This window comes from Primulina eburnea, chromosome 9 (genome assembly GCF_022965805.1).
Source record: "Primulina eburnea isolate SZY01 chromosome 9, ASM2296580v1, whole genome shotgun sequence".
Classification (NCBI taxonomy): domain Eukaryota; kingdom Viridiplantae; phylum Streptophyta; class Magnoliopsida; order Lamiales; family Gesneriaceae; genus Primulina; species Primulina eburnea.
The window spans coordinates 26,010,976-26,083,064 of NC_133109.1; the positions used below are offsets into that span (position 1 = coordinate 26,010,976).

General features: G+C 35.7%; 5 protein-coding genes across 30 annotated transcripts; 1 reads left to right on the top strand and 4 right to left on the bottom strand.

The window, feature by feature from the left end:
- Positions 1-4,625: 4,625 nt before the first annotated feature.
- On the bottom strand, positions 4,626-13,407 carry LOC140841390 (phytochrome A-associated F-box protein). 2 transcript variants are annotated; one of them, XR_012120146.1, is made up of 2 exons: positions 12,071-13,407; positions 4,626-4,848 (listed from the first exon to the last, which is right to left on the bottom strand). XR_012120146.1 is itself a non-coding variant. In XM_073208756.1 (2 exons), exon 1 carries the CDS (start codon positions 13,310-13,312, stop codon positions 12,338-12,340), a length of 975 nt encoding a protein of 324 aa, XP_073064857.1. In that variant the 5' UTR covers positions 13,313-13,407; the 3' UTR covers positions 4,626-4,797; positions 12,322-12,337. The 2 variants fall into 2 exon arrangements, 1 of the variants encoding a protein (XP_073064857.1); XM_073208756.1 differs by having other exon boundaries at positions 4,626-4,797; positions 12,322-13,407.
- A 1,643-nt stretch (positions 13,408-15,050) lies between these two features.
- Positions 15,051-20,890, bottom strand: LOC140841391 (serine/arginine-rich-splicing factor SR34). 23 transcript variants are annotated; one of them, XR_012120150.1, is made up of 15 exons: positions 20,744-20,890; positions 20,281-20,378; positions 19,293-19,358; positions 19,141-19,215; positions 18,954-19,062; positions 18,829-18,875; positions 18,674-18,731; positions 18,070-18,119; positions 17,926-17,982; positions 17,719-17,834; positions 17,524-17,622; positions 16,706-16,845; positions 15,603-16,222; positions 15,357-15,445; positions 15,051-15,273 (listed from the first exon to the last, which is right to left on the bottom strand). XR_012120150.1 is itself a non-coding variant. In XM_073208763.1 (14 exons), the coding sequence occupies exons 2-14, from the start codon at positions 20,371-20,373 to the stop codon at positions 15,270-15,272; spliced, it is 897 nt and encodes a 298-aa protein (XP_073064864.1). In that variant the 5' UTR covers positions 20,374-20,378; positions 20,744-20,890; the 3' UTR covers positions 15,051-15,269. The 23 variants fall into 23 exon arrangements, 7 of the variants coding, with proteins under 7 accessions (XP_073064864.1, XP_073064863.1, XP_073064862.1 ...); XR_012120151.1 differs by having other exon boundaries at positions 15,051-15,276; XR_012120157.1 differs by having other exon boundaries at positions 15,357-15,451.
- A 15,914-nt stretch (positions 20,891-36,804) lies between these two features.
- LOC140840831 (uncharacterized) lies at positions 36,805-37,608 on the top strand. Its single transcript, XM_073207997.1, has one exon. The coding sequence runs from the start codon at positions 36,805-36,807 to the stop codon at positions 37,606-37,608; it is 804 nt and encodes a 267-aa protein (XP_073064098.1).
- A 4,938-nt stretch (positions 37,609-42,546) lies between these two features.
- Positions 42,547-46,457, bottom strand: LOC140841393 (caffeoylshikimate esterase-like). Of its 3 annotated transcripts, none has more exons than XM_073208767.1 (9): positions 46,294-46,457; positions 45,959-46,047; positions 45,698-45,788; positions 45,521-45,553; positions 44,213-44,359; positions 43,580-43,710; positions 43,337-43,474; positions 43,151-43,249; positions 42,547-43,060 (listed from the first exon to the last, which is right to left on the bottom strand). In XM_073208767.1, exons 2-9 carry the CDS (start codon positions 45,977-45,979, stop codon positions 42,671-42,673), a joined length of 1,050 nt encoding a protein of 349 aa, XP_073064868.1. In that variant the 5' UTR covers positions 45,980-46,047; positions 46,294-46,457; the 3' UTR covers positions 42,547-42,670. The 3 variants fall into 3 exon arrangements, with proteins under 3 accessions (XP_073064868.1, XP_073064867.1, XP_073064866.1); XM_073208766.1 differs by having other exon boundaries at positions 45,959-46,075; positions 46,294-46,425; XM_073208765.1 differs by lacking the exon at positions 46,294-46,457 and having other exon boundaries at positions 45,959-46,253.
- A 3,939-nt stretch (positions 46,458-50,396) lies between these two features.
- On the bottom strand, positions 50,397-53,129 carry LOC140840832 (uncharacterized). The gene is made up of 6 exons (XM_073207998.1): positions 52,886-53,129; positions 51,653-52,803; positions 51,439-51,568; positions 51,048-51,341; positions 50,869-50,970; positions 50,397-50,771 (listed from the first exon to the last, which is right to left on the bottom strand). Exons 2-6 carry the CDS (start codon positions 51,760-51,762, stop codon positions 50,397-50,399), a joined length of 1,011 nt encoding a protein of 336 aa, XP_073064099.1. The 5' UTR covers positions 51,763-52,803; positions 52,886-53,129.
- Between the last annotated feature and the right edge of the window lie 18,960 nt (positions 53,130-72,089).

Below are 72,089 nucleotides of genomic sequence, written 5' to 3' on the forward strand. Positions count from 1 at the left end.
ATTTAGCGAATCTAATTCAACCTGGATGGCATCTTTCCATTTTATCCAATCCTGCCGATTTTTACATTCACCAAAAGATTTTGGTTCATGATCTTCGTTATCATTTATGATGTCGATTGCCACATTATAAGAAACTATATCATTAATTTCATCTATATCTTTTCGGTTCCATATTTTTCCAGTATTAATGTAATTGATAGAGATTTCATGATTCTCGTCAGTTTGTGGTTCTGACAGAACATTTTCATCATCATGTGTTTCTTCAGGAACATCATTCTCTATTTTGTGATCATCATGTTTCTCTATGAATTTTCTTTTTCGAGGATTTTTATCCTTGGAACCGACTGGCCTTCCACGCTTCAGGCGTTTAATGACATCATGAGTATCTTCCATTTGTTTCTTTGGAATTTCAATTCGAGCAGGAGCATTTGCAGCATGTATATATGATTTAGTTACCCCTTTTGTGTCTGCAAATGCATCTGGTATTTGATTTGCTATTCTTTGCAAGTGTACAATTTGTTGTACATCTTTTTCACATTGTTTTGTTCTTGGATCCAGATGTAATAATGATGATACATACCATGTAATTTCTTTTTCGGTATGTTTCTGTTCTCCCCCTAACATTGGGAAGATTTCCTCATTAAAATGACAATCAGCAAAACGTGCTGTGAACACGTCGCCTGTCTGAGGTTCAAGATATCGAATGATTGATAGACTATCATAACCGATATAAATTCCAACCTTTCTTTGAGGTCCCATTTTCTTTCGTTGCGGTGGTGCAATAGGCACATACACCATACATCCAAAAATTCTCAAATGAGAAATGTCTGGTTCTTTACCAAATGCAAGCTGCAATGGGGAGTATTTATGATATGCACTTGGTCTGATGCGAATTAATGAAGCAGCGTGTAAAATTGCATGTCCCCATATAGAAATAGGGAGCTTTGTTTTCATAATCATTGGTCTAGCAATCATTTGCAGACGTTTAATCAATGATTAAGCCAATCCATTCTGTGTATGTACATGAGCAACAGGATGCTCTACAATGATTCCCATAGACATACAATAATCATTGAAAGTCTGGGAAGTAAATTCACCAGCATTATCAAGTCTAATTTTCTTGATTGTATAATCGGGAAATTGATTCCTCAATTTTATTATTTGAGCAAGTAATCTTGCAAATGCAACATTTCGAGTTGACAATAAACATACATGTGACCATCTGCTGGAGGCATCAATCAATACCATAAAGTATCTGAATGCTTCACATGGTGGATGGATTGGTCCACAAATATCACCCTGAATACGTTCAAGAAACATTGGTGATTCAGTTTGGATTTTGACTGGTGATGGTCTGATAATAAGTTTTCCAAGAGAACATGCTTTACATTGAAACTTATTATTCTGAAAGATCTTCTGGTTTTTCAGTGGATGACCATGTGTATTTTCTATAATTCTTCGCATCATTGTTGAACCAGGATGTCCCAATCGATCATGCCAATTGGTTAATATCGAAGAATTATCAACTACCATGTTTGATTCAATGGGACTTATATGTGTATAATGCAATCCAGTAGGGAGCATTGGTAGTTTTTCAATAACATATTTCTTTCCTGATTTATATGTGATAAGACACATATATTTCTCATTCCCTTCATTCATTGTTTGAGTATCATACCCATGGGAATATATATCATTAAAACTCAACAAATTTCTTTTCGATTGTGGTGAATATAAAGCATCATTGATCAAAAATTTTGTACCATTAGGTAACAAAAATTGTGCTTTACCACATCTTTTAATCAAGTCTACAGGACCTGATATTGTATTCACCGTTGTTTTTGTTGGTTTTAGTTCAAAGAAATATCTTTTATCTTGGAGGATAGTGTGCGTTGTACCACTATCGGGTATGCAAACTTCAGCTTTGCTCATAGCATTTAACATATTTGAACTTCAAAAAAATATGCAATGAAATAAAATTACTGACAATACATATATAAATACAACACATATCATAATTGTACAATAAAACATTATTATATGAATACATGAAAAACAAATTATTGTACATTTATATTCTACCGCTATATTGTTCGTTTTCAGAAAAATCATTGAGAAAATCTGCAGCATCAAAATTGTTCATTTATATCCCACCAACATGTTGATCATTTCCAGAGAAATCATTCATAAAATCACCAGCATCAAGATGAGTTGAATCACTCACACGGTCACTGCGTTAAGTGAAGTTGGTCTCCTTTTCTTTCTCCTTTAATGATTCTTTATAAAGTTTACAAAGGTGCTCAGGGGCTCGACAAACTTTGGACCAATGTCCTGGAGTACCACATCTGTAACAAGAACTTTCATATCTTTTTGAGTGATTCTCATTAACACTTGTATTCTCATGATGTCTTTTCTGTGGATGGTTTGGGACGCTCTTTTGAGATGAGTTATAAAAATAACTATCTCTATTATTTTCAAAACCACGGCCGCGTCCACGACCACGACCAATTCCACGTCCACGTCCACGTCCACGACCTCGACCTCGACCAAAACCTTGTTTTTGAAATTGATTTTGGTTTCTAGGTATAAATTCATTTTTACTTACAGCATTTACTTCTGGAAATGCTGTTGATCCAGTGGGTCGGGACTGATGATTTATCATTAATAGCTCATTGTTCTTTTCCGCCACAAGAAGACAGGCGATGAGCTCAGAATATCTCGCAAATCCACGTACTCTATATTGTTGCTGTAGAGTAATATTTGATGCATGAAATGTGGAAAATGTTTTTTCAAGCATCTCAGATTCTGTGACCTCATGTCCACAAAATTTTAATTGCGAGATTATTCTATACATCGCCGAATTGTAATCACTGACTTTTTTAAAATCTTGGAATCTCAGTGTATTCCATTCATCCCGGGTGGTCGGAAGTATAACTTCCCTTATATGTTCAAATCTTTCTTTTAATCCATTCCACAAAGCCATGGGATTTTTTTCAGTCAGATATTCACATTTCAATCCATCGTCGAGATGTCGACGCAAAAATATCATGGCTCTTGCCTTTTCTTGTGACGTGCATATGCCATTTTCTTTAATGGTCTCGCTTAGACCCAATGACTCAAGATGCATTTCTACATCTAGAGTCCATGGCATATAATTCTTTCCCGTGATGTCGAGCGCAATAAATTCGAGCTTTGTTAAATTTGACATGGTGGTACTAAAAAAAATTACGATGCATTTTATTAGTTAATAAATATTGCAATACAAAGTAACGGATAAACAACAAGTACAAGTATTTGTAAAAATAAAGAAAACGCACGAGGAGGATATTCTCCGATAAATACAAGACTCGTGAGTATGATAACCAAAATAATTAAAAATATCCTTGAGAAAGCCATCTTCTTTTTTCTTCGAAAAATTTGATGATGAATAATTTTTAGAGAAGAAGAGAAAGTTGGAGTGATTGAATGTGTTTGTGAGATGATATTTATAGGGCAAAAACTAGCCGTTTGTTACCGTTTATGACCGTTGGTGTACAAAAAATAAATGTATGTTTTTGTATAATTTTATGGTAATAATATGATGTATATAATATTAGACATGTTTAAATAATTATGTATATCATATCATAATATTATAATGAGTGTCATAATTTATTTTGTTTAAAAACCTTATAGGCTTTTATACTTGTCGTATCCCTTACCGGGAGTGTGGGATGTCGTCTTAACATCCTCCCAGGATTTATAACAAGTTTATGAAAAATTTATTTTTATTATTTCTAATAATAACATTATATTGTATATTAAATAAATACAGTAAAATAAATATTATTACTTTTTGTTTAAAAACCTTATAGGCTTTTATACTTGTCGTATCCCTTACCGGGAGTGTGGGATGTCGTCTTAACATCCTCCCAGGATTTATAACAAGTTTATGAAAAATTTATTTTTATTATTTCTAATAATAACATTATATTGTATATTAAATAAATACACAATAAATAAATAACAGTAAAATAAATATTATTACTTTTGTTACCTTTTTCTTCTGTTTGGAGCTTGGAAAAGTATGTAGGACTTTTAGAGCTTCGTGCTGATAACGTGTTGTGAAAAAGTAAAAATTTATTGTAAAAAGTAAAAATCTCAAACTCTCAAAATTTACCAAACTACACGCTTTATAATATTTTTCTCTCTACTCAATTGTGATTTTCTTCACAAATGAGATATCTATTTATAGAGTTTCATTACACATAATCCAAAAATAAAATACATCATTACCTACATCATCACACACAAATTTCTAACTTTACAACTCTTATTTTCAACATTCAAATATTCAACTATTACTTTTTCCATATTAAAATATATTATTTCAACAATATATATATATATATATATATATATATATATATATATATATATATATATATATATATATATGAGTTAGAGACGTTTCATTCACATTTCTATATCTATTTACACTTGCATTTGGTTATAGCTGAATGTTTCTTTCAGCTATGCATTCTTGTCACAATCACAAGGTTGGAAATATCAATAATCTATGACATTTCTCAAACACGAGGATAGTTCTTTTACCTGATGATTGCCTCATCCTACATCTTCCATGGAGTCATCATCATGAGATTCATATCCAACCAAGCTTCGAGGGTCGTCCCTATTAGTGCAGTCTCTAAAAGCTCCTTAACCATAGGGCTAGAATGGAATCTTAGTAAGTGTTGCTAAATACACTTTACACTGTCAAAATTATTCCTCACGCGCTGATTTGTTTGTGTGCTTGATCTGTCGTTAATGCATTGTGTTTCAGCCGATAGTGAAATGAGATTAGGTGGTCTCATTCATGGTTCACCTGAACGGCCGCCACATGGTCGGAATGCCCATTCCGAAACGGGTACGGTCACTGACGTTCCAAAGTTCTAGGGCAAATCAGCGATTGCTTTGTAGCGCTATTCTTTGACATTTTAGCAGCGCTTTAACGGTGTACCGCTACAGTAACGGTCGGAATGGAACGTGAAAGTGCTAACTGGATGTATCATCTTTACCAAGGCTCGCCTGAGTCCACCGATCAGAAGGTTGTCTTTGTATTTTTAATCTAGGTTTTTTAATCATCAACTGCATTTGATGAAACTTCCCATTATTATTCTTGAATATTTATGTTTTGGGTAGAGTTCAGGTGGTTGTTGCATCAGGGAATTGGGTTTTGGGATCAGAATGATTTTAGAATAAGATTAGGTTTTTTTTCTGATTTGATTTTGAAGACTTTCTTGAATACCTAAATGAGTTTCGTCCTTCATTACTCTGTCCTGCATGGAACACTTCAAGTTCTTCATGTACACAAGAACGGAAAATATGAAGTTTCAACTTTCACATGGTTATGGGCTATGTTTTTGTTGATGGAGGAAGAAGATGACTGAAGTGGTGAGTTGAAAGAGGAAGTAGGACATGACGTTGATTACTCTACATAAAAAAGACAAAAAAGATCATCCGATTCAGAAACAAATTTGTGACGTAAATAATAAACAAATGAAGCCAATATATATAATAAAGAAAGTTTTCAATTTATAAAACAAATAATATGTGAGAGAAAGTTTTCAATCTATAAAACAAATAATATGTGTAATCATAAAATAATTGTATTGTGTGAGTTGTAGTGTTTATTTTCCCATTCTTCTCTCTTCTTCAAGTTTCTTTCGGTATCTGCTTCAAAAAAATAATTTCTTTCGGTATCACATAAAATTTTTAAAATTTTCTCATTTATTGCCTCTTGCCGAGTTGCTGCTGCATCATTTTATTTGTGCATAGTTTTTCATTTGGATTGACAAGCTAATCATCGACAAATTTTAACCAAGATGATGTTTTTGTTTCATTCTTCCCTTTTTTTTCTCTACTTATTTGTCAATCTTGTTGAAAATATTTACACGATGTGTGCAAAGGCACTAGTTAAAATTATAAGTAAAAAATAAAATTCAAAATATCCCTTCCACTTGTTCCAATAATTAAGTTGATCGAGGTGGGTAACTCTTGTTTTCTTGATAAGTCACTATCTATATATTTATTATTTTTTTGAGAAAAAGCAACTACGCACTATCTCAACTTTTGGTAGATGTGAGAACCCGGGATTTTCCGATCCGAAGCAAATCATGTAAGAAATTCGAACTTGAAATTTAACTCAAACTGAGCTTAACAACTTTCATTCTAACTATAAAACTTGAATATTAACTTAGATTTTCAGTAAATTTAACTCGAGCAAATAGCTTCAAAGCTCGGGGATTATCTCAACGAGAGGCCGAGCTGCAAATAACCGCATCCATTGAAGAGTTGCCACGGGAGGAGTAAAACCCCAGCTCAAGGACTCGATCTTTCAGCTCAAAGAAGCTCAACCAAGCTTGTCCTAACAAGACCAAAAAGGGAGCTCAAAGATGAGCCAAGGAATTGGACAAACTTATTATGCAATAAGCCACCTTTGAGATAACCAAAGCTAGAAGCTAAGGGATGAGCTAAAGGTTAAGACAAACTTAATATGCAAGAGATGACCTTTGAGTTAATCAATGAATGAGCTAAGGGAGGAGCTGAGAAACCAGGACACATTAATGATACGGGAAAAGACCTTTGATGCTTGGATTACCTTTGACCATCATAATGAGCACCATTACTCCAATCTTGGAGATCAAGAAATCGGCCATGAGGGTAAGGAAAGGCCACATTCTCCACCTATAAGTATCACCTCAAGGTTGATGAAAAACACACCAAAAACTACTCCCAAATTTCGGCCAAAAGGAGAGCAAGGAAAGGGAAGGAAATTCTTGCAGTGCAAGGCGATCAAAAACTCGCGTCGAAGTGCTTCTGAAATAGTAGCGTGTTATGTTCAAATTATAAGTCGAAGTGCTGCCCAAAATCCGAGAGGAAACTTTGTGTCAACATCTACAAATTTCAGTCCTACTCTCAAAATATTGTAAGTGGGTTTTTGATATGTATCTTTGCTTGTATTTTGAAACCTTGTATAAATATGATATGACATGCATGTATGTGTGTCTTTATTTTCGAAAAAGGCATGAGGTCCGTTTTTTAAATTTTCAATCGATTATGTATTTCTTCTATACTTCGAAATTCTTTGATTCCGCTGAATTCGTTTGGAACTCTGATATCTGAAAATTCTGATACGTTCTGTCTGAAAAACTTTGAATTCTGTGATTACACTGTTACGATTCGAATTTGAAATGGGACGAGAATTTTAGTTCTGTCTGGCCCCATTGGTGGGTATAAAATCATGTTCTGTTCTGGCCCCCATTGGTGAGTATAAAACCATGTTTTGGCCTCACTACTTAGAGGACTAACATATTGGAGACAATTTGACCATAGAAATGAGATGGGTAATAGTGTTATGTTTATTCTGAAATGATCTGATTTGATTCTGAATTATTCCGAGTCATGTGGTAACTTCTGTCTTATACTCGTTTCGTTCTTGTTATGATAAGTTAAGGATATAAGTTTTGAAAGTATGTTAAAAGAACGTTTTAAGAAAATTAAGTTTTATATGTAACAATTGGAAATCGATCGACCCCCACTTGCTGAGTGTTTCTCAAAACATTCACCCCTTACAAATTTCAGATAAAAATGAAGAACAACTGAATAAGGAGGAACAAGAAGCCTTCTGAGGATGGTAGTCGACGAGCAGGATACAAGAAATCAAGACTTTATTTCTCTTTTGTTTAGTTTCCGCAATTGCTACTCTGATGTATTTTTATTTCTATTGTCAATGTAAAGAAAATGTTTAATTTATGAAAAAGACTGGTTTTTGGCATTTCGATACGAGGCTTAATTGTTTTCAAGTAATTGTTAAACAATGCCGGATGTCACCGACGCTTCGGACACGGGGCGTGACAGTAAAGATTAAACGAATAATTCAACAACAATCAATCTAAACTTTTTGTGCGGATGAAATAACAATTTCGATTGAGTAGTGCTCGAGTCTCCAATCGACTTCATATACATACTTTGATCTTGATTCCTCTTTTAGCTGAAAAATTAAATCAACTTCTGATCATCCATTTAAGTTTTCTACTTCAGTACTAGTATTGAATCATTTGTATATCTTTTAATTATTTTTCTCCACTGAAATATTTATTAAAGTTAACTTGTATTTTTTAACAGTTAATTATGTAAACATTGAATGTATTTTTTAATATAATCAAGAAATATGAAGCTAGATTTATACTCGAAAGTTATAAATCGTTGTCGAGGTTGTGTAAACATTGAACGTATATCCAATTTTCTCTTATCCCAAATCACTCTCTTGATTTTGTAGAATGGCTCCAAAACTTGATATTGATTGGGAGTTCGGTCACAACATAGGTGATACGGAAGACCATAAACGGAGGAATTACGAGATTCAAAGAACATATTACACATGTTAGTGAAAAAGTCTAGGCATGTTATAAAGCTCTAAAGTAAATATCATCGATGGTCCGAAAACATTTTCAAGATTCAAAGACAAAAAGAAATATATTGAAAAAGAAAAAGAAAAAGAAAAAAGAAAAAAGAAATTATCTTAGAATCAATTCAACAAAGCGTTCATGAATTGAAAAGTGAGAGTAGTGGTGAAGACGCTTCAGAAGATATTGAAACTCAAGAATTGTGAAAAGCTGTGAAAGAAAGCCGTAAAACCAGATATTTTGAAGAGGAGATGCGTAACCGATAAGGTCAAGGTAAACAATATATATATAATTTCATTAATTCATGTGTGTATGCAATTATTAATTTATTTTATATGTTTGATGGTAAATTTTTAATTATAGGATTTATCTGTTCTAGTTCATCTTTTGGTTTGAATCTTGGTTTGAAAAGAGAGATTCATCATAGCTTGAGTGTAAAAGAAAAATCTAAATTTTCATCAAAAGGGAATTGGCTCTTTTATGTTTCCCTCAAAGCATAAAAGTGTTAAAAATTGATTTGGTGCGGAAAAAGTCAAGGAAGTTGGAAAGACTATTTCAAAATGGTTTATATATAATACTATTTCATTCAAAGTAGCATATAGTAGACCATATTATCAATCTATGATTAATATCATTGCAGAGGCTAGACCTAGAATAAAAGGTCCATCGAGACGCAAAATTGGTCGGGTGTTTTTTGCAAGAAGAGGTTGATGAAATAAATGGTTATCTAAATGCTTTGAAATCTAAATGGCCTAAGTATGGATGTATGAATATGTACGATGGTTGGAGCACATGCAACAAGCATCCTATCATTAACTTTATGATTTACTGTGATCGTAATATGGTATTTCATAGTTCAAGTTGATTGTCACCAACAAATCAAAGACTTCTTATTTCATTTTACCTCTAATGAATAAAGTTATTGATGAGATTGGTGAAGAAAATGTTGTGCAAGTGGTTACAGATAGTGAAGGTGCAATGAAAGCTGCAGGTGCAAAATTGATGATGGAAAGACCCCATTTGTTTGGTCCCCTTGTGTCTCACATTGTCTTGACCTCATTTTAGAAGATGTAAGTAAGAAGCAAAAGGTGAAAAAATGCATCGAGAAAGCCAAGCAAATCACAAGTTTCATCTATAATAGTGATAAAGTTGTGAATCCAATGAAAACATTTATCAACGATCGTGAATCGTGGAGACCATGAATAACCCTCTTTGCTACATAATTTATCTCAATTGAAAGTCTTGCTCGGCATGCTTCAGATTTGAAGAGAATGTGCAATTCTACTGAGTGGGAAGAAATCAATGATACCAGCAGAAGAAGAAAAGAAGCTGACAAAATTACAGAGATTAACAAGATTTTGGAAGAGAGCTCGTGATATTGTGCGACAATGGAACCACTTGTAAAGGTTTTAAAATTGGTTGATAGAGACAAAAAGCCAACAATGTCAATTATCTATGAAGCAATGGATAGAGCGAAAATGGCAATAAAATAAAATACTAAAGATTGGCAGGATGTCATTGATAATCGGTGGTACAATCAATTACACCAATATTTGCATGCAACAGGTAATAATATAATTTATATGATTAAATGTCAAACATAGAGTATATCATCAAAATCATTTATATATTTCATATTCTAATTTGTGATTTTGTTTTTGATATTTCAGCATATTTTCTAAATCCATCACTTCAGTATTCTGGAACTTGTGTTTATAATGACGAGGTCAGACAAGGAATAAAGGTTGTAATCAAGAGACTTGAACCAGATTCGAGTGCTCGAGCTTCGGCGATTAGTGAGGTGTATGCATATACATATACATACATATAAATGTACACATACACATATATATATATATACATATATATATATATATATATATATTAAATTTTCCTACTATATAAATCGTAATAAATTTTTCGTATTTTTCTTGCAGATTAAAAAGTTCACGAAGCAGATAGGTGAATTTGGATCATCACTAGCAAAAATTGTCGTGAAAAAAAGTCTCCCAGGTTTATTGTTTTTTATTAAAATTTAGATTTTAATATAAATTGTAAATTTAAAATATATATCTTATTATTTTATTTGTATCAGCTATTGGTGGAATGATTATGGTGACCATACTCACACCTTAAAAAAATTGCAACAAAAGTTTTAAGCCAAACATGCTCATCTTTTGGGTGTGACAGAAATTGGAGTATATGGTCTCTCATACACACAAAGCTTCGTAATTGTTTGGCTATAGAGAAGCTGCACAAATTAGTTTATGTTCATTATAACATGCGGCTCAAGGTACGAAACTTGATGTGTGGAAAAGAAGCTGACGATTATTACAGCCCTATAGACCTCAACCACGTTTTTCATGATGACGATATCTTAAGCGAATGGATAAGGGATAATGAACAGCCTGTTTTAGAAGATGATGATTTGGCATGGCTAGATGAAGGAATTCAAAATATAGATGCTGAAGAAACCAACACAACCACTAGTGTTCATAATCATGGGAAAAGAAGAAACAGACCCAAACATCATCAAAATTGAAAGCAAAAAAAAATTTATATCGAGAGATGATAGTGGAGATAGTAGAGATAATGATAAGAGTGGCGATATTGATGATACATATGATGGAAATAATCAACAAGAACGTGGAAAATATCACAAATCACAATATACAACAAATGATCAAAGTCATCAAGATGACCAACATAACGCAGGTATGACATGGGCAAAATGAGATGAAAATTATTATACAACACAAGATATTGATCATGGTTACCGTCCTAGAACTGGGGAATAACGTCGTTTCTTGGAAAGTTTATCAGAATTCTCTTGTGCCAGTGATAAGAACATTCAGCTGATTCTTCTCAACCATACATGGGTGTCGAAGAACATATAAGATGTCTTGGATTCGGGGAAAATCGACAAATTCAAATGAGATATAATTATGGATCGATAGATATCAATCAAGTGGATATATATCAGGGTAATTATAATTCTAGACACAATTCTTTTGATAGATCATTTGATTTTTCAACATATAGTACACATGGAATTAGATACAATGAATTTTCATCATTTATATGGCGTGGTGTTGAACGTCATGGTCCCGAGTATAGATCTTCAAGTAAAGTTGATAGTTCTAGTGGTATCGTGGATTCAGATACTATAATTATCGTGACGAAACACTATTACAAATCAATCATCTCATTATAATGATCTTTCGTCATCTCAATCTAATCAATATTCCTATAGACAATTACGTCAATATACAAATGTTCGAAATTAATTTAATCAATCGGATACTCATAGAGAATATAACAATGATTTCGCTCATCTCCATCTCTCCTCGTGCTATTAGCTTTGGTAAGTTAAAATTTTTAGTGTGTACTTTTTATTGTGCTAATATTGTAAAATAATTTTGTTTTGATATATTAATTTGTAATAACTTCATATATTTTATATTTTAGAATTAGAATAATGTAATTTATATTTAATTTTTTACTAATTTTTTGAATTTATTAAATTTTTTTATACATACGGTTCCACAAACATAGTATTGAAACTGAACTGATGGTTGTCGTTCCAAGCACGAACAACAACCGTTCCGACGAACCATATTCACATTAGTACATCTAATATCGTTAAAGAAGATACAGTGACTCCTACCTTCTTTGGACTATATCTATCAAGGTCACCGAGTAGTAAGGAATTGAGTTGGACACACTAAAATTTTAAGGTAACACCTCGTTTTTCATAGGCAGCAAAAAACAACAGAATTCGATGATGTTTTGTTCCAAATGATTAGCTAAAATATAAGAGCAATGGAATCAAATTCGAAAAGAAGTTCATAAATGAGAAAATAAGATCACAAACTCTGTTTGCTTCTTCTTCAAGTATACAAAGGCCAGTCTGTCCAAGCCCCGGAGACATGTCCATTTTCGCACACATAGGCCCGAACCACTGGCTCCCCATCATCATGGTAACCGAAGTACCTCCTCAAACAGAAGGATGAATGCAAATCCCAAGTCTGTTTAGAGCTACAAAACGCGCAATTCACATCAATCTTCATCCTGTTCCCATCATTGATCGTCCTCCAAACCCTCGATTGCTTGAAATTCTTGAATATCCCCCTGAACAGCATATAATTCCGTTTCTCCTCCACGTGGACGCAACCGGGCCAATCGCAGATATACAGGCAATCCCCCTTGAATCTACTGGCCAGCAATTTATTCCCTTGCTCGCGGCTCAGATTCCAGACCCCAGAAGCCAGATGGGACCTAAGAGGCCTACAGATTTTCCTCCTTTTGCTAACACCGAAATCAACCGCAGACTTCACATTCTTAAGGACCCTGCCCTCCGCCTGCTCTTCCCCGATTTCAGCCCGTTCTTTGCACTCAGAATCATTGTAAACCGTGTCCAGAAACAAATCATCGTACAAAGACCAGGCACAATCAGACCCAGAAACATTCGGTTCATCACTACCGCCACTCGAAGAAGCATAAGGAATCCTTTCAGATCGAACCTTGGACCGAAACTGCTCATCCGGGCCGAGCTCACGTTCGAGCCCGAAATCCGAATTCTCGAGGAGAACACCGGATTGAAGAAGGCCCGGGCAACAGACAGAAAGCTTGTAGAGTGAGGCCCACCCTCCAGGCGGCTCCTCAGCGGGTACGGGAAAGAGATCGGAAACAACGGCCGGGATCGTTTTGGAGCATTTGGCCCTGCAACAAACGGTTCGGATCAAGGAGGAGAACTTGCCGGAGACGCAGGCGATGCGAGCCCAGTTTCGAGGGTCCTCCTCGAGCTTGTGGAGGATATTCAGAATCACATCGTCCGAAAGATTGGAGAAACCGTTGTCAGACATTTTCAAGGTTGAAATGAGATTGAGAATGGAAGATCCAAATCTAAATATAGGGTTGGTTGTTTGGGTTGGATTGTGGGGTGGGGGAAGGGTTGGATTTGCGACATATTTTATTTTATAAAAAGAGATATTTAATCATTCGTAAATTAAAATATATATATATAATGTTTAAAATATACATACATACATATATATATATATATATCTCTAAATTATCATCTTCTTATTTATACTTTTGACCTTTTGATTTACTAGTTATATTTTCTACCAAAAACTCGTACATTTAATTAAATAATAAAAATATGAAACTTTTATAATAGGATCTAAAACTTTTGAAATCCGCAAGACATAAAATCAACAACGATATAAAATAGTATTAAAAAAAAAAACAATATAAAATATTAAATTTAATGTTTCAAAAACGATATAAAATACTCTAAGTCGCAAGTAGACGTATAATCTAATCGAGTCGAATATAACGAAAATTTGAGTTCGAGTTTGATTCAAAGTTTGAAAATTTTAAAGCTTTCGACTCTAATTTTATTCGAATTAAAGTTCGAGTTCGACTAGAAAGATTCAAACATGTTCGAAAACTATTCGAATTATTTCTAAAAAATAAGTACTGGAAATTTATTTGTGTAATATAATTATATTAATAAAATATTAAAGCTCTCGAATTATCAAACAAATAATTTAGATTCGAGTTCGACTTGAAAAAAATTCGAACGTATTCGATTTTGAGTTCGACACAAATTGATAAACTCGAATACTAATCAAATATTTTTCGACTCAACTCGAAAAATTTGTGAAATAGCTCGTTTCGTTTACACTCATAGTCGCAAGTAGAATTCTTGGTTGAAAATGGACCGATCAAGATCATTTCGTTTGGGAGAGACTGGAACAGGTCCCGGATGGATTCTGGGATTTAGTAGACTCACCCCGAACCCATCCCCTCCCGTATATACATATATATATGTGTGTGTTTTTATGTTATTAAAAATATATTTATATTTTCCTTATATAATATGTTGGGTGTCATTCGTAACATCAAACAAGCACATCCATTTAAACAGATTTGAAAGAAAACTCTCGTTTTGTGTGCCTATGGCTATCTTTGTCAATAAACAGCATCCATCCCTTTTGTCGATTTGAGGACTAGTGCCCCTCAACATTTCAACCATGAAAGTACAACGTGTCTACTTCATCATAACATGTCTCTTGATCAGAGGCAACAGTTCTCATACCACTATACTTTGTCCATATATGAAAAGACAATAGACCAATGGAAGACTCGAGCCTCTCCCGTCGACACTATTGACCACAACCAGTGAACTACTAGAACGAGACATTACAGTTAAGTAGGCTAAAATGACTCGGAGCCCGGGGAAGTAGTGCTGCCATATCAGAACCTAGATCATGGGAGAGAAAAACATACTAACTGGATGAAGCTTAACTGATCACGGGAGAATTGAGTTAAAAGTTTGAATTGAGAAAAATATCTCCATTCAAACAGGCACTATCCAATATATTACACTGTTTTTAGTCGAAAATCATTTTTTAAAAATAAAGAAATTAACCAAGACCAGTTTTAAAACCGGCCCCTGATAACCACCTACGTCCAAGAATTCATCACCCCCAAAGAATTTAAAAACAAAAAACTAAGCACTAGCTTAAAATTGCAGTGATGAATACTGTACCAGACCACAAATGTTGAATTCAATCTCAATATCAAGGTGGGATGAAAAAGGGTAAAAGATAGCAGTCTTTAAGTATTGGAGCTTCTCATGGCGTTGTAGAACTACAAAACGAGAAATAAAATAGATAACATTTCTTAACACACCAACATGCTTCAGCTATAATTGCAACAATTTGTCCACAGATTATAACACACAGTTCATCTCAAACCATTAATTAATTGATCAAAATAACGGCATCAATGTTCATCGGATCGGCCAATCTTTCACCTGCTGAAATAAAATAGGAAACGTATTCAATCTAGGTATATTACTATGTCACTGCTATATATGGATAACGAAAAGATGAGAACCTAGAATGACTCCTGCTACGACTCTGGTTGGGGCTCCTGCTTCGGCTTCGGCTTGGAGTGCGTCCTTTTGGACTCTTACTTGCATGTTTCTGGTGCTGAAACTTGTCAGAAACAAACAGGAAAAAGCAAATACAAGAATGCAGTGCAGTGGTAGAAAACTACCAAGCGCTTAATAACATTCCAACTGCAAAGATAACCAAGGAAGACAAACAGACAAACATTAACTGGACTCGAGGATAAACTCACAGATGGTTTTGGAGATCTGGATCTTGATGGAGATCTGCAAAAGTTCCAGAAACAACCCAATTTAATATCCTGATGAGCCTCTTAACAAGTTCGATCCAAGTTCCTTGATGCCATTTCCAAGTCACAGTGACCATGACCAAAACAGACGAGGAAGCTCAAAAATACTTAAGCAAACAGTGAGAAAAAAACTTGACGGAACAGAAGAAACAAAACCCACCTAAGCAACCTACCTAATGAAAATGAAATGAGACCTTGACACAAAGCCAACAAAAGCTCTTTGAAGACTAATACAAAAGGTATCAAAGGAATGAATAAACAAGAATGCTTTGGTAGCTTAGCAGCTTTGGAGCCGGTTTAAACATTTCCACTGCATAAAGGTGATCCCTTAATCAAATGGCAATTAGTTCATTGTCCGGCTTCATAATTGTAATCCATAGTCTTCATTGTTTCCAATCTACGGACATTGTGATGCTCATTAGATTAGAGTCATCATGAAGGTTTCTTAAGTTACCATCTATGTAACAGCATACCTCCACAAAGAAAAGAATTGCAGCCAACTGAATCAATATCACCCAACCAGATCCTAATATGCAATCCCCACATAGCGCAAATATCCATATCTAAAAAAAAAAGAGGCAATCTCATGTTCACAAAGAAAGAATTAGAAACATATTGTCTGAGAGTGGGCACATTTCTTAACAACACTCAGACAAAAAACCAAGAAGGGCAAGGTATATTATTCTTTTCAGGGTAGGGTGGCATGGGGGTTGGAAGAAGACACTTTTTACCATGTCCGGTGAGGACCACAAATAACCTGAATGACTCGCACTCACTCAATTTACATAGGTTCATCTATTTTGAATTGGCATTGTCTAAATTAATCCCATGTTAGTTAATCCCAGGATCCAGCTTGAAGCTAGTAATTGACATGTCCCAAAAAAGAATATTATTGACATTGGATCCAGCATGAAGGTCCTTGGAAATCACTGAAAAATATTGATGCAACTAAAAAAAAGTGGAATGTTTCATAAATATAATGATTTCATGTTATGCGTCACTCTGTTATTGACTGCAGACGCCTCCTAAAAATATATCGATCTTACCTCTTACTAAATCACAGTTGTGCCCCACCCCCTGAAGAGGCTGCTCCCATGAGCATCAAGAGAGTACATGCATGCATCATTAACTCTTGTAAAAACTATCTTGAACCAAGTGCAGGAACATCCAAAATTGATTGGTGGGACTGTAGTAATAAATTTGCAAAAAACGTTTCACCGCAATATTTTTTTTCTTATTATTAAAACAGGAATCAATAACACTTCCCAAACTGCCAATCCTTAAAAGAAGCATCCTCAATTACTAATATGGGCTTCGGGCATTTGTCTAGTCTGTTAACGGTTAACACCACATTCAAAAACTTCTTTCTAAAACTTACTTGCAAATGAAGCAGTTAAAATGTAAGCTCAAAATAATATCTCATTGAAGCAACTGAAATGAGAAAGCATCCATAGAAACCCATACATAACAAGACGCCAATCTGAAACTTCCACTTTATAAGAACAGGAAACAGGTTTAGAACAAAATTTGAATCAAACAAAGATACATCTCAATTACATTTATTTAGGTCCATTCACCATCAGGAAATTCCTTACCAGGCCAACAACAATAAGATTCCAACTCTCTCAATTACCAACCAAAGTCACAACATATATATACCAAGACAACCTCTTCCAACAAAAGAAAATTTCCTAGGTTTGAGATTTACAAGGATGAAAATATACAAAATGTATCGTACAGAACATTTGGTAGGGAGTTGAGAAATCAGACAATGCGGCAAGTGAATTGACATCCAACCAAACGAGGCCCGTTAAAATATTATTCAATTAAACCATAAAAAAATAATCACCAGAAAAAGGTTTACCTTGACACAGAGTTTGCTTTCGACCCAGAACGAGATCGAGATGAGACAGACTTTGAACGGCTTCTTGAGCGGTGTGATGCTTTTCTTTTTGGTGACTTGCTGTATTGGGAAACAATGAGAAGATAAATGTATCATAAATGTTGAAGCCACCAGACCAACAAGCAAAAAAGAAATCACATGACAACAAAATTTGACCTTTTACTCCTGCTGTTGCTCAGACTAGCACTCCGGCCGCGACCGTTGCTCTTTCCTTTCGAGTAAGAAGGGCTGCGGCTGCGGCTTCTGGAACGAGTTGAATCATATTCCTTTACCTTCTCACATGAATAAAGGATATTGTGAAACTTCTTGTCATCATAGTACATAAAGAAACGACACCAACATTACACTAATACATCATCATACATGAATTCTAGCCCTAGAAAAGGCATTCCGAAATTCAGTGTCATCGAGTTTCTTGATCTGCACAAGCGAAAATAAATATGTGACAGGACTTTACAAATGGATTTCTGTAGATTCAACAGCAAAAATCACAGAATTTTGTCTTACGGCATATTTCATGTCATCGTAATTTGTGTAGTCTGCTATCCCCGTTTTTCCTGCAGGACAAAGTAAAGAGAGCTTTAAGAATACTCCAAAAATAACAATTCCGGATTAAAGGAACCCGTACGGGTTATCAGAAAAAGTAGGAATTAGGAAACAAATGCTCGCAGCAAAAAAATGTAATGACTAGTATAATAGCCCTAAACAGATAACAGAGCAAAAAAATGTAATGCCCATCAAAGTTGCGGCCTCATAAAAGTCCGAGAGACACCAAAAACACTTAGCAGCCAATAGGTAGAAGCCCATCCAGAAGCCACATGTTTTTCAGGCCATCTGAAAGGCCCTGAACACAAAAGAGAAACCTCAACAAAACTTATTCTTAGGAAGTGCAAAGCTCAGGAAATTTTTTCGTAATTGAAAAGTATAACTCTCTCTAATTTTTTTCAGCCGCTGATCGTCATCCGTATCAAGGATGAACTTCCTCATCATCCCCAAGCCCATGTCCCAACCAAACAGTCCCAGCACCACAGTGCAAGCAACCAAAAAAAAAAATTGCTTACTCGTACTTCCAAACACTTAAAATATGATTATGCAAGATAAAACATCATACCGCTTCCCTCATTGAAAACTTGGGAAAAGCAAACATCACCAGCTCGACGCATGTGATCCTAAACATGAATTGCACAAGACCGCCATGATTCAACAAATTAAAGTTATAAAAATAATTTAGCTGGTCACAGTAAACTAACATAGAGAATAACTTACTTTGAGGTCTTGCCATGATGCAGAATGAGGCAGTCCAGAGATCAAAACTGAACAACAAAGCAGGTGAGAGAATATCAGAAAAATCATAACATTCTGAAACATTCACAAGAGAACAATGCACAAACCTCTGTAGTCAGAGCGCCTGGAAACTCCACCACGAGGACCCCTACTACTGCTATGGCTACTATGACGATCTGTTGATGAGTTCCCGCGGCCACCATGCGCAAGTTCAACCTGTGTAAATATAAATCTCAGGTAACTTGAGCCAATAATAAATGAAAATCAAAATAAGTAAGTCACAACACGACTAACCCGTAGGCGATGTCCATCAAAATCATAGCCATCACGTCCTCGAATGGCATCTTCAGCATCACGAACATCTTCGAACTGTCAATGCATGGTCTAGGTCAGAAAAAGTGTAGGCACTGAATAAATGGCACCAACGGCAGGCAACCTGCACTTACCTCAACAAAGGCATAGCCAGGAGGCCTTGGAGGAACCTTCAATTCGATATGCACAACAGATCCATACTGCGAAAATAATCCCAATCATAAGATTTTAGGCAAACGAAAGTTTAAAAAGTTTTCATGTTTATCTAAGATATCATAAAAAGGAGAATATAAATCGTAAGTCTGATTTATTTATCGTCAAAAAAAGAAAACTATGAACATTTCAGCTTTAGCTAATCGCGAGTCCCTTTCTCCCAGTGAGTCCTTTACCAAGGAGGACAAAGAAAGGGTAGCAGAACCTTGAATTTTAAGTAAGTCCGACTACAATAATATTCAAGAAATGATTCTGCAAATGCAGAAGTTATGTTAGGTTATCTGAACAATGTAAATAATTCACAGGAGCCAGGAGGTACAAATTCGCTTGAGTGAGTTGGGTCGCATGAATGCAAATCCAAGTATATTCGACAACTCCGGTAGTGAAATTCGATAAACCATGTTTTTGGAAAGAATTCAGGCTCACAAACACAGGTTCTATAAAATACATCCAACTTATTCGACATCTCTATCAAATCACTTCAGCTCTTTATCAGCATCTTTGTCTTTTTCTAGATTTGTTAATTGAAAAAACATTTATTTCCTCAGATATGAGTGTTTCATACTTTTTCTGAATAATTATGGATTATATTCGCACCACTTGTCAGAAAAGTACATAAAGATTCTGGCCATCTTACACATTGTGGGTGCAATCATGCAACAAATAGAAGGCTATTTGAAACAGCTCATCTTCATATACAAAGGAAAAAAAAAGGAGGTTGCCTGTAATTACTAAATATCCAGGCAAAACCCGAAGCTAGTGTACAGACTTTATACACGTCATAACGTAGAAGGTCATGGAATCCCAGTTTGAAAGAGAGTTTACAAGAAACAAAGTCACGTAACTGATTCAAAATGTAAAATTTTAAACATAAGAAAGGCTTCCACGAAATATCAATATCATAACTACCTTGTGAAATAAATCTTCCACTTCTCGCTCGCGGATGTCACCAGGAAGGTTACCAACATAGAGAGTTCGATCACTTCTACCGGAGCGACTCATTCTTCCTATTGAAATTTAAGCAAACGGTTCACAAATCAAACGGGTTACATATATAGAAATTATTACAGTATACAAACACCAAAATGGTACAGGAGTACATATATGTGCACCATAAAAGAAACAGGAGAGACTTAACATTCTTAAAAAACAAAGAACAAAAGTAGGGGACTATAAAAATAGATAAAATGATCTTAAAATTGAATTAAAGTAAATGAATCAGCTTAACCCCAAAAAAATCGTCAATAAAATGAAAGAAAAACGATTTCCATCTCTAGATTATTTACAAATCTACAAGCGCAAACTTGCATAAACAGCGGGTCAAACTCAAACTAAATAATCTACATTCGGCTGGAATGGAGAATTTGCTTACCGGCAGCAGGAGACGACGGAACCGAGAGTCAAGCGTATAGATTTCGAAGAGATTTCCAGGGTTGCGAGGGCAGTACAGGAAAAATAGGAATTATGCTTCGTTATCTCAATTTTACTTTCTTGGTTACAAATAACATTTCCAATAAAAATCAATTTTTAAAATATATATATTTGTATGTATTACTAAATATATTTTAATCTAATACTTCCGTGTAGGGGTGAGTATTCGGTTAATTCGGTTACTGACCGAATCGAATTAGCCATAACCGAACCGAACCGAAATATTTAGCCATAACCGAACCGACCGAATTAATTTTCATAACCGATGAAAACCGAACCGAATTAAAATCGGTTAATTCGGTCGGTGACCGAATTAACCGATTAGTTTAAAAAAAAATTGTGATTTAACTTTAATTATATATGTAAATTTTTTTTTAACACTACACTTTACACAAATACATAAAAACATAAAATCACAAACATCACAAATGTATAAGTTTTATTTGAACACAATTAATACATACTATATCGATTTTAAAATTAAAAATTAAAATATTTATAAAAATTGAAAAATAAAAAAATTATTAAATAATAATATTTATTATATCGGTTAATTCGGTTAATCGATTTCAAAATTTTGAAAACCGTAACCGAACCAAATTAACCGATATAACCGAATTTTTTTAATTTGAAAACCGAATTTCCGAAATAACCGAACCGAATTTCCGAATTAGCTCGGTTCGGTCGGTTAATTCGGTTTAACCGAAATCTTGCTCATCCCTACTTCCGTGCATACCATCTTGGAATCGGATCTGGAATCGGCTGTCTGTCCGATTCCTTATTAGACAAAAAACGTAAAATTGGATCCTTATCAGATTCAAAAAAATAAAATTTAAAAAAAAAAAGAGGGGTCTAAGCTATCCTTTTTCCTAGATGTTGGTCCTCGAAGCCGGTCGCTTCACCCTCGAACTAAATAGGTAATACCGAACCGAGCGTTCGACTAGAATTGGTTCCAAGCGAAAACCTTGGAATTTGAATCGATTTGGAATCGGTTTTGGATCAGTTCAATCCGATTCCTAAACCGTCCGCAATTGAACCCCTTAACATCATGTTTGTGCTAAAATTTAATTTAGCCCAATAGATTTGGTCCAATTCCATAAATTGAGCTCGATTAATTAACTATTTGAAAGTTGGTTATTGAAATTTGAATTGGATATCATTCAAGGAGCGGGAGAAGTTAGCGACATGTTCGAGAATAGTGGAGGAGTGGAAACTGGTTGTAAGATAGAACAAAAGAAAACACAAGCAGAAAAAAAAAAAAAAAAACACAACAAATCACATAACAACGTGTCGGTAGCAAAACTACAAATTAGTCAATCTAGTTCAAGAATTTTCTCATATTTCTAGTTTAGTTTCCAGTATGTTCTTATCAACTTTTTTTAGTTTTTATGTTTATTTTGATTCCTCTTGGTTTTTTTAAAATAGATAAATCATGTCTAGGAATTTTTCATCATATTTCACCTTTAAATTTCAGCATCTTTTCATTTCAAATCCTTGTTTTGGTGTATATTAGCTTAGGAGATTAGAATCAATAATCAAATTAGGAATACATTGTTGTTTGATTATTATAAGTAGGATTGTTTTTGTTTTTCTCTCAAATCAGTGTTTTTAGTGCCAGCATTCTCGCATTCCAAGAAAATTATGCAAATAAAATAGGCATGCCCGGTTGGATTAGAAATATGCCTCCAGATATGTGAAAATTCTGAAAAAAAAGGGAACCAAAGTTCCAACAAACTTGGAAGAAGACATGATTGTAGAAACTGTACAAGAGTTTTGTTCAAAAGATTAAAGACCAACATCATGGTACTGGTGCACTCAAGGGAATGCAAAAGCCTCACATGAATTCAGGAGGAAGTAATGCAGTTGACATCAAAGCTTATATGGTTCATGGTATTCTAGTCTATGTGAAATTCTAGTCTATGTGAAAGCAGTGGTTAAGCAAATAACGATCAAATCTTTGAAGGCAAGTCAGGGAGAAACTATCCCAACAAGATTGAAAAAGGACCAGAGAGTGGTAAGACAGGTGACACTCACCGCCCAACTTCAACACTCCCCGATCATGAAGACATATACACGCTACCTTGATGAAACTTAAAATTAATAATTTATTAAATGTTAAAACATGTATTTTAAAATTTAAGTTTCACTAAAATTATAAAATTATTTTATTTTAGTATTTTTTGTTTATATTTAAATGTTTTGCTAAATATGTTTTATTTTTAGATTTTCTACGTGTTGGTAAAATAATGATAACTCAAGCTAAAAAATTCAAATGGAGGTGATTCAAACATGTTTGAATCCTAGAGAAATTATCTACAACTTTGCAGAAGACATGAATGCTTAAAAAGTTAATTAAGATGATCAAATTGTGCAAATATCAAAAGGAGGACATATTTATTTTTACTATGACCAGCTTATAGTAAAAAAAAAATCATAAATAATTCAATATTTAACCAAATGAGATTAACCAAATGGCCAAATTCATCTACAGACAATGCCCTACATGTTTGATGTTTTGAGCAAAGTCAGTTCGGAGATTACAGTCATGGAACATAACTTTGAAAGAAGGGTCATGGAATTGAAGTTTGAGGAGAAAAAAACTACTATTATAACTATATGACATTAATAAAAATTTGACAATCTCTCATTTGGCCTATAAATAGAGACATTGTGCTAGCTTGAGAATCATTCTATCTCATTGTAAAATATAGTGTGTGTGTGTGTGTGTGTGTGTATAAAAGTTATATATATATAGTTATATTATATATTTCATTTAGACAATAGCATGACTCTGCCGGTTGTTCAAAATGCAATATTATGATTTAATACTAATATCTAACAATCTAAAATTTACTTTATCGCAACTAACTTTTATTTTTTGCATCTAACTTTTACTTTACTGCAACTAACTTTTACTTTCTTGCAACTAACTTATTAAATCATATATTTTATTTAGGCAATAATTTAGCTCTACCGGTTGTTCTAAATGAAATATAATGATTTAATTTAACATTTACTTTATGCAATTACATATTTATATAGTTATATATATAATCATAGGTACCATATATAAAATATCGGTTAATTGAAAGAAGACTTATCGGATTTAAATGTATAAAGAACTGAAGTTCTTATAATATAAATAAGTCTTAAAACGGATGACTTGAAGCTTAGTAAATAGATTGGAAATCAGAACCGAATACCTTGCTAAACTGAAATGAAAAGACCTATATCAACTGACGTGTTCCAGACTGAGAAGACACCAGTTAGAACTGATATTGTCCAGCTGAACTGATCAGTCGATCAGTTAGACTCCTGATCAGTTAGCCACGTTATCAGTTGTATCAGCTGAAAAACTGACAGTCTGTACAAAAGAAAAATAGATAAAATAGTAGAGTCTGATACATCGTACCACTGTTAGATAAAGTCATCTACATGGACTAAACAATGACTCAACGGATATTAGTTATTCAATACATTCAATGTGACCGTTGGAATCGAAAACTATATATAGCTGATCGATTCGGTTGAAGAAGGTTGGTGAAAAACATTGAACGAACTATCTACAATCATAAATCATTTCCGATACATTCTGAAGTATTATCCAGTTTATAAATAGCACGCTTTAGCTCTCATTTTATTGTATTTATTTGTAGCATTCAGGCTACTCTTTAGAGCTATCCAGTTATCTACTATAAAGCGTTTAAAAACTAAGAGTTTCAGTTTGGCAGTGTATAAGTCCAAATGAAGTGGATTACTACAATCTATTATAATACATCAACTTTTTTAGTGAAAAACCTATCTTTGAGATAGAAGGGGTGCCGTAGGAACATTTGAAGTCTCTGAACATCCATAAAAACCTGTGTTTTATATTTTATAGTTTATTGTGTTTTCAAAGCACCCAGCCTAAGTATTCAATCTATATTCCAGTCTAATTCTGCCGCTATCATTAATTGACTGATTTATATTGACAAGCAAGATTTCAGGATCAGTTCAATCAAAGAACTGATTAATATCCAAAAAGATTTCAAAAAGTCAGAGTATTTATTCAACCCCCCTTTTAAATACTCAAACTGTATTAACCGATCCTAACAATCAATCACATGTGCAAAAGAACATAAATTAAAATACAGATCAACTCATTAACCATGTGCATGTAGTGAATAATCCTGGATACCAACCTTGAGAGTTTGAAAATGGGGTCATGTATGGCTACCAGGGAGTAAATTCTGGTGCAAAAGCTCGGGGAACAAGAAACCGAGGATGAGTTGAAAGGCATAAACTACCGTGCATTTAACCACACTGCTAAGAATTGTTGGCCTTTTTGAGAATATTTTCAGGCGGAAAAGAAAATAAAGAAGTATCGGATCCCAAATGCCAAATGTTTGAAGTCACTAGGAGAAATAATGATGAAATTTTGAGATTTGTTCAGCATAAGTATTCCAGAAATACTGATGAGTCCACGCTTTTTGGGCCGAAGAACCGATATTTCTCGAGAAATCCAATTGACAAAAACCAGTGGTTTCAAGAAAAGTCGTCTCATCAAAGATCTAGGGACTACCAGGATAATAAAAATCCATCTTATTTCAAGTCAAGAAGAGCAAAACTTGGGAGAAATCTTCTGAACAAATGAGCAAAGTTCGGTCCAAGAAGGTTGATAATGACCAAGTAACGAGATTTCAATTTGTGCTTCCTGCTAGATGGAATTTAGGTTAAGCTTGGAGAGTGACCCAACACAAAAAGTTTCCTAGACCACTCACTAAGACAAAAAAAATGGTTATTAAAGGAACAAGTTACTTCTAGGAGGGAAGAGCTTGGCAAGATGAAAATCAATTCTAGATTTAATAGATCAGCTATTGATGATAAAGCTAGTTATCAAGATAATGAATCAATTAGAGAAAATATGTGGAAGAATGCAAAACACTTGACATTTGTGTGAAAAAAATTTATATTTGAGTGGATTATGATATATGTATGGTGATATATGAAAGAAGAGCCTAGGAAGTCAGTAAATAAGGAATCAATGGAGAAAAAAAACAATAACAGTAAACTCCCAGAAGAAGGCTCGGGGATGATCATCAAAGAGAATGGGGAGCTGGTAATTCCAAAGAATGAAATAAAAAATTGAAGGGTTCATAAAGAAAAGATTTTTATGAAAGAAAGTTATGATCATATTGATAGTGAGAAGAAAATGAGTACGAATCATAACACATTTATTCAAGGGATTTAGTTCAGAGACATGGGGGATTGGTTGTAGTTGCAATAGCCATGAAAAGAACATATTTGCATACATTATTGCCCGATTCAGAAACCGATAGCTCAAATAGCTCTAGCGATGAAGATGAGGTGAAATGCCTTATGTCTGATGATACAGAGCCAGAATCTAGCAGCGATTAGGTATTTGACTTTAGCTCTACTGATTTTACACGAGAAGAACTCAGAAATATTGAAGTACTTCTTCACCGAGAAAGAGTTGAATATGAGGCAGCGAAGATGGTTAGAGCTGGTGAAGGATTACCACTGCGATATTAGCTACCATCCGGGTAAGGCTAATGTGGTTGCAGACGCTTTTAGTATAAAGACAATTGTTATCGCTCAATTGACAGTTCAGAAACCATTGCAAGTAGAGATTCAGTGATTCAAGCTGGCAGTGTATACTAGGAGCGAGACCCTAATCTTTCTACTATGACCGTTCAGTCGAGCCTGAGGGATAAAATCCATGAAGGTCAGTCTTTTGATGAGCAATTACAAAAATGGAGACTGAGAGATGAATGTAAAGGTCGGAAGTTATATTCGGAGGAGGATGACATAGTTAGATATCGAGATCGACTTTGGGTTCTTAGTAGTGATTCACTGAGAGAAGTTGTTATGAAAGATGCCCATAATACTCCGTACTCCATTCATCCTGGAAGTACGAATATGTATAAGGATTTTCAGATATTGTATTGGTGGCCTGACATGAAACGAGACATCTTGCGTTTTGTGTCCGAGTTTTTGACATGTCAGCAAGTTAAGACAGAACACCAGAGGCCAGCAAGGAAGCTTAAGTCACTTCCTATTCCTGAGTGGAAATGAGAAAATATCATTATGGATTTTGTAGTGGCATTGCCAAGGACTATCAGGGGATTCAATGCCATTTGGGTGAGATAATCGATCATCTTATGAAATCAGCGCACTTTCTACCTATTAAGACGACATTCACCATGACACAGTATATAGAGCTGTACATCCGACAGATTGTCCGATTGCACTGAATTCCAATATCTATTGTTTCGGATAGAGATCTGAGATTCACATCGTCCTTCTGGAAGAGTCTGCATTCAGCTATGGAAACAGAGTTGTTGTTCAGTACAACGTTTCTTCCTCAGACCGTTGGTCAGTCTGAAAGAGAGATTTATATTCTGGAGGATCTAGTCCAAGCTTGTGTGATCGATGTCTAGGGCAGTTGGGAACCGAAGTTACCTCTAATAGAGTTCACCTATAACAATAAATACCGATCGTCTATAAGTATGGCTCCTTACGAGGCACTATATGGGAGGAATGAATATCACCGATGCATTGGGACGAGGTTGGTGAAAGAGGAGAGTTAGGCCAGGACTTGATCAAGCAGACAATAGAGCTAGTAGTCAAAATCCGAGATTGGATGAAGACTGCTCAGAGCCGCCGGAAAATCTATGCTGATAAATGGTGTGCTGTCGTTGATCCACCAAACTTAAATTCATACTCTATAAGTAAAATTAGTGTAATGGTGAGTACGGTCAAATCCACAAAGAATGGAAGATGATTTCTTTCGAGGAAAAATAAATAACAAGGGGGTTTTGTTGGATAAGAACAAAATAAAATATTAAAACTAAAATTAGAAAGCAATAAAAAATAATAAATTTAAACAAGAATTAAATTACCAAACTCTGATTCAAGGGAATTTGCACTATTCAATTGTGTCACTGTCCATCGGCTAACACATTATTTATTCATGCAGTTACAAGTAATTAACCTTAGAATTATAGGGATAGACACTAAAATCTTTGTGTTTTCCTAATTTAATTGACCAAGCCTAACATCTAGTCAAAACTTATCGATTACTAACTGGACACGATAGCGTTCCAAATTAATTAAAAATAAAATTTTCGTTTGTGAAAAGAGTTAATCATAAAATCTAACAACCGAGATAGCTGCAATTGATAGATCGAGTTTTGTTGATTTATTTATATTCAATATGCTATGATAACACAACACACCTAATCTATCATTACTCATGTACCAACCGTTCAGTGACAATTACGGATCACTGAATTCATGGATAGCAGTTGAAAATTATATATCGAATTAAATTGTCAGATTAACCGAGATACAACTTTCATATAATTAAATATAAATCAACAAAACACAAAAATTTAATTGAAGCACAAAAAATCTCACAGTGATAAATTGAAATAGTAAAATATTTCCTGAATCAGAAATAAAACTTAGACCGTTGGTCAGTCTGAAAGAGAGATTTATATTCTAGAGGATATAGTCCAAGCTTGTGTGATCGATTTCCAGGGCAGTTGGGAACCAAAGTTACCTCTAATAGAGTTCACCTATAACAATAACTACCGATAGTCTATAGATATGGCTCCTTACGAGGCACATTATGGGAGGAAATGAAGATAACCGATACATTGAGACGAGGTTGGTTAAAGAGGAGAGTTAGGCCAGGACTTGATCAAGCAGACAGTAGAGCTATCGGTCAAAATCCGAGATTGGATGAAGACTGCCCAGAGCCGCCAGAAAATCTCTGCTGATAAATGGTGTGCTGTCGTTGAGCCACCAAACTTAAATTCCTACTCTATAAGTAAAATTAGTGTCACAGTGATAAATTGAAATAGTAAAATAGTCCCTGAATCAGAAATAAAACTTAGCTTAAAGGTGTGGAGAGGAGATGAGAAATTCTTTCGTCTTCTTCTTGTTCTTTACATTGAAGAGGTAGAGGAAGAATAGAGAATTCTTCTTTAATTGTGTGCCTCTTCTTTTGTACGTGTAGTGCTGGGTCAAGGAGAAAAGCCCACCAAGATTAGGTAAAACCTAATGTACACAAAATAATATCAAAGATGTGATAAAGTCTTTATGGAATAAAACTTCATCTTATCTTTATTTCTTCCAATAATAAAAATATTTCTCAAATAATTTTTCACAACTCAATACCATAATTATGATTCTAAAATCTAGTATTATCTTTGCAATTTTCGAACTTCAGATTTAGTTGTGCAGGCGGCTGAAGAATAGTCCCAAAGCATGATCACGCCTTGTGGAAAGACCACTTCTGAACTTTTTTGCTTCAAGTCTTCGACTAAGATCATATTGGACAACTTTAATTGTAATATAAAATCACATTTTTTAGCCCAGATTTATCGCAAGAGCAAAAAACTTCCTCCTACAATAAAATCACACAAAAATGTGTCAATTAAGCATATTAGAAGTGGTAACAATAGGAGATACGACAACAAAAATGCAAACTATTATGATCATATCAATAAGAAATGAAGGGAGTTAGAGTTTGTAGTAGGCGACCACATGTTCGTGAAGATAGAACCTATAAAGGGTGTTATGAGATTTGGTAAGAAATGCAAACTCAGTCCGAGGTTCATAGGACCGTTTGGGGTTTTGGAGAGGATTGGAATATTAGCTTATAGAGTGGTGTTGCCACCCATGGTGGCTGAAGTGCATAATGTGTTCCATATCTCGATGTTGCGAAAGTACATGTCGAATCCTTCACATATGCTGAATTATGAACCTCTGTAGTTGACTCTGAATATGTCATACGAGGAAAGGCCTACGCAGATTCTGGATAGGAAAGAAAGAAGGCTATGGAATAAGGTCATTCACATGGTCAAAGTCAGGTGGCTATCTTGACCCTAATCCAGCCCCACCTGTTGTCATGCACACATACAAAACAAGACAACAGCCGAATAACTCCGGTGAGAATAAATCCCAGTATAAAACATGGTAGACATGCATATACACATAGTAATTCATGAAACATGCTGTCATGAATAAAAACAAGAACAATAGTAATAGATTTCATCCTTTATGAACTCTAATCTAACTAAACATGCAACTCAAATCAGATAAACATACATATAACAATTTAAATCATGAAACATGCTGTCATGACTGAAAGCAATAACAATAGGTTCCATAGTCTATGAAACCAATTCTTAAACGCATGCATTTCTAGTCAAATCATGTCTAGACTCGACTCAACTATAACTCTAGGGATCCCGGGGTGAATAAGACGTCAATGGCTGTCACCTACCCTCCCAATCGGGGTGACTGTACGTCTTATTCCTAGACTTCGGTCTGAGCTGTATCGACGGCTGACAAAGGAGTCATAGCTGCTCCTAAGCTGAGATACACCGAACATCTAGATAATTGACAATGACTGTCAAAGACTCTCCTATCTTAGATGCAATGAATATCAATCTGTAAACAAAGCACAATCATATTCATATCTGAATATGGCAGTAATCTCATACACTTGAATACAATTCTAAAATCAAAGCATAAACATCTCAAAGTATAAATAACAGTATAGTATGTGATTTTATTGGGAAACTCAAAATAAGATCTCATTTGAGTTGTGGCTTCCCGAATATCACATGAATTATACCTTTGTCGTCCCTGTCTGACGAAGAAGATGACCTATATCCAAATCTGTCCATATCAAATCTGAAATGACAATATCAATACGTTGTATCAGTGCATAACTCAAGATACACTCTGTTCTGATCAATACTCTACTCAGTACATAATCTGATCAATATCTGAACAAGATACAATCTGATTCATATCAACGAATATCACGATGAAATCTAAATCATAACTGAATCTGATCAATTTAAATCAACTGATGTTTTGACTGCAGAACAATACAACCTGAATAACCCCTTCAGTTCTGTAACATCACAAATATAATAATGGAATTCATAATCTGTGTCAATACAATCATAAATCTGAATACTAACACATTTCTGGTATAGAAATCTCGATCAATATCTTTCAAAAATCATAACAATGTGTATAAACAGATTCCTGTTTCTCAATCTGACTTCGATTCCTATGATGTCTAACATGACAAGAAATCATATAGAATCCTAGTCATTCGGACCCATAGCATAATTCAAAACATGTCTAAACGTAACAAAACTTACGTCCCAGTTAAGCCTGTGTTGATAGAAACAACGTACTGAAGTCGGATTCAAAATCAGACAGGGGCTGGATTTCTCACAAAAGGGCTGTAATGGATTTTTTTTCACTACTTTTCTGAAGCTTTTCTCGCTCTTCGTTATGCTTCTGAGGGATTAGGCTTGTAATGTTGAATATACACCCACGCTGCAGTTTTAACGAACGTGGTACATTTCATTGATTCTTAGGTGGCGCCTCGAGCGTTGAATGTACCGCTCGGGCGCCGAATCATTGGGAGGAGGAAGCTACTTGAGAAACTGAGACTGACATGAGGAGTCTCTACGTGGAGTTATTCGGTGAGTCTTAATTTCGAGGACAAAATTTTATTTAAGGGAGAGAGGAATCGTAAGATCTAAAATGTGATAACGTAATCCAACTACATGCGAATATAAGGAAAATGGAAAATACTTAATTAATTTATTTTAATTGCATTAATTATATGTGATAGACATGTTTACATGCTTAAAATATGGTTTTCTGTTAGAATACATAAAATGTGTTTTAAGGTTTATTCGAAATGCGATCGAGGAACGGAGATCGGGGACTGAAAAGGGAAAATATTTTTATTAAATGATTATTTTTAATTATTTGATATGTGGCATGTCAAATATGAAAATTTCGAAAATAGTGTTTTTTGAGATGTTTATACATGACAAGTCGTATTTTAAACCCGTAATCGATTTTGAAAAAAACAAAGACTTTTTGGAGGCTCGGTTAATATTTTCGAAACTTTCCTAAACGATATATTTTTTCAACATTATAATGGACCTATTATACTAAGATTATTGGGCCAAATTATCTACCCAAGTATTTTATATCTAAGCCCTAAATACTCAAACTCACGCCTCCTACACTATTATAATCCTAGGGTTTTCTCTCCCTAGCCACACACGCACAAACACACACGTCCCTAAGGCGTTCTACATGTGGGTTTTTGAAAGAAAAATGCAGCAAGGCTTCCCCGTCTCTCCGACAATGTCATTTCGCGTCTAGAATTGTTTATTCGTGCGTGAATCACACAAATGCGCCTTGTTCCTTCTTTTCTCATCGTTCAAACCATATTATGTGTTAATATAAATGTTTGCATGAAAAATATGATATCCCTCTTTATATTTTCGTTTTTATGAAATATACATGTCAAAACTTGGATTTTCATGCCTTTTAATTCATGATATTGATGCACAAAAGGCTGCCAGGTTAGGTCTATTATGGGGTCGATTTTCATAGGGTTTAAGGGTCCTTATATGCAAGAATTAGGCCTGGTATGGCTCAAGGAAGGAGGGAACGCACGGTTGGGTTCTTGAGGTATAGGGCACACAATCTTGGAAAAAGAAAGGGGAGGAGGCCATGCGGGTGCTGTCTAGGTGAGGGGATGGGCTCGTGAGGATCCTAGCATCGAGTCATGGTGGTCCATGCATGGCTGGAGAGGCTTGGAAGGGAAGGCGCACAGGTAGGGCACCTCTTAGCCGTTTAGAAAGAACCATGCACGTCCTCGTGCATGGCTAGCTATGTCTGGTCCAACAGCGTGTTAAGGTTTCGGTTAGGTCCTAGGATGGCAGGTTAGGGTCTAGTCACGTTGGCTAAGGGCTAGGGTCAAAGAACTTGCACTTGGTGAGGACTAGGGTTATGATGGAAAAAGGACAGAAAATTTCAGAAGCTCCTTAGGCGTCCTTAATGGTTCTAAACTACTTAATTTGGGTTGAAAAAGGGTTGGTTAAGTGTTAATAGGCTATGGTGAAGTTTAGTTAAGTTTCGGGTTAAAATTAGGACTTCGGTTCAAGTTTTAAAACGAATTACGAATTTAGTCAAGGGGCTTAAGTTTACGTCTAAGAAATTTTTATGAGAGTGTTTTAAGGTGTTATAGTAAGTTTGGATGGATTCGGGTCAAAGTTTTAAGATCCAGGGGTAAAATGGAAAAACTAAGGTTTCAGGGAAAAGCAATCATTTTACACCTGAAAAATGTTAGGAGTTCTGGTAGTGTCCTGAATACTGTAATGAATGTTTGAATGCTTATTTTTAAAGGTTATTAAATTTTATGATGAAAAATGATAAATGCTAAAAGACGTATTGCATGCTTGGTTTAAAAGGAAAATGATATTTATGCATGTATTTTATAAAGTAATGCCGAAAAAGTTTTGAATGAAGTGACGACAAGGAAACCGGGATTCATGAGAGACTAAGCCCTAGTGGAACCCGTTTACGGGACTAAGCCCCGTGGGAATCCAATACCGAATTTCCATATGCCAAGACCCAGTAACGGAAAAGTGGTTGCCGGTGTCCCCGCCACCTGATACCAAAGTTACGGCTGAGATTGATCAGTCGATCGAAAGATGAAAAGTTGGTCACAATTAACAAACGGATTTCACCCAAAGGAAATCTATTGTTTATGTTTATGATGAAAGGAAAAGTATATAATGAAAGAAAAGGTTTAAGTTTATGCATATCATGAAAAAACTATTTTAGTAAAAATATTTTCACAGTTGCATGTGGATTTATACATATTACTTGTTACTATGGTTAAGGCTTGCTTAGTCAATAGACTCGCTAGATGTGAATGATGTAGGTGAGGATTTTACGTTGATACATGAGGGTTGGATGTGTAACGCCCAGACATTCGCATGTTTGTGATGTAAGGTAATGATTATGATTAAGTATATTCATTATTCCTTTTATGGTTTATTATGATGATCGTTTGGGATATGTGAAATAATGGTTATGGTTTATGGCTTCAAGATATAATATGAATGGTATTGAATGATATAGTGAAACCGAGAATGGATGGGTAAGCTAGAAAGTTGATCTTGAGTCAAATAGGAAATGGAAGTGCTAAAACGGTATGAAAATGTAGCAGTAGTTGTGCTTTTTAGCATAATGTTTTGTATTATGATCCAAATGATGTGAAGACACTTCTATTAGAAAGATAAGATATAAGGCTATAACTTTCACTGTTTTGAGTTTTGTTCAAATCATTGTGGAAGACAGCCAAAAGCGCCTCGAAGTGTGTCGTGTGTTTCATTGTTCCTGTAGTGACACATGTTGGGAGATTGAGCATAACTTTTTACTCAGACCTTCAAATGACATGAGGCCAATTGGAGATGCAAGCCAAGACATAGAGCTATAATTTTCATGTTTACCACTTTTCCTAATTCTGAAGGGAATAGGCATTTCGGAAGCAATCTTTGACGTGGCTGTGCGCATAGCGCGCCCGAGCGGAAAAAGATGTCCGCCCGGGCGAGCCTAGTTCGAAATTTTTGTTCTGGCTGAGAGGTCTGAGCTATGGCGGTAAAAGACGTCCGCTCGGGCCCCCAGTAAAGTTTAAAAACGTGTTTTGGCTATTTTAAGGCATATAATCGATCGAAACTTCATTTTTCTTCATTTTCCTTCTCTTCCTTTCTCTTCTCCATCGATTCAAAGCTAGGGTTCTTCATCATCTTCTTCTTCTCTCATTCATTCAAGCAATTAATCTTCAATCCGGAGTTAGAACTTCGTCTTTTTAGTGAAAGGAGCAAAGGTAAGTGGTTTCTCTTCTTGTTCTTGAGTTATCGTAGATGGTGAAGTTGGGGGACGATAGTTGTGATTGATGTATTGGATTAAATGGTCATTTAAGATTATTATTTGGGTTTATTGTTGTAGGATCATCGTCAAGGTTTAGGAAACCAATTTCTCCAAGTTTTGTAAGTGGAATCATTTCTTCAATGCATCACATGATCCTATATGTATGTTTTTTTGATGATTTTATGACGTTAACTCCTTTCAAATTCCATTCATATGTAATATGATATATATATGTAAATATGTATATATGGTAGTGCAATTATATGCATTTTGAATGAAAGAAGTTAAAACTTTAAATGATGCCTCAAAGATGTTTGATAAAATGCTTAAATGAAGCTTTATATGATTGAATGATTGGATTGATAGTGATAGCAGCAGTGTTGCCTCTGGAAATTCTAAATCTGCAATGTAATTGGCCAATTAACAATGAAAACATGTATCTATTATAAGATGCATTTTAAATAGAGGTACATGTCCCTCCTATAAGATTCGTTTTTACGAAGAGGGTTAGCAATGAATGAACTATCTTATAAGAACTATCAATTCTTCTGTTAATCAATGAAATGAATATCATCCCTATGTATTGTTGTATTATGATTCTTGACGGATGATATTAATGATGATTCGACATTTATGAAATGAGATGGATAATGTTTTAAACACAATGAAATTGAGGCTATACATTTCATGTTTTACAATAAAATGATATATATGTATCTTGTTAGTATTGATTCCATTTGCTGAGTTTTATACTCATTCCAGTTATGTTCATGTGATGCAGGCACATGTAAGAAAGACTGATCATCCCTGAATTGTCAAGGCGAGAGAAGGGCATATGACAAACTTTGGAGATGGTGGTTGAATGCTATTTTGATGTGTTGAACTTTTGGTTATTTTGGAAAATTTTGAAAATCTTGTTTTGGTATTTGAATTAAAAATATGTGTAGATACTATATTAAATGGTATCTGATGTGTATGAAAATATTTTGCATGTGTTTATGTGTTTTTTGAGGCAGTTGGCATGTCCTATTTACGGAGAGATGCTGCCTAAATTTTTTCGAAAGTACACATTTTCTCCAAATTATATTTTAAAACTTCCGCACTGATTATGCATTTTAGTCATGAGTGTTACAATTAGTGGTATCAGAGCAAAGATTTTCGGACCAATGATTTGGCATATGACTTCATTTGCTGTCGACAATTCGGTATGTATGTACCTGCATTATTTGATATAACATGGATGTATAGCCTCAATAATTATGATATGTTATGTGTGGAAATGGTTTAAACTAATATGCATCATAGGATCATGCCGCCTAAGCGTAAAGCACCAGAAGGGAGGATAGTTCATTATCTAGAGTGGTTGATGAATTTAGCAATTTACTGAAAGAACAGGCCAAGGTACATGGCGAGCAAATTCATCAGCTCTTACAGATGCATAATGCAGGGCAAGAGAGAGAGAGAGAGAGAGAGAGAGAGAGAGAGAGAGAGAGAGAGAGAGAGAGAGAGAGAGAGAAAGTGAGGCCCGAGCCCAGTAGTGAAGGCGCATACGAAAGATTTCGTAAGATGAAGCCACCAGAATTTGAGGGAAGCACTGATCTCATGGTTGCCTTGGAATGGGTCAAAGTTGTAGAGGCTATTTATGATTATTGCAGTTTGACGATAAAGATCGAGTGAGCTGTGCCATTTTTCTACTGACTAAGACGGCGAGGATTTGGTAGGACGCCACCAAGATATCAGTTAATGTCTCGGCACTAAAGTGGCAGGAGTTTAAAAATTTATTATGACAAAAAATTTCCTATAGATGTTCGAAGTCAGAAAGTGAAGGAATTTCTAGAACTGAGGCAAGGAAATAAGTCAATGCAAGAGTATATTCTCAAATTCGAAGAGGGGTGTCAGTTTGCCCCATATCTGGCCAGTAATGACATTGAAAAGGGTGAGCATTTTCTTAGAGGTGTTCAGGCTGAAATTAAAAGAGACGTTCGAATGTCTAAAGCTGCTTCATATAAAGAGATTGTTGAAAAAGCAAGGATTGCTGAGCAGGACGAGAAGTAAATTGAAAGAGAAAGACAGTTGAAGCGCCAATATTTTTCTACTAAGGGCCAAGGATCCGGATGGAAAGGTAAGGGCAAGTTCAGAGGCAAAGAGAAAGAGGAGCATCGACCCAAAGCTCCTATGCCACCGCATGCGTATGATCGACCTGTATGTCCAAAATGTGGCAAAATGCATATAGGTGAGTGTTTGGTTGGAAGTAATCGATGCTTTCGTTGTGGAGGTGTTGGACATGTCGACAAAAATTGTCCAGTAAAGGGTGAGAAAGGGAATGATAGGGTTCAAGGCAGAATCTTTGCAATGAACAAAAAAGACGCAAATCCTGATTCTTCTGTTATATCAGGTACTATCTTAATTTTAGGCAAAGCCGCTATTCCATTGATTGACACTGGTGCTACGCATTCTTTTATGTCTGAAATTTTCTTGCGCTCCTTGAATGTTGTTCCATCTTATGAAACCCTCCACTATATTATTTTGTTGCCATCGGGAGACGAATTATGGCCTTCTAGTAGTCTTAAAGGTTGTACAGTACAAGTGAATGAGAAAATATATTTTGCTGATATTATTATTATTTTCATGGTGGCGTTTGATGTTATTTTGGGAATGGACTGGCTATCATCATATCTTGCGATTATTGACTGCGCGGCTAAGACGGTGCGATTTCCTGCAAAAGATGATGATAGCGGGATTTTCCAGAATTCAGATATTTCGCTTGGCACTCCTTATATTTCTTGTTTGAAAGCTCAGGAAATGTTATCAAAGGGGTGTCAAGGGTTTTTAGCTGCTGTGATAGATGTGAATACTGAGATGACGATGAAGTTGAATGAGATTGAGGTAGTTTGGGATTTTCCTGACGTATTTGCAGATGATGTGCCTGGATTACCACCTGACCGTGAAGTTGAGTTTGTGATTGATGTGGTTCCAGGTACTGCTCCGATTTCAAAAGCTCCTTACCGAATGGTCCCGATGAAATGAAGGAGCTGAAGAATCAGTTGCAGGATCTATTAGACAAAGGCTTTATTCGTCTGAGTTCTTCTCCGTGGGGAGCTCCGGTTTTATTTGTCAAAAAGAATGATGGATCTTTGCAGTTGTGCATTGATTACAGAGAGATCAACAAAGTCACGATCAAGAATAAATATCCATTACCGAAGATTGACGATCTCTTTGATCAGCTGCAAGGAGCGACAATGTTTTCAAAGATCGATCTGCGTTCTGGTTATTATCAGCTGAAAGTTAGGGAAGCCGACGTCCCTAAAACTGCATTTAGAACTAGGTATGGCCATTATGAGTTTTTAGTCATGTCATTCTGGTTGACGAACGCTCCGTCGGTATTCATGAATCTAATGAACCGGGTCTTCAAGCCATATCTAGATAGCTTCGTTATCGTTTTTATTGATGATATCCTGATTTATTCTAAAACTCGGGAACTTCATGCCAAACATCTCAGAACTGTATTGCAGTTATTCAGGGAAAAGCAATTATATGCAAAGTTGAAAAAGTGTGAATTCTGGTTATAGCAAGTATCATTTCTGGGCCATATTGTTTCGAACGGCATTGCTGTGGATCCCATGAAGATTGAAGCGATTAAACAATGGCCTATTCCTACGACAGTCTCCGAGGTGCATAGTTTTCTTGGTTTGGCAGGTTATTATCCACGCTTTATTGCCAATTTCTCCAAAATAGCCCTGCCATTAACCAATTTGACGAGGAAAGTGGTGAAGTTTGAGTGGTAAAATGAGTGCCAACACGAATTTCAAGTTTTGAAAGACAGGTTGACATCAGCCCCTATCCTTGCATTTCCGTGCGACACTGAAGATTTTATTGTATACATTGATGTGTCAAAGATGCGACTTGGAACTTTACTGATGCAGCGTGGGAAAGTAATCGCTTATGCTTCTCGTCAGTTAAAGGACTACGAGAAGAATTATCCCACCCACGATCTTGAGTTGGCTGCAGTGGTCTTCGAATTGAAAATATGGATGCATTATCTGTATGGCGAGAAATATGAAGTTTTCACAGATCACAAGAGCTTGAAATATCTATTCTCATAGAAGGTTGCACGGACTAATGAGCGGCTCCTGACAGGCTTCTAGGTGGAGGGAACATGAATGAACCGATCCCACACCGGAATGAGAGGGATTCCGAGACTGTTCAATGTAATGGAATGTACAATTGAAGATGACTTAAAAGATTTGATATGTACTAGTCATATCAAGAAGGTGCATCTTCTTTTCGGTAGCTCATCACATAAGAACTCCAAAGTTAAGCGTGCTTGACTTGGGGCAATTTCGGGATGGGTGACCCTATGGGAAGTTTCCTAGTGTGCATGTGAGTGAGGACATAAGCACGCTGGAAAGACTCGTCTTGGTACAGTGTGGACAGTCGTCGAATCTGGGGCGTTACAGTTGGTATCAGAGCTGACCTCTCTTAGTACGGTGTTGTTTGGGAACGAACCAAGCGGAAGCTGGTGGGCATGTGAGGCCCGGGGCCGAAGAAGGCGGGGGGTGATCGCCGTTGCAATGAGATTGCAAGGACAATGAGCGACTCCTGGCAGGATTCTAGATGGAGGGAACATGAATGAACTGATCCTACACCGGAATGAGAGGGATTCCGAGACTGTTCAATGTAATGGACTGTACAGTTGAAGATGGCTTAAAATATTTGATATGTACTACTCATATCAAGAAGATGCATCTTCTTTTCGGTAGCTCATCACATAATAACTCCAAAGTGAAGCGTGCTTGACTTGGGCAATTTTGGGATGGGTGACCCCTGGGAAGTTTCTTAGGGTGCGCGTGAGTGAGGACATAAGCACGCTGGAAAGACTCGTCTTGATACAGTGAGGACAGTCGTCGAATCTGGGACGTTACACCTAACATTACTAGTTTTTCCGCACAGTTATTAATTTACAGTACCTTAAAGATTTTCTTGACTTTTGGAAGTAAAGAGTGGTTTTTGAGAGGATTATGACGTTTATGATACTTTTGAAAAATGATAATTTTGGTTTGGTTTGACATTTACGATTTTATGAAATTTACTATAGTTATAAGTTTTAAGTAAAATTGATGTTGAGTTTATTTTAATGGTGAAAAAAGTAACATTTTAAAGAAAACGAGTTAGAGATGCTTTCATGATGAAAATTAAAAAAAACAATTGGATAATTTATACAGGCAGTTTAGCCCAATGGATCAATGTTTGTGGGGCATTTGTTTGGGCTCAATTTGGACATGATCAAAAGTTAATCAAGCCTAAGAAGAAAGAATAGAACGAATAGATCATATAAGGTGAGCCCATCAATTAAAATTTAATCTAAATAAATCAAATGACGTGCAGATAAGAAAAGATCATGGAGAATAAAGGAAAAGATCGTGGGTCATGGGAGAGTGACAAAAATTCCCAGTGGTTTAAAGAAAATGAGAGCATCGGCCACATAAAAGAGACACAACTTGTCACACAACTCTTGAAAGAAATATCTGCAAATTTCAATTTCTATAGTGTTTAGTTCTTAGTCTGATCATTTGAATTTCTATTGTTTCTTGTTCCATATTCAACAATTTCAGTTGTATATTTCTATTTGTGTAGATTCCTAATATTTATTGAAATTATAAACAATGTTGAGAGTTTTTTTTATTAGTTTCCAACGTCGTTTCCTGTATTTTCCTTTTAGTTTTGATCATAATTGTTTAAGATATTAGAACGTACAACTGAATTTAGTGTCCATTGTCGTTTGAAGTCATAGAAATCAGATTTTTTGTATTTGTAATTCAAATTGGTGTATTTACACCTGGCACTCCACATCATGACAAAAATTGTGCAAACAAATGCCATAAGATTGCTCACACTTTCTTGACTATGATGATGACGGGTTTGTTGAACCTCTTGTTCACGTTCTTGATATTCCTCATTGGAAAAATTAAGATCATAGCCATCGAAATTGAATGAAAAATTCGTGATGCTCGAACTCAGGTAGGCATGATGTTGTTCCCCTTTCCTTGGTCATCCCTACACCTGGATTCAGATCCGGCTCCAGCTATTTGTATAAATATAAAATTGAATTAATTGTGAAAAAATCAACAACTGAAAATAAACTAATAATTGAGACTTGATATTTTGATAATCAAGAGACAATTGAAAATTAAAAATTAAGAGAAAATTGTGCAGAAAAAAGAAACGGGTATCTAGAAAAAAATTTCGGACAAAAAAAAAATTGCAACAGTCAACCCGTCGGCCCGGGTTCAGGCATACTCAACAGGTTGACCGCTGCACAACATCCATGTCATCGTTAATCACCGACCACGATTCCTGGTCAAATCCGGAATTTGACCAGGCCCTTGGCCAAGTCTAGGTATAGAATGTGTATTAGAGCCTAGCCCACACCTTTTTTTTTTTTTGATTGCATTGCCTCCATCTTTAACCACATGAGCCACCACGTGCTTAGTCCATGTAATACATGGTATGTATTGAAATCAATATTGGAAAACGAATGTATCACATCGATTATAAGAGGTGTTTGGACAGATATTTTATGAGTTATAATGGATTCACAAGCATTTTGATTTACTCATTTTTACATAACGGTGATAGATACAAAACAATTGTTAGATAATCTCATTATACAATTATATTTACGTGAGCATGAGCTCAGCACACAATAGAATGACATAAAAAATTATCACCAGTAGAGCACACTGGGAGGTAAGTGTATTTGACAAAGTGTTACATGTGGAAGAATCATTTATTGAACTTGCAAGACAAAATTATCCATACATGGGAGTCATTTCTTGAACTTGTTGGGGTTCACTAGAAGAACAAAACCTTTTAAAAATATCGGAGATATAGTAACACTAAAGTTTTGGTGACATCACCAATAAATGTCTGCTTACGTTCCAAAAATAATGCACATTTCCTTTCAAATTTTCTCCCAACCATTTCGGTTATGATATATTTTCATAACCATTTGAATTTCTAAATGTTTAATCCGGTTAGAATGGTTGAGCAACTGCGGGTTTAATTATTCACAAAATCTCACTTGAGACGGTCTCACGAGTCAATTTTGTGATACAGATATTTTATTTTTTATGTCAAAAGTATTGATTTTTACAGTAAATATGAGAAATGTTGATTTGTCTCACGAATAAAGATATGTAAGATAATCTCACAACAGACTTACTCTTAATTATTTTATAGAGCGTTGACGGATACAAAACTGAAAAACCACGGATGAATTCCGTTGGTCATGGTGCGAACTAGGAACATTGTACGCCGAAACTATGGAGCACTTGTTCTTCCTATATATATATATATATGTAACCTCACCAGTAGCTTATTTAACAATCTGTTTTTGAAGATCAAAGATTTTTGTTTATTTGAGTTCTATGTTTTCACCCTATATGTCAGAAAAATAATTCTTTTAAGGATTTGAGTTCTACGTTTGGAATGGGGTTATTCCAAGCACCGATGGAAGCAAGATTTCGAGATTTTAACGAGGGATGATTTTTAATTTTTATTTTTCTGATTCATATGTTCAGATATCGCATGTGTTTTATCTTGAGATTACGTAAAAATTTGATCAGATTAAGGACATATTAGTACCATAATAACATATTTATCTTCCTAAATTCAGTGTTCTAAAAAACGATAGGCGATAGGAGAGCGGTTACCTACCGCCTAGCTCCTAGGCGACTAGACGGGACCTAAGCAGTTGCCTATATGGTTGTCTAGGCGGTTTTTTTTAAAACTTAAATTCATTAAGTGGTTCATGAGTATTATATTGTATATGAAATATATAGCCTAGGCGGATTTTTAATTGTAAAATCACCTAGGGGGCTGATTAATATGGTGGCGCCTAGAAGTTTCGACTAACCTAAAATCGGGGCGGTTTTGGACCGCCCAACGCCTAGGCGGTCCTAAACGGGGATTTTTAGAACACTGCCTAAATTATGCATAAAATATAGAACACATTCAACAACTAACAGAAACGGACAGAGAAACTATAGCGAAAGAAATTTTATATGTCCTTCCGACAAAGGGAATAATCCTACAGTGCTGAGTGAGCGTGCATGCTACGTCCTTTCAGGCCACATAAATATTTCCCATGGGAACGTTTTCTGTTGCTCTCCCTGATCACCGTCGTTGGCGATGCCGTGGTTTTTAAATTGTCAGATACCAAGCTATAACTAAAATCCTGGACAGATCTCGTGTCTCGAGTATCGTCGTTTGCGGATCGTTTGTCAAGCCAGTTTATGATGTCCAAGAAAACAATCTCGATGTTGTTATCTGGTTCGCCTGAAGTTAAGCCATGCCACATCCCGGGATACAGTTTTATTGTCTTGTCTTTGCTGCTGGATTGTTCGTACAGCACCCTGCTTACATCGGGATCGGTAACTATGTCTGCTTCGCCGTGCAAAACAAAAAATGGTAGTGTCACCTATCAGCAAGAAGCAGTAAACAGGTTAACGCAAAAAAAAAAAAAAAAAAAAAATTTACTGGAATTGTGGACTGTAATGTTTGTTCATACCTCGTTCAAACTGCTCTCAAGGTTCATGCTAGTTCTCAGCATTTCTAGCGCGGTTTTCAGTCTAGGCTTCTCTTGATATATCAGTTTGTTGCCACGAATCTGCAGGGGTACTTCGCGATTTTCATATTAAAAGAAAACAACAGAAAATGTGAGGGACTAAAACAGCAAAAAAGCAAAAAAACTCGCCTCTTCTCGTTTGATAGGGTCCTTGAAGGCTGAATCAATAACATCCTTGGTTGGAACTATCTTCCATTTGGGTATCACATCTTCAATCTGAGTTAAAAGACTTACAACTACAGGATGTGGCTTCACCTTCTCGGAGATCTAAAGTCGATGACAAAAGAAAGATTCAACAAATTTCCAACATGAAAATCACATACCAAACAGACTAAAATTGATTTGCGCGTATCAAAATCGAGTCACTACGACCTTACACATTGGGGCAACTAGGACAGCACCATGCCAGAAACTAGGATCTTTCTTGTGGATTAACAGGGCCACTGCGCCTCCCATTGACTCTCCATATAAGAACCTTCTCTTTCCCCTGTACTCTTCACGGGCTGAAATTCAAGAAAACAAAGAAATAAAAGGTGGAGGGGCATCATGAACCTGAGAAGTTTTAGCATAATTCCACAACAGTTACAAGAAAGATAGCTTTCATTTCACGACTATTTTAAATGTAAGAGGAGTGCTTCGTTCGGTTTATGTTTTCAGACAAAGAACCATCAGAGTTCTAGATTTCGTTACTCTACTGCCATGGTTCGCTGTCGGAACTGTAACGGTCACCGACTCCACAAAGTTCGAGCTGGCTAAAACGGTGAATGACCGTAGTGCTGTTTTTTGATGGAATATCACAAATTAAATTTTTGTTTTATTTTTATTTTAAAAAAATTCGCAGACAATAACCACGACGGGTTTTGGTAAATGTCCAATGAACCAAAACAGTAGCCTCCACAACCATTTCGGCTAACCATGCCTGCTGTAGTTCACGAGTCCAGAAAGTTTTCATGTTCGTACAGACGAAAACAAAGCATGCCCGGGTGGGAGAGTTTGGCAACCTACCGGAAATTGACTTGAAATGATTGCTACAGTCATCCACAATGTTGTCAAACTTTTTGATGTAACAGCGAGGGCCCATCGACCATCCATGCCCTTCATAATCGATCCCAAAAACAGCATATCCATGTCTAGCTAGATTGATTCCCACACCTAATCACAAATAAATGTATAATCAAGGCAGCACAAGAAGGTACAAGAATCAGCACACAGACAGCTGATGCAAATAATACGATAACAACTTAATCCCACTCCAACAACAACTTGCGCTAACAATTTTCTCAAGATACAAAATAGTTGGAATAGGTTTCTTGTGAAACGGTCTCACGATGGATGAACCAAATAAGAGATCCGTCTCACAAAATACTATCCGTAACAAACAGTTGTTAGTGGAGCCCATTATGCTCGGTCGGGCCCGAGGTGTGATAAATATCATATTCAAATCATTTTGAAAATACAAGTTCACCCTCCAAAATTAATTAAGTCGTTCCTTGGACAAATTGATTGGCATACCGTAGAGAACCATAATACTAAATGACTTAACAAACCGGTTTACTCAACTGTTCTTGTCCGTGAGTTGTAGGGACAAACAAGTAGTTGCTTGCTAACCTAATCAATCTAACTAGTCACCAAACCATGTTTTCGCAGAATTCAACATTTTGACTTCAAACCAAGATTTCTTACATCTAGAAAAGAATGACATAATGCAGTTTAGGTTGCAAGACTTTCCAGCAAATTTAAGTTTTAAAAAGAAATGAAAACAAAGAAGTCCCCCACCCCAGAAAATGACAACAACAATAGTTAAATGAGTAAATAATAGTAATAGGCAGGGTATGGCCTCGCACAACAGCACAAGCTCTGTCAGCTGGGATAATAAATCACTGACTCAGTTGATAGTTGAGTGTTCAAATGCAATAAAGGAATGGAAAGGTGCAACAAGAAACGGGCATACTGCGATTACCCTTAACTTTAATGGTATATCATTTAAGGCCATTAAGGGTGATGCCATAATTCTTGTATCCTTTTACTCAACCTTCTCATTGTTTTTAGACAAAATTTGAAACAAAAAAACATATGAAAATGTAGCTACTTTCCTCTAAGAACAAATAGACAGGACAGCCAAGATTTTAAATACTAGGTTGGCAATGTGGGCCAACAAGATTTTAATAGCAGAATCAATACCTTCCAACAGCACAAAAATTAAACAGATCCATGCATTCGTGAGTTGGATTACAGATCACACAATACCATAATGACGTTATAATCTCAAACAGCAAGAAGTATTATAGAAAATGAGTGGTAAGAACATGTTACCACTCATGAAATTACTGCATTCCATGCCATAACCTGCAACCGCAGTTATCAACATTTAAATGAAAGCCAGAGAGAAAAACTTGACAGAAAGCGGTCCCAAATGATGAAAATTGCAAATTTAAATGATTTTTCAGTAATTTCTATATTTTGAGGTTTGTAAACAAAAGAGAGAGAGACCATGGCAAAGGAAAACCAGAGCTTTTGGAGAAGAAGAAGGCAGCCATCTGCAGGTAAACAGCTGCACTCCTCGGGAATTTTTAACATACGCCTGAGCAATACCAAAAACAAGAAACCACATGGAATGAGAACCAAAATTTTCTTAAATCCCAGACACCGGACAGCAAGAACACGGCAGCACGCTACTCCAAGAGGTAACAACGTGCAAAAAACGAAGAAGGGAAAGATGATGAAATAATAATTTTTTTTAAAAAAACCCACCTCTTGATATGCAAAATCCATGCTTAACTCGAAGGATTCATTGGATTAACCAGGCCAAACAATGAAGCTATGATCGCAAAACGTCCTCACTGTAACAAAAAACTCGTGATGGCGGATCTACAATTAAAAGTGCCCACACGCAGTCAAGAAAAATGGGAAAGAGTGGCTAAAACAGAGAAAACACAGATATTTATTTTCCCAAGAAGGGGATGATATTAAATTCGTCTTCTTAAAAAAGATCCAAACTTTGCTGAATTATATTTTCAGAGTTCAGACTATGCCCATAACCACGGACTAGATAAGAGTCACGGATGCAGAAATATAAACACAATTACCTTCAAAGTTAAAATAATCACACTTTTTCAATGAAAAAGATGGTGCTCCCTGTTTCGACCTTTCTCGTTGTGTCCCTCAATCCTTATCAAGAATCTTGGTATTTATAGAATGATTTTTTTTTTTCTTTTTGGAAAGAGTCGGCTAATAATTTCAGTGAAACGTGTGCATGTCTTTTGGGTCCTCTGTTGTTATTGGTGCAACCATTTTTATTGACGTATAAGTAAAATATTTCTCCTAATGAGCCATGCGCATGACGTAGCTATTCAGATGTATATATTATTTCAGATCTTGCCCAGTGGACGAGCAGAGGGAAAAGTCGTTCTCGTTAGTCGGACAAAAACCTGGATTACCCAAAATTAAAATATATAACATAAGGAAGCCTCTAGCTATTTTCATTCATCCCCACATCTAGTCCTTTGACCAACAGCATTTTATGGATTTGGATCTTCTGTTGTGACTGAAAATATAGCACCAAAGATTATATATTTTTTACATGAGATGATCAGTTTATCATCTGATGGACCTCACACAATGTCAGATAAATTTGAAAAAATGTCATACGAAACGAGATGATCAGCTGATCATCTCGTGTAAAAAGTGCACAACACATGGTGCTGTGTTTTCAGCCACAGCAGATGATCCAAATTCACATTTTACGTACCAATTTTATTTGTAAAACAGCAAACGTTCGGTTCTACAATTGAATTGACATAAGAATTAAAGTCACGAGTTCGATGGACATTGATTTCAATGAGTGTAATCATGGAGAGTGTGATCGACTTCCACAATAATTGTTTTTGTTTGATAGAACAATCGAAACGTGGTGTTAGAGCTGCTTAACAGTTTTAAAGATTACAATTTCATCATTACTATCAGTAATAACAAACATTCGATCTTACAAATCCAAATATTGTATCACAATCTGATCATATAATCATCAATTATCCTACAACGCGATAACATTGTTTTAAGCTTGTGCTTTAAAATGGAGAAATTGTTAACGTATTAATTTAATTTAGGAGATTATGATTTGGGCTTGTCACCGGGTCCCAAATTGTTTTGTCTTTAAATAGAGAGAGAGAAGAATTGTGATGAAACATTCAACACACTTGATAATTTTCAATCGTCAAATTTGGTGAAGAGTTTTGAAAAAATATATATTTTCTCCCCTCGAGGGAAGAAAAGTAAATTTAAGAAGCTTCCAATTCCAAAGCTATAGAGGGTGTAGGATATAAGAATAGAAAGAGAGAAAAGTGGACAATATTTTACTTTATACAAAAAAAGTGGACAATATTAATTATATGAGAAACGTCTTACTCATGGGAAAATCATTTCTCAAGCTCTAGGAGAGCAAATTTTTAAAAGAAATGTCTTTTCTAAAAAATAATAATTGGTCTTACTAGTTTGTCTTATTTTTTTTATTTTTGGATATTCAAATTATCACTTTTAATTAGTTTCTAGTGAGACAGTCTCATTGATCTTTATTAATGAGACGATTTAACCATGTCCATATTCACAATAAAAAATTATATTTTTTTGCATAAAAAATAATAATTTTTCATGATTAACCCAAATTAAATATTTGTCTCACTAAATTGACCTGCGAGACCATCTCACATGTAAGGCCCTAGGATATATTACCCGGTAATTTGGCATTTTATACCAAATAATTTTTGAATGTGTGTTAGAAAAATATGTATTTTAGAATATCGGAGCTAAAACGATATAAAATACATATAGAGATTGAAATAACACACGATAAATGCAAAACTGGGATAAAAAAGAGCACGAATAATATATTATATACATCTACACACACATAACTTACCTTATTAGAGAGAGATGGAAGAAACCATTTCCCAAACCCATTCCCGTAACCCATCTCCATTTCCCGCCACTTTCAGCACCTCCATGACGTCGAAATCTCAAAAGGTTTGAGTGGTTGTCTTCCTTATATCAGTTGCTTCGTTTTGAACCATGAATGGCTACTTTTGATGCTCGTTTCAGCCCCATTCGAGTCCTGTTCGTGGCTGCTTCTGTGCCAGTTTCTTGTACGACCTTAGGTGAGCTATTGCTTCATTTTTCTTGGTTCTTTGGAGTATATTGAGCAAGAATTTGAAGCTTAACTTTCACCCTGTTGTGCTTGCATTTTTCAGCTAGTTTTCAGTTCAGTTTTTGGATATCAGGAGAAATACTTGATGTATAGACATATATAACATCAAATAGGTTATTGTCACTAAACCCGTTATGTCGACATGATGGGTGTACATCATACCAAAAAAAACGGAGTCCTGGAAATTCTCATGACAGCAAGATTGGAATGGTCTGGCTCACCTGCAGACTTATCGATATCAGGGGAGGAGCCAGAAATATGGCTCTGCCCGGGCTAGAATTTTAAATTCTAGAATCTTTTAATATTTTAAATTGATCTATCCGGACTAATATCATATTATTCTAAAATTTATACAAAATTTACAAATAAATTTTTTTAAAAAAAAATCGGGCTACATCTTGTACCTCCGCCCCTGATCGATACAATGTATCAAACAGATTTGGAGTTGTTGGCAAAATGGAAAATGGTACAATAAAGACCAGTGATTCCGGCAATCTGTTTCCATTTCCGGGTTCCAGTACCATAAGCTGCCCCGGCAACAGCACCCGCTGCCAAGGTATTAACCTACATAAAAACATAGACTGAGCCAACAATCATTCATATGTTTATTTTATGTTTTGACATTTAGTCTCTGTGTGTAGCAACTATAATTGCCATGAGGGTGAAAATCTTTCAGGTTAACTAAGATATCATGACAATCCAGAAAGTACCAATAAGAACTTCTTTTTTGATCCTTAAACATTGTTGATTCGGTTTTTCCCTCTTTTGCTTGGTTTTCATGGTTAGTCTACTTGATATAAAAAAAATGAAACTGAAAGCAAAATAAAAGACAAGGCCAGTTTTAACATAGTTCACTCCAACCAATATACATCAACAAAGCCACAATCAGCTATCAAGCAAATCCACTAAATAGAAGAAGTTACAATCATACAAGGACTTGTTCAAATAAAAAATATTTTCTCTTTTTAAATGACGTCTCAATGACGAACTCAGTAGACTTCACTTGACGAGCACCACTCGTCTTCAATATTCGCCAACTCGAACTCCTTTCCATAACATGCAGATCGTTCTCTCCCGTGAACGTCACTATCATATCTCCATACACTACAAAAAAATTTACAAATAACGACGGAAATTTCTGTCGCTATTTTGTCACCGAAAGTATTTAGCGACATAATAGCGACGGAATATCGATCGTCAAAGAATTTAGCGTCGCGGACTTGTATAACGACGGAAAGTGTAATTCTGTCGTTATTTACGACGGAATATTTATGTTTGTCGTTAAATAATAACGACGGAAATTTAAATTTGGTCGCAATATTTTAGTGACCGAAAAATATTTCGTCGCTAAATTTGCGACAGAAATCATATATCCGTCACTAAATCAGCGACCGAAATTGTAAAGGCGTCGGTAAAGTTAGCGACAGATTTAAGTTTTTGTCATTGATATTTGCGACAGAAATCATAAATCCGTCATTAAATCTAGCGACAGATATATGTTTTGGTCGTTAATATTAACGACAGAAATTATAAATCCGTCACTAAACTTAGTGACAAATTATAAATCTGTCGCTAAAATTAGTGACAACATGATAATTTTCGTCACTAAGTTTAGTGACGGATTTATAATTTCTGTCGTTAAATGTTGAATTGGACAGCCCTCTGTCCCAGTTTTTATTAATTCCCTTTTATCCAACACACATTCTAATTCAACAAATCCAATACAGTGTCAATTTTCCAACCAACAATATACACAATAAAATCAACCAAATTAAATTAAACACCTTCACTCCACATATTAACATTCAAAACATATTAATCCATCCATATCCAAAAATATCAATACATCCCCCTGCTTACTTACAAAATCAGTAGCCACATTTCCAAAAAGAGTAGCTACATTTCCAAATGTTCAATGACCAAAATATGGAGACACAGTGGCTTCAATACTTACAAAAAAGCCTATTAACCATGACATATCTAAGGGTACTATGGTTGTGTGCTATCATCATCATAAGATGTGGCTTGGGGGTCAATAAGTGCATGCTCCATCAAGTAACGAACCTGTTGCCTCAAGCTAGTCAATTCCCTTGTAAGTTCCTCTACTTTAGAAGTCGCAGCGGCAGCTTCAGCTTTAGCGGCAGCCACATCCATAGAGTTAGCACGTGTGTGTGTTGCACGTCCCGACATAGCTTCAGGATACAACACCTCAGCCTGCGAGCCAACACCATACAGTTTTCTCTTTTTAACCCCACCAACAGCCAATATATAGAGTTCATTTTGAACCTCTGGGGTTGGATTATGTGGTGACTCAAAATCAGCATCAAGTTGTGTTGCTTCAAGAAACTGAGCATTCATCTCGGCCTAGGATAACAAAGAGAAATTAATTGATTTACAACAATTGCATAAGTCATAGATAAAAATGCATAATTCAAAAATCTTTCTTATATATAAAACTCACATCAAGAGCCTTTGACCTAGCATCAACCCATGTACCATCTTTTTTCTGATGCGTCATTTTGAATAACTCATAAGCACTTGCATCACGCCCCAACTCCTCACGCTTCAAAACCAACGATGCTTAGAAATTTATATATATGTATTATTCATTGACATATTATAACAGAAATTTAAACTTACCATTTTAATAGAATGTTGAATGAAACAGCGAGAACCTCCAATGTGTTTAACCACCCCTGTTCCTGGTCCTTCAGGCTCTGTATTCCTATTATTTTTAGCTTTCTCTGACTTATTTTGCCACTGAGAGGAACTCCAGATTTCCTTCCACTTGTTCCAAATTTGGATATTAACCCCAAGTGGGAGTTTAGGCTTTGCACGCCAACTGCAAAGTGTTTTCCTATACAGATCGGCTGCAAGTGTTTTCCATGTAGCCCTAATATGAGCGTCATGATCAGTACGCCAACGATACGATTTCTGCATTTCAAATAAACTAAATAAAGATTTGAACAAAACATAAAATTTTTAATTATTTATTTCAAAGCAACATATAATATTTAATCATTAATCTTACCACGAACTCGCCCCAGTAGTATGCCTTTGTCGCAACATCCACATATCGCCATGTGTGACCCCCCATGCACTGTTTCTCAGCAAATTTATCAGTGATAAAGGCTGAGACTGCATGACTGTCTGGTAAGAATCTACACCACATAGATCATATAAAAATAAAATTGAATAATACTCAAAAACTTTCAATGTAACATAAACAAAGCAGTGTGACTTACTTGCCACCTGAGGCCACAATCAAGATCCTAGAATCATGGGAACCTTCTAAAGCCATCTGAGTAATTTTTTTAAGATGAACAAACTCAAATACATGTATACAGACAATCATTATGCATGATATAAAAATTAAAATACTTTAAAACCAAATATAAATATTAACATCCACACACAAATGTCTCGAGTATATGTGAACGAAACATTCATAATCATAGCTACATAAAACTTATCAACTTAAACATCATCATTGGAGTAGGCATCATCATTTTCACTATCATCACCTCCAGATGATATAAAAATTTCCAATTCATTTTCATCAAACTCATCTAATTCATCTATCTCCTCATACAAGATTTCAACATCTGTTAGCACATGAGATGTGGTTATATCCTCAACATCGATGATATGATGCCCAATTTCCTCATTCTGGAAAGCTTCATTATCTACGGACGATACAACATTGGGAATGGGTGCTTGAATAGATGATCTTGGTTGCATCTTACACACTGCCAACCATTCATCAGTTGACCTTTTCACATTTGGGTAAGTGACATAAACAACTTGAGCAGCTTGGACTGCAAAAATGAAAGGTTCATAGATGTGAAGTCTTTTGTTCTTGTTAACATCAAATAGTTGGTATTTTGGATGATGTCTTGTTCCTGTTTTTGGTGTTGGGTCGAACCATGCACATTTGAACAAAACAATACGCTTGATAGGCAACCCTGGATATTCCACTTCGATTATCTCTTCTATGTTACCGTAGTAATTGATCTCATTGTTAGTGTTGCCCGAACCTTTGACAGTAACTCCAGAATTACTGGTAGATCTTGTTGCACCGTGACGTACAGTGTGGAATCTGAAACCACTGACAAAATATCCACTATATGATTTAATTTTACGTAATGGACCAAATGCAATATTTTCTAGACATTTGTCTGGTAGATTTGCTCCCGGTTGTTGTACCTATGCATTTAAAAAGTTAGAAGCCAAAAATATTTTCAAATGGAACACTTAATATTTTACAGTTGAAATGAAGAAAGATATATGTATTACGTATTGTTCAAACCATAAGGCAAATTCCGTTTGTAGCCTTAAATCCAGCTCACGTGAGTTAATGGATTGATTATTCAACTGTAACTCAGACTCAAAAATGCTGCAATTAATCAAACATTCGTCAACATATGTAATGGTTATAAACCTCAACAAAAAAAAATATCAATGAACTTAATTTTCACCTGACATATGGTTTCACTTCTTCACAATTGAGCAGTATGTATGTTCGTGCTGCATGGTACTCTGTGTCATCCAATCGTCTGAACCTAGAAGCACCCATTGGTCGACCATTGAAATTAAATATAGAAACATTGGAAACGTCTCCAGCTTGTGAATTATCCCCTTCATCATTACGTGATTGTTTCCTCAAACGGGTCTTCACACTTGCGCTAAAGTAATGAGTACAAAAATATGATGCCTCTTCAACTAAATGCATTAGAAATTGATCCTTCCACTCTTGCTTTGTTACGAACATTGTTTTTTAGTCTTCGCAGAAATCGCTCAAAAGGATACATCCATCGATATTGAACATGGCCAGCAATTCTAGCTTCATAAGCTAAGTGCACAGGAAGATGCTCCATACAATCAAAAAAACTTGGAGGGAATATTCTTTCTAGTTTGCAAAGTATCACAGGAATATCATTCTCCATACGAACCATGTCAGAATATCTTATGCTTCTTGCTGTAATGTCTTTGAAGAAAAGACTTAACTCTGTTAGAGCTTGCCACACATTATTTGGAAGTAATTCCTTGAAAGCAATTGGGATCAATCTTTGCATGAACACATGACAATCGTGACTTTTCATTCCAAACATCTTCAATTTAGCCATATCAACACATCTTGACATCTTAGATGCATATCCATCCGAGAACTTTAAATTTCTCAACCAGTTACACAATACTACTTTGCTATGCTTATCCAATGTATAGCAAGCTTTAGGATATATGTTAGATATGTCATCTCGATGTAATTCTGGCCTGTTGCAAAATTCTTTTAGATCTTCTCTCGATTTTGCATTATCTTTTGTTCGGCCGGGAACATTAAGAATGGTATTAAATATGTTCTCAAAAACATTTTTCTCGATGTGCATAACATCTAGATTGTGTCTAATCAGATTTGTTCTCCAATACGGTAATTCCCAAAAGATACTGCGTTTTCTCCAACCGCATTTACATCGTCTTACAATTTCTGAGTTCACTTCAGTAGCCTCTGGTTCGATCACACTACGAAACCCATAACTTTCAAGTTCTTCAATAATTTCATCCCCGGATTTTATATGTGGAGGAGGCTTTTTCACTTGGTGATTTTTCTTGAACCATTTAATATTTCGTCTGAAATTATGATCCATTGGTAAAAACTTACGATGGTTATCGAACCATGATGTTTTACCACCATTCGGCAATGTGAAAGCATCAGAGTTTTCCATACAGTAAGGACATGCTAGTTTACCGGCGGTACTCCATCCAGATAACATTGCATATGCAGGAAAATCACTAATTGTCCATAGCAAAGAGGCACGCATAGTAAAATTTGTTTTCTCGTGAACATCATATGTCTTTGCCACAACTGACCAAAGTTCGTTCAATTCAGCGATAAGAGGTTGCAAGAACACATCTAACTTGTTCTTAGGATTACTAGGTCCGGGAGCTATAACTGTCAAGAACATGTATTCATCTTTCATGCACATCCATGGAGGCAAATTGTAAGGTGTTAGTATAACTGGCCATGATGAATATTGTTGTCCTGACTGACCGAATGGTTGAAAACCATCAGCTGAAAGTCCCAGTCTGACATTTCGAACCTCGAGTGCAAAATCTGGATGAGTTGTGTCAAAATGCTTCCATGCAGGTGAATCAGAGGGGTGACACATTGCATCTCCATCTTGTACATGCTCATTATGTGTAGTAACCCGATTCCTAATTTGAGTTAATTATTGGATTAATTATATTTCGGTGGGATCGGAAAGACCGAACCAGGTTCGGATCGTCCGAAGAGGGTTCGGATCATCCGAAGTGGGTTCGGACCGTCCGAGACAGGTGGCTGGACACGTGGAAGGGTTCTGGACACGTGGAAGGGTTCGAATCGTCCGATCAGGGTTCGGATCGTCCGAGCCAGGTGTCTGGACACGTGGAAGGGTTCGGATCGTCCGATCAAGACTCGGATCGTCCGGGACAGGTGGCTGTACTCGTGGAAGACATGCAGGGTTCGGATCGTCCGAAGTGGGTTCGGATCGTCCGAAGTGTACCAGATCGGAGCTTCCAAAGTGGATCGGAGCGTCCGAACATTGGCTATAAATAGAGGCGCGAGGCATCATTTGTGACTCGCCATTTCAGAGTGTTCCAGAGCATTTCAGTCGTTTCTGACAGGTTTCTAGTCTTTTTCCGAGGTTCGAGCACTAGCGGGGAGCTACTAGTGTTGTAGCGGAGCTGTGCTCTAGTTTGGAGCTAGCGGCACCAGTGGGCTGACTGCGGACGCAGGCGTGAGTCTAGGACTGATTGTTAGGATCTGCTGGTTTGAGGTACGAAAGTACTATCCGAGATATCCTGGTCGAGTATACATTCTTATATGTGTTGCATGATTATGTGGTGCATTGATATATGTCATATGATGCATGCTATTATGTCACGTTTTATGATGCATGTTGCATTTCATGTTGAGCCGTATCTCCTTCGAGATAGCCTTTACTGTTGAGCTGTATCTCTTTCGAGATAAGCTATATCTTGTGGGGCCGCTCAGCCCTGTCTTGTCTTGTGGACGCATGGACACCGAGAGTACACAGTGGCCGACGGGTCCGGAGGGCTTCGGTGATCCGGGACATTTTAGGTCCACGTCTGTTCTTGTAGTGGATGCAGTGACCCAGAGGAGTACCGCGCGGCACTATCCACTTGGCGCCTCTAGACTGAGCATTTTGAGATCCTTTGTTACTCCTGTTTCTTGACTACCCTGGTATCATATCATAGCATGTGCATTTCATATAGGCTTGTATACTCATGCTTTTGTACTGGGCGTTCTTATCGCTCACGTCCTCGGTTTTGTTTATCTTGGACACCTCATTCCCACGGGGCAGGCCTCAGGTTGGACAGCTCAGGAGGAGGAGGAGGAGGACGTTGAGTAGCTGGTTGGTTTAGTTCTTCGGTATCTTTTTGATTCGATATGGTTGTACCGAATATATTTTGAGTTGTTCTGATTTCGATTGGGTTGTATAACTATCTTGGTGACAGTTTTCCGCCTTTATTTCTGATTGTTTTTAATTAAGTTAATCGCATGCTTAGTTCTTGATTAGTAGGTGATTCTGGAACGGGTCACTACATTTATGGTAACAGAGCATGCTTACGATTTTGGGATATAGATTCTGTTTTGGGATTTTCGTTGACCATTTTACCATTTTCCCCATTCTATCTTGTAGCGATGGCTGACCACTTTGGTGATGAGAGTAGTCAGGGAAGTGTAGGTCGTTGGGGTGACCAGGACGATTTGTTAAGCGTCATAAGTTACCTTATGTTTCTCTAGACGTCATTCTTTATGTTTCTACTCCGATGGGTCATTCGGTGTTAGCGAAGCGTCTAGTGATGGGTTGTCCTTTAGATTTTGAGGGTAACGAGTTGACTGCGAATCTTATGATCTTAGAGATGGAAGATTTTGATTGTATTCTAGGTATAGACCTATTGACTACTTACCGAGCTACTGTGGATTGTTACCAGAAGCTTGTTCAGTTTCGTACGACTGAGAGCTCTAGTTGGTTTTTCTATGGTGAGGGAGCGCGACCTCCGATGCCAGTGGTAACTGCTCTAAAAGCCTGTCGTGCTTTAGAGGCGGGCGGGGAAGGCTACCTCATCTATGCGATTGATTCCTCCACAGGTAGTGTTGGTATAGATGATATTCCAGTGGTTTGTGAATTTCCTGATGTTTTTCCAGATGAGATTCCTGGTTTCCCTCCGGTTAGAGAGGTGGAATTTGGCATTGAGTTAATGCCAGGGACTGCACCGATTTCTCGTGCCCCCTATCGTCTTGCTCCGTCAGAGATGAGAGAATTGAAGCAGCAATTGCAGGATCTTCTTGATAAAGGTTATATTCGCCCGAGTGTTTCACCTTGGCGAGCTCCAGTCTTGTTTGTCAAGAAGAAAGATGGATCTATGCGATTGTGCATTGATTATCGCCAGCTGAATCGTGTGACGATCAAAAACAAGTATCCATTACCTCGTATCGATGTTTTGTTCGATCAGCTTCAGGGTACCTCTGTTTACTCCAAGATTGACTTGCGATCGGGTTATCATCAGATGAGAGTTAGAGATGATGATATTTCCAAGATTGCATTTCGTACTCGATATGGGCATTACGAGTTTCTAGTTATGCCATTTGGATTGACGAATGCGCCAGCGGTGTTCATGGATCTGATGAATCGAGTCTTTCGGGATTTTCTAGATCAGTTTGTTGTGGTTTTTATCGACGATATCTTGATTTATTCTCACAGTGTGGAAGAGCATATCCAGCACTTGAGGATGGTGTTGCAGATTCTTCGCGAGAAGCAATTGTATGCTAAGCTGAGTAAGTGCGAGTTCTGGATTGATCGTGTAGTATTTCTTGGTCATGTGATTTCCAAGGAAGGAATTTCTGTGGATCCTAGCAAGATTGAGGCAGTGCTGAATTGGTCACGTCCGACGACGGTGGCTGAGATCCGTAGTTTTCTAGGTCTGGCAGGGTATTATCGTCGCTTCATCGTGAATTTCTCTCAGGTAGCTAGACCATTGACGCAACTTACTCGGAAGGATGTTCCATTTGAGTGGTCATCTGAGTGCGAAGATAGTTTCAGAGAGCTTCGTCGACTTCTGACTTCTGCACCTGTTTTGGCGTTACCGTCAGGATCTGATGGTTTCAGTGTTTACACCGATGCCTCTTTTCAAGGCTTAGGGTGTGTGTTGACGCAGAATGATCATGTGATCGCTTACGCATCCAGGCAGTTAAAACCTCACGAGGAAAAGTATCCTATTCATGATCTAGAATTAGCTGCTATTGTGTTCGCGCTGAAGATCTGGCGTCATTACTTGTACGGAGTTAAGTTTGAAATTTTTACTGATCATAAGAGTCTGAAGTATCTGTTCACTCAGGCTGAGTTGAACATGAGACAACGTCGTTGGATGGATCTACTTAAAGATTATGACTGCGAGATCAAATATCATCCAGGTTCTGCGAATCTCACAGCCGATGCTCTTAGTCGCAAGGTGAGAGTCTCTGCACTTCAGACCAGTGCTATGATTAGTACTATCCAGGATTGTTGTTCATTGGGATTTAATTTCAAACATCGGAAAGGTATGGAGAGCATTCGTGTTGCTACCATTTTATCTGAGCCAGCTTTGTTCGCTCGGATTCGAGATGCTCAGATGTCTGATCTCAAGACTCAGAGATTAGCTCGGTTGGTTGGTGGAGATAGCAATTTCCATTATCAGTCTAATGGTCTTCTGTGTTTGTCTAATCGGGTTGTGGTACCAGAGGATGATACTTTGAGGGAAGAGATCTTGGCTCAGGCTCATCGAAGCAAGTTGAGTGTCCATCCAGGAAGCAACAAGATGTATAAAGATTTGAGGACACGATTTTGGTGGAAAGGGATGAAGCGCAGCGTTTATCAGTTTGTTTCCAAGTGTCTTGTTTGTCAGCAGGTTAAGGCAGAACACCGTCGACCGGGAGGATTATTGTTGAACTTACCTATTCCCGAATGGAAGTGGGAGCATATCGCGATGGATTTCATTACTCACTTACCATTGTCTTCGAGGAATAGTGATGCTATTTGGGTAGTGGTGGATCGACTCACCAAATCTGCTCATTTTCTGCCATATAACCGTGATTTCACTTTCGATCGTATGGTTCGATTGTACATTCAAGAGATTTTACGTTTGCATGGAGTGCCTGTCAGTATTGTTAGTGATAGAGATCCTCGTTTTACCTCACGATTTTGGGGTAGTTTCCAGTCGGCATTGGGTACTTCATTAAGTTTAAGTACGGCTTATCATCCAGAGACCGACGGTCAGACAGAGAGGACTATCCGTACACTTGAGGATATGATGCGAGCTTGTGTGATGGATTTCGGAACCGCTTGGCAGGATCATTTGCCTTTGATTGAGTTCGCGTACAACAACAGCTATCATCGTAGTATTGATATGGCACCATTTGAGGCGTTGTATGGGCGACGTTGTCGTACTCCATTATTTTGGGATGAAGTTGGGGAACGACATGTTGAGGGACCGGAGTTAGTCCAGCAGGCTATTGATAAGGTTGCAATAATCAAGAAACGGATTAAGATCGCTCAGGATCGACAGGCTAGTTATGCGAACACCAAGCGGCGACCTCTTTATTTTCAGTCAGGTGATAAAGTGTTTCTCCGAGTTTCGCCTTTTCGCAGGATTTTGAGATTTGGTCTCAAGGGTAAGCTGTCTCCAAGATTTATTGGTCCATTTGAAATATTGGAAAGCGTGGGAGATTTGGCTTACAGACTTGCTTTGCCGCCGTACCTATCAAGTATTCATGATGTGTTCCACGTATCTTTGTTGAGACGATACGTAGCAGATGAGTCTCACATTTTGCATCCCTCTGAAGTTCAACTAAATTCAGATTTGTCTTACGTGGAACGACCAGTGCGGATCCTCGAACGCAAAGACAAGGTGTTGCGGAATAAGATCATTCCTCTTGTCTTAGTTCAGTGGCAGCGCAGAGGCACTGAAGAAGCCACTTGGGAGCTAGAGAGTCGTATGCGTTCGGAGCATCCAGAGCTCTTTTGAGTTATGCTTTGTATATGTTTGTGTTTTCAGTTGTAATCGAAATATCAGTTGTATTCAACAACCATTGAGATTTAATAACGATGTTGTTATTTCGTTTTGTTCATCCTCTAAGCCTGATTTCGAGGACGAAATCTTTTTAAGGGGGGGAGAATGTAGTAACCCGATTCCTAATTTGAGTTAATTATTGGATTAATTATATTTCGGTGGGATCGGAAAGACCGAACCAGGTTCGGATCGTCCGAAGAGGGTTCGGATCATCCGAAGTGGGTTCGGACCGTCCGAGACAGGTGGCTGGACACGTGGAAGGGTTCTGGACACGTGGAAGGGTTCGAATCGTCCGATCAGGGTTCGGATCGTCCGAGCCAGGTGTCTGGACACGTGGAAGGGTTCGGATCGTCCGATCAAGACTCGGATCGTCCGGGACAGGTGGCTGTACTCGTGGAAGACATGCAGGGTTCGGATCGTCCGAAGTGGGTTCGGATCGTCCGAAGTGTACCAGATCGGAGCTTCCAAAGTGGATCGGAGCGTCCGAACATTGGCTATAAATAGAGGCGCGAGGCTTCATTTGTGACTCGCCATTTCAGAGTGTTCCAGAGCATTTCAGTCGTTTCTGACAGGTTTCTAGTCTTTTTCCGAGGTTCGAGCACTAGCGGGGAGCTACTAGTGTTGTAGCGGAGCTGTGCTTGTTGCGACTTTGATTGTTGCACTCCCAAGAGCAGGTTGTCCACAAGTAGTATAATTCGGTGAGTCCGAATATCGTATCCACAGGGAAGCTAAGGTAATTACAAGTCCACTACAATGTCTTTTTGTTTTTGTTTTTGTTTCTTTTTAATTTTAATTGAATCTTTAATGGGTAAATTTTAATTGTTCAAATTTAAATTTAAGTAGTTGAGATTAAAGGATCCACTCTTGGTATTTTAATAAAGTTAACATTAACGAACAATATTGAAATCCACTTAATAAAATGGTTCCAATATATTAAATAATCATATTTATATTATGTTATAAATTATAATCTTATAAGTACATAATATATACCAAAACTTATAAATGTGGTCAAGTATTTATTGTGCTATATATATTTGTAAACACTAAATCAAGGTTCCCACTTTAAATGGTTGGTAAAACCAAACAAACATTTAAATGGTACCAATAAATTAATACTATAATATATTCATATATAATAAATCAAGGAATCCAAGTTAAATGGTTGGTAAAACCAAACTAACATTTAAATGGTTCCAAGAATTTAATATTATAATATATTTATATATAATAACTCAAGGCATCCATTTTAAATGGTTGGTAATACCAAACTAACATTTAAATGGTTCCAAGAATTTAGTGTAACATATAGCAACAATAAATCAAAACTCCCACTTATAAGTAGGGTATAAAAATGCTTAAAGAAATAAATATAACATAAACAATAAATAATGATTAAATAATATAAAACATAGATTCTTACCTTATAATAACCTTATTATCATGCCAAGAGCTTCACCTTATCATCTCAACTTTAGGAAGTTAGCTATTCATTATTCAAAGTGTAAAACTTTGAATATGAAATTAACATGCTAATTATATTTAAATGAAGAAATAAAAGAAAAATATAGAGAGAAATATTATGAACTCAAAGATTTGTTCATAGAATGAGGGATATCTCAATACATTACAATGCACCCCTATTTATAGCCAAATTTGGGGAGACAACCACAAATAAAATATTATTTTTTACACATAAGTCTTCATTGGTGTTCCAAGAAATTAATATTATATTGCACATCACTTTTGACAAGCATCTTCTCCGAATTTTCTTCTTCACATAAAATGAAACATGTGGATAATTGAGTTGTCTAGTTGTGGTATTTTTTTCAGAATATTTGACCAAGTAGTTTGAGAGATATGGTCAAAATACTAGAGCATGGTAAAACTGCCACTCCTTCGGTAACTTTAATTGTTGCTTAATTTGATCCCAATTGTGAGAGGATTTTTATCTCATGCTTGCCACCAATATTGTAGATATTAACATCAACTTTCTACAGGTCCAAGAATCATCTTAATCCCATTTGCAACGCCAAGGTTATTCTTGTTTTATCGAACCTGTAAAAATAGTAAAAACTTATAATTACACAACAACTTATATTTTATACAATTTATTATAAAACATATAATATTTAAAAATTTAATAAAACAAAAACTATATATTTATATTATAAAACATTTAATTAATGTACAATTTTTATGTTTATCACACCTCCCAACCAGCTTATTGCTAGTCCCTAGCAATTTAAGCGTTAATAGCAATACAAAACATATTGATTAATTTAAATAGAAATGTAATCAGAACTATCTAAGTGTTTAAATAAAATTTGAAAACTGTCAAAGTTATATCAAGATCATCATAATTATAATTTATGAAATAATTTGAGATGATTAATTCAAAGCTTATTTTAGGTAGTTAAATGTACACGGCCTTCAGAAATTCCTAGTAAGAGTCTCAACTCCATATCCTCACAGGTTAATAAATGTTTCAATTTATGGCAACGATTTCTCTCATGGAGTTGGAATACAGATAAATGCTCAGAAAAATGGTTTACAGAATGCAGACAGACAAACGAGCCAAACTAATCAAAAGATAGAAAATCAATTGATTTAAAATCCAGTTGTTCTTATTATATTTTTTTTTTCCTGATTTTTTTTTTTTTTACATCATGGAATCAGACTAAGTTTATGCTTTTTGACCACATATTTATTTAATTTGTACAATGTATTTCTCTCTTTCTTTTTTTATTTTTTTTTTTATTTTTTTATTCTTATGAGAGAAAAATGGGTCGCAGCATATAACTTAAAAATTACATAGATCTTCAACATCTTTCTTTTTGTATTTTTCTTTTTTTTTCTTTTTTTTTTCAGGAAATATATATATTTTTTTTCAAAATAAGAACTCAAGATCTAAACAATAGATAGTCTCTCTCATGATCAATAAAGGCTCGAAAGCTGTTTTCTCAGTCCTCTCCACTCACTCACAAAATATGTGTGAGTTCAAAAATTTTAGGCACTCTTATAAGGTATATCTTGGGCCATATACTTTACTACCTAATTTTATCACAATGGTTAATCACTCAAAAAGATTTCATAAATCATATTTTTATATTGATCAGAATATTAAAAATGACCTTTTTTTCAAATAAAATTTAAACATTCTTAAATAGATTAATGTATGTTCTAATTTAAATCTTTCAAATATGTAATGTATGACATTTTTGCAAAAAATTACTAAGGTACAAACAATAAACATGGTTTTATTTTAAAATAATATTTAATTTTTTTTTAAATTTGTTTTTTTTTTTTTTATATGTGTTCTCCCCCCAATCAGAATATGACATTGTCCCTAATGTCAAAATAGCTATTAATAAAGAGTACATAATGAAAGAGATATCACCTGGAACTTTATTGAATATAACAAACTGAAACAAACGCAAACCAATCCACGACTTTTGAATCAATGATCCAACTTCCTTTTCTTACTGCTTGATTGCGACCAATTGATCTTTGTTATCATCGGATCAGGCTTATGAACAAAAGCTTCCAAATCATCAATTAATTGATCGGCAGTCGAAGCACAGATGAGCATCCGTCGTGAATTTTCTGAAATGAAATTCTGTTCCACAGCTTTATCAAGAAATGTCAACAAACTGTCATAATAATTATTGATATTCAACAAGCCCACGGGTTTATTATGGATATTAAGTTGTGCCCAAGAAACAGTGTGAAAAATTTCTTCTAATGTACCAAAACCACCTGGTAGTGCGATAAAAGCATCAGAATTTTCAATTATTTGAGTGATTCTTTCATACATAGAAGAAACTTTTAATTCCTCCCCAATCGTAACACCTGTAATATTTCCTTCAGCTAAAGTTATAGGAATAATACCCAATACCTGACTACCTCCAAGATGAGCAGATGTTGAAACAGATCCCATTAACCCAATATTACCTCCCCCATATACCAAGTGAATTTTTCTCTCAGCCAATATCTTTCCAAGATTATTCGCTGCTTCTACAAACACTTCATTTTTTCCAGGACTCGACCCACAAAATACACAAATATTTTTCAATGTTTGTGCAGAGGATCCAGTCATGTTTTTACTTTCCTTTTTTTTTTTTTTTTTTTTTTTCTGCGAAAGTAGAAAGAAAGATGAGAGATTTTATAGGGGTAATATGTTATCATGACAAAACTATGGGTCACAGCTGTAAACAGAATAAATAGTAAAAAAATAATGACACACATGCTTATAAACAGTAGTGTGATTGTGGCTCACAATTTTCCTCTGGTTTTACGTCCAGAAACGGCTTCAACGCCTTCTATGAGTCGAGGATATGCTTCCCATCCAATTTTCTTATAAATTGGCAAACAGGGTCTTTTTTAGTCAGATTCCCAAGACTATGACGCTCATCTTGAAATTGTTTCCATAAACGGAGAAGTTCAATATGCACATGTCCACTAGAATGCGTCTCAAGAGTCAATAAGATGTTATCTAAAGACTCCTTACTCAGCCCATTCTTAATGAAATCAATTTTATCTTCTCTGTTATTGGAAACACATCCCAAAGATCTGCATCGTTTGTCACAAGTCCATCTTGCACACTTATGACAAACCCCTAAACTTTTGGCCCTTCGTTTTTTCGCATAAGTGCTTTTTCCTAATCCAGGCAAATACCGAATAAGCAATGATTGTGGAACTTCTCCTCCTAATCGGACCTTAGCTTCTATTACAAGACGAATATCTTCTGGAATTCCTTTTTGCATTAGTAATCTCAATCTTTCACACCTTCCTGCATAAATTTTTCTTAGAACATTTTCAGAAACAGAGGGAAAATATTTACAAATTTTTGAGAGAATTTCATCCATTTTGAAAAGAAAAGAAATGATTTTTTTTTTTTAAATTTTTGTATCAGCAATTGTGGGAAACTGATTTAACCGACTATGAGAGTCACGGAGTACCGTTATCCGCCATTTAACCGGGAAAATAAAAAGATTAAGAAAACCTGAAATAAAAACAAACAATAATCAAATGCAACACAAAAAAAAAAAATCAAGGATCAGAAAGGGAAATAAACTCTTCTTGAAAGATTTCATTTTCCAAAAATGGTTTAAGCCTTTGTCCATTCACTTTAAAAACATCACCATTTTTAGGATTTTCAATATCCACAGCTCCATAAGGATACACATGCTTTATAACATATGGGCCTGTCCATCTTGATCGTAATTTTCCTGGGAATATGTGAAGTCGAGAATTATAAAGCAAAACTTTTTTACCAATCTCAAAAGATTTTCTAAGAATTGTTTTATCATGAAATGATTTGATTTTTGCTTTATAAATCCTTGAATTCTCATACGCATCATTTCTGAGTTCATCAAGTTCATTAAGTTGCAATTTACGCAATTTGTTGGCATCATCCATGCTTGAATTTAAAGTTTTTATCGCCCAATAAGCTTTATGTTCCAATTCCACAGGCAAATGACAATGTTTTCCATAAACCAACCTATAGGGAGACATATTCAATGATGTTTTAAAAGCTGTTCGATATGCCCACAGTGCATCATTAAGTCGCAGAGACCAGTCTTTTCTATTTGAGTTAACAGTTTTTTCCAAAATTTGCTTTATCTCCCTATTAGCTAATTCAACTTGTCCATTTGTTTGAGGATGATAAGGAGTTGTTACTTTGTGAGTAATACCATATTTTTTCATTAATGAAGCAAATGGTTTATTAACAAAGTGAGTTCCCCCATCACTTATCATAGCTCGAGGAATTCCGAATCTACTAAAAATATTTTCTTTCAAAAATTTGATGACGATTTTATGATCATTTGTTCGACATGGAATTGCCTCTATCCATTTGGAAACATAATCAACTGCAACTAAAATATACAAGTATCCAAACGACGGTGGAAAAGGTCCCATAAAATCTATTCCCCAACAATCAAATATTTCAATTTCAATGATAGGATTCAAAGGCATCATGTTTCTTTTTGAAATCGCACCCAATTTTTGACAATTTTCACAGATCTTGCAGATTTCGTGGGTGTCTTTAAACAAAGTGGGCCAATAAAATCCACACTGCAAGATTTTTGCAGCTGTTTTCTTTGAAGAAAAATGTCCCCCGCATGCTTCTGAATGACAAAATTTAATGACACTACTTACCTCATTGTCGGGTATGCAACGTCGAAAAATTTGATCCGGACAATACTTGAACAGATACGGATCATCCCAATAAAAGTTTTTTACCTCATTCAAAAATTTTCTTTTATCTTGGGAACTCCATTGCGGTGGCATTTTTCCTGTCACAAGAAAATTTACTATGTTAGCAAACCAAGGTGTAGTAGTAACTGAAAATAGATGTTCATCAGGAAAATTATCGTTAATTGGTGTCATTTCAAAAGATGATCCTGTTACTAGTCTCGATAAATGATCGGCTACGACATTCTCGGTTCCTTTTTTATCTTTGATTACAATGTCAAATTCTTGGAGCAACAAAATCCATCGTATCAGTCGTGGCTTTGCATCCTGTTTGGTCAACAAATATCTAATAGCAGAATGATCAGTAAACACGATAGTTGTTGATCCAATCAAATAAGAACGAAATTTATCAAATGCAAATATTACAGCAAGTAGCTCTTTTTCAGTTGTGGAGTAATTCATTTGAGCATTGTTTAAAGTTCTACTTGCATAATATATCACATAAGGCTTACCGTTTCTTCTTTGACCCAATACTGCACCGACTGCATAATCACTCGCATCGCACATGATTTCAAATGGTAAAGACCAATCAGGAGGTTGCATGATAGGAGCTGATGTTAAATGTCGAATGATTTTATCAAAAGCATTTTGACATTCTTGAGTCCACTCAAATGCACTGTCTTTTGTTAAGAGGTTACAAATGGGTTTAGAGATTAAACTAAAGTCCTTTATAAACCTCCTATAAAATCCAGCATGTCCCAAAAATGAGCGAATTTCTTTAATGGTTTTTGGAGGGGGTAAATTGGCAATGACATCAACTTTTGCTTTATCGACTTCAATTCCATGAGATGACACGACATGTCCCAAAACAATTCCAGAAGTAATCATGTAATGACATTTTTCCCAATTTAAAATAAGACCTTTTTCCTCGCATCTTTTTAAAACTTTTTCCAAATTTTCAAGACAATTATCAAATGTATTCCCAAAAACAGTTAAATCATCCATAAAAATTTCCAAACAATTTTCAACCATGTCGCAGAAAATGCTTAGCATACATCTTTGAAATGTTGCTGGGGCATTGCATAAACCAAATGGCATCCTTCTGAATGCAAATGTTCCAAAAGGACATGTGAATGTAGTTTTTTCTTGATCTTCGAGTGCAATGGGAATTTGATAATAGCCTGAATATCCGTCAAGAAAACAGTAGTAGGGATGACCTGCTACTCTTTCTAAAATTTGATCCAAAAATGGTAATGGAAAATGATCTTTTCTAGTGGCGTCATTTAATTTTCTATAATCAATACACATCCGCCAACTAGATGGGACTCGACTTGTTAACAATTCACCTTTTTCATTTTTTATCACTGTGATGCCAGATTTTTTTGGAACTACTTGTGTTGGGCTTACCCACTTACTATCAGAAATAGGGTAGATAATTCCAACATCAAGTAGTTTGAGAACTTCAGTTTTCACAACATCTTTCATGTGTGGATTTAATCTCCTTTGTGGTTGTTGAGATGTTTTTGCATTTTCTTCTAAGTGAATTTTTTGTGTGCAAATTAGTGGATTAATGCCCTTAAGATCTTTTAGTGTCCAACCAATTGCATTTTTATGTCTTTTAAGCATATCAACTAATTTACCTTCTTGATTACTTGAGAGTTTGGAAGAAATTACCACCGGATATGTTTCATCTTCTCCAAGAAATGCATACTTCAATTCTTCTGGCAAGGGTTTTAACTCCAATACTGGTGGTTCGTCTTTGTTCTCATATTTTTCATCAAATTCTTTCTCTGATCCTGGTAACGAGTGATACCTGAAAAAATCGTCAAGATCAATTTCAATATTTTCTTTAACAGTTTCAATTGAACAAATATCTAATTGATCACGAGTACTCCCTTCTTGAATGTTTTCTTCCACAAGAGTTTCAATAAGATTTTCATCTTCACTTTCATCTTCTTTGTCATGTGGTTGCTTACAAAGATTAAAAACATTGAGCTCCAAGGTCATGTTACCAAATGACAACTTCATTATTCCATTCCTGCAATTTATAAGAGCATTAGAAGTTGCTAAAAATGGACGACCTAAAATTACAGGAATTGCATTACAAGCTTCAATAGGTTGTGTATCTAAAACTATGAAATCGACAGGATATACAAAGTTATCAACTTGGACCAACACGTCTTCTACCATACCTCTTGGCACTTTAACAGATCTATCAGCAAGTAAAAGTGTTACCGAAGTAGGTTTTAACTCGCCTAGATTGAGTTCTTGATAAACTGAATATGGAAGTAAATTCACACTAGCTCCAAGGTCAAGCAAGGCTTTTTTAATCTTTCGTTCTCCAATAATACACGAAATAGTAGGACAACCAGGGTCTTTGTATTTCAAAGCATTATTATTTTGAATGATTGCACTTACTTGTTCGGCTAAAAATGCTTTCTTTTTCACATTCAATTTTCTTTTCACAGTGCACAAGTCTTTCAAAAATTTGGCATATGATGGTACCTGTTTTATTGCATCTAATAAAGGAATATTAACTTTTACTTGTTTAAAAATATCATATATATCAGAATTCAAATTTGATTTTTTTGTATTTTTCAATGCATGAGGGAATGGTGGTGACACTGTCTGTTGAACCTCCTCTTCGCAAGTTATGGGTTCCACTTCCTTACCCTTTGGAGTTGATTTATCATCATCTTCACAAGGTTCAAGAATGGATTTTTCCACAACCTTACCACTTCGAAGGGTAATAACAGATTTTACCTGATCCATCGGTTGAGTTCCAGAAGTTCCAATTTGTGTATGATGATCCTTGGGATTAGGCAGAGGTTGTGAAGGAAATTTACCTTTTTCATGAACATTAAGTGCAGATGCAAATTTAGCAAGAGTATCTTTCAAGTCTGTCATGGTTTGAGCAGTTTGAGTATTGATAGACTCTTGCTTTGCAATGAAAGAATTCAATGTATCTTCCAAATTTCTTTTCGGCGGAGGAACATAAGGTGCATAATTTTGAAAATTTTGTTGATTTTGAAAATGTGGTTGCGGAAATTGTGCAGCATTATCATTCCTCCAACTAAAATTTGGATGATTTCGCCAACCTGGATTGTAATTTTGAGAAAATGGTTCAAAATTTGGCCTTTTGAAATTGTTCAAAACATTGGCTTGCTCATGGAGACATTCTTTAAAAGAGGGCAAAGTGGGACAATCTTTTGTAAAATGATCACTTGTATCACAGATGTGACACACAATTTCTTGAACAGATTTTAATTGACCATTCTTTTTCAATTCAAGTGCCTCAACTTTTCTTGCCAAAGAGGTAAATCTAGCTTGAAGATCATGTTCATCTTTGAGAGTGTACATACCTCCACCAGATGTAGGAGATTGAATCTTGTTTGATGGTTCGATTGTACCTATAGTGTCCCAATTTTGAGCATTTTCAGCTAATGAATCGAGATACTCAATTGCCTCGTTCGGATCTTTATCTTCAAATGTTCCATTACACATAAATTCAACCATTTGCCTATCTTTAGGTGTTAAGCCTTCATAAAATTGAGAAACAACTCTCCAAATTTCAAAACCATGATGTGGACAAAGATTAAGCAATTCTTTGTATCTATCCCAACACTGATAAAAAGTTTCTCCTTGTTTTTGAGTGAAAGTGATGATTTGCCTTTTGAAAGAATTTGTTCTATGAGATGGAAAAAACTTTTTCAAAAATTGTTGTTGCAATTCATCCCAAGTTCGAATGGATCCCGATCTAAGATTTTGTAGCTATGTTTTAGCTTTATCTTTTAAAGAAAAAGGAAAAAGCTTAAGGCGAATGGTGTTCATGCTACAATTTAGATCATTATATGTGTTGCACACTTCTTCAAACTCTCGTAAATGCATGTATGGATTTTCAGAATCTAAGCCATGAAAGTTGGGTAAAAGTTGGATAATACCAGGCTTAAAATTGAAATGAGATGCATCAGGGGGAAAAACTAGACATGAAGGTGCACTAGTACGTGTAGGATTCATGTGATCTCTAAGTGTTCTTCGTCTATCATGATCATGTTGAGATTGAATTTCATCTTCATTTTCTTGGATGGGTTCTTCCGCCATGTTTTGTAAAAATAAAGGGTTATTTCGAATGAGTCGACCACTAAGTGTACGTGACCAAATGCTCATGCAAATGCAAAACAAAAAGAAAAAAAAAACACACAAAAGCAATAAAAAGAAAAATAAACTTTAAACAATATTAAATAGACTTGAAATTAAATTATACTTCCCCGGCAACGGCGCCAAAAACTTGTTGCGACTTTGATTGTTGCACTCCCAAGAGCAGGTTGTCCACAAGTAGTATAATTCGGTGAGTCCGAATATCGTATCCACAGGGAAGCTAAGGTAATTACAAGTCCACTACAATGTCTTTTTGTTTTTGTTTTTGTTTCTTTTTAATTTTAATTGAATCTTTATGGGTAAATTTTAATTGTTCAAATTTAAATTTAAGTAGTTGAGATTAAAGGATCCACTCTTGGTATTTTAATAAAGTTAACATTAACGAACAATATTGAAATCCACTTAATAAAATGGTTCCAATATATTAAATAATCATATTTATATTATGTTATAAATTATAATCTTATAAGTACATAATATATACCAAAACTTATAAATGTGGTCAAGTATTTATTGTGCTATATATATTTGTAAACACTAAATCAAGGTTCCCACTTTAAATGGTTGGTAAAACCAAACAAACATTTAAATGGTACCAATAAATTAATACTATAATATATTCATATATAATAAATCAAGGAATCCAAGTTAAATGGTTGGTAAAACCAAACTAACATTTAAATGGTTCCAAGAATTTAATATTATAATATATTTATATATAATAACTCAAGGCATCCATTTTAAATGGTTGGTAATACCAAACTAACATTTAAATGGTTCCAAGAATTTAGTGTAACATATAGCAACAATAAATCAAAACTCCCACTTATAAGTAGGGTATAAAAATGCTTAAAGAAATAAATATAACATAAACAATAAATAATGATTAAATAATATAAAACATAGATTCTTACCTTATAATAACCTTATTATCATGCCAAGAGCTTCACCTTATCATCTCAACTTTAGGAAGTTAGCTATTCATTATTCAAAGTGTAAAACTTTGAATATGAAATTAACATGCTAATTATATTTAAATGAAGAAATAAAAGAAAAATATAGAGAGAAATATTATGAACTCAAAGATTTGTTCATAGAATGAGGGATATCTCAATACATTACAATGCACCCCTATTTATAGCCAAATTTGGGGAGACAACCACAAATAAAATATTATTTTTTACACATAAGTCTTCATTGGTGTTCCAAGAAATTAATATTATATTGCACATCACTTTTGACAAGCATCTTCTCCGAATTTTCTTCTTCACATAAAATGAAACATGTGGATAATTGAGTTGTCTAGTTGTGGTATTTTTTTCAGAATATTTGACCAAGTAGTTTGAGAGATATGGTCAAAATACTAGAGCATGGTAAAACTGCCACTCCTTCGGTAACTTTAATTGTTGCTTAATTTGATCCCAATTGTGAGAGGATTTTTATCTCATGCTTGCCACCAATATTGTAGATATTAACATCAACTTTCTACAGGTCCAAGAATCATCTTAATCCCATTTGCAACGCCAAGGTTATTCTTGTTTTATCGAACCTGTAAAAATAGTAAAAACTTATAATTACACAACAACTTATATTTTATACAATTTATTATAAAACATATAATATTTAAAAATTTAATAAAACAAAAACTATATATTTATATTATAAAACATTTAATTAATGTACAATTTTTATGTTTATCAGTGCTCTAGTTTGGAGCTAGCGGCACCAGTGGGCTGACTGCGGACGCAGGCGTGAGTCTAGGACTGATTGTTAGGATCTGCTGGTTTGAGGTACGAAAGTACTATCCGAGATATCCTGGTCGAGTATACATTCTTATATGTGTTGCATGATTATGTGGTGCATTGATATATGTCATATGATGCATGCTATTATGTCACGTTTTATGATGCATGTTGCATTTCATGTTGAGCCGTATCTCCTTCGAGATAGCCTTTACTGTTGAGCTGTATCTCTTTCGAGATAAGCTATATCTTGTGGGGCCGCTCAGCCCTGTCTTGTCTTGTGGACGCATGGACACCGAGAGTACACAGTGGCCGACGGGTCCGGAGGGCTTCGGTGATCCGGGACATTTTAGGTCCACGTCTGTTCTTGTAGTGGATGCAGTGACCCAGAGGAGTACCGCGCGGCACTATCCACTTGGCGCCTCTAGACTGAGCATTTTGAGATCCTTTGTTACTCCTGTTTCTTGACTAC

Coding starts and splice junctions, on each gene's coding strand:
- LOC140841390 (XM_073208756.1), bottom strand. CDS start 13,312: ATGTCTGACAACGGTTTCTCCAATCTTTCGGACGATGTGATTCTGAAT.
- LOC140841391 (XM_073208758.1), bottom strand. CDS start 20,373: ATGAGTCGCTCCGGTAGAAGTGATCGAACTCTCTATGTTGGTAACCTT. Junction 19,216..19,292: donor CTGGCTATGCCTTTGTTGAG/GTAAGTGCAGGT, acceptor ATGCATTGACAG/TTCGAAGATGTTCGTGATGC. Junction 17,983..18,069: donor ACGATGACATGAAATATGCC/GTAAGACAAAAT, acceptor TCGCTTGTGCAG/ATCAAGAAACTCGATGACAC.
- LOC140840831 (XM_073207997.1), top strand. CDS start 36,805: ATGCATATAGGTGAGTGTTTGGTTGGAAGTAATCGATGCTTTCGTTGT.
- LOC140841393 (XM_073208767.1), bottom strand. CDS start 45,979: ATGGATTTTGCATATCAAGAG. Junction 44,360..45,520: donor ATGCAGTAATTTCATGAGTG/GTAACATGTTCT, acceptor ATTTGTGATTAG/GTGTGGGAATCAATCTAGCT. Junction 43,475..43,579: donor TAGTTGCCCCAATGTGTAAG/GTCGTAGTGACT, acceptor CATCGACTTTAG/ATCTCCGAGAAGGTGAAGCC.
- LOC140840832 (XM_073207998.1), bottom strand. CDS start 51,762: ATGATTGTCTGTATACATGTATTTGAGTTTGTTCATCTTAAAAAAATT. Junction 51,342..51,438: donor ACTACTGGGGCGAGTTCGTG/GTAAGATTAATG, acceptor TTTGAAATGCAG/AAATCGTATCGTTGGCGTAC. Junction 50,772..50,868: donor CTAGGTCAAAGGCTCTTGAT/GTGAGTTTTATA, acceptor TTGTTATCCTAG/GCCGAGATGAATGCTCAGTT.